Source organism: Quercus lobata, chromosome 3, assembly GCF_001633185.2.
Source record: "Quercus lobata isolate SW786 chromosome 3, ValleyOak3.0 Primary Assembly, whole genome shotgun sequence".
Taxonomy (NCBI): domain Eukaryota; kingdom Viridiplantae; phylum Streptophyta; class Magnoliopsida; order Fagales; family Fagaceae; genus Quercus; species Quercus lobata.
Genome location: NC_044906.1, coordinates 42525632 through 42597720, shown reverse-complemented (window position 1 = coordinate 42597720; position 72089 = coordinate 42525632). Strand labels below are relative to the sequence as shown.

General features: G+C 35.2%; 3 protein-coding genes, 1 long non-coding RNA gene and 2 pseudogenes across 5 annotated transcripts in view; 3 read left to right on the top strand and 3 right to left on the bottom strand.

Moving 5' to 3' along the window:
• LOC115982498 (probable beta-D-xylosidase 5) overlaps positions 1 to 1057 on the top strand; it is a 2153-nt gene extending 1096 nt beyond the window's left edge. The window contains exons 3-4 of the mRNA XM_031105109.1: positions 1 to 20; positions 93 to 1057. The exon at positions 1 to 20 is cut by the window's left edge and continues 81 nt beyond it. Coding sequence (XP_030960969.1) covers positions 1 to 20; positions 93 to 505 — 433 coding nt within the window. The 3' untranslated portion in view covers positions 506 to 1057. The remainder of the gene's footprint in view (positions 21 to 92) is intronic.
• Positions 1058 to 7882: 6825 nt separating this feature from the next.
• Positions 7883 to 11073, bottom strand: LOC115982477 (beta-xylosidase/alpha-L-arabinofuranosidase 1-like). The gene is made up of 5 exons (XM_031105086.1): positions 10594 to 11073; positions 9421 to 9726; positions 9106 to 9275; positions 8920 to 9020; positions 7883 to 8847 (listed from the first exon to the last, which is right to left on the bottom strand). The coding sequence occupies exons 1-5, from the start codon at positions 11056 to 11058 to the stop codon at positions 8435 to 8437; spliced, it is 1455 nt and encodes a 484-aa protein (XP_030960946.1). The 5' UTR covers positions 11059 to 11073; the 3' UTR covers positions 7883 to 8434.
• Positions 11074 to 31772: 20699 nt separating this feature from the next.
• LOC115979199 lies at positions 31773 to 35985 on the top strand (annotated as a pseudogene).
• Positions 35986 to 37790: 1805 nt separating this feature from the next.
• Positions 37791 to 38240, top strand: LOC115980920. The gene has a single exon (XM_031103114.1). The coding sequence runs from the start codon at positions 37791 to 37793 to the stop codon at positions 38238 to 38240; it is 450 nt and encodes a 149-aa protein (XP_030958974.1).
• Positions 38241 to 47271: 9031 nt separating this feature from the next.
• Positions 47272 to 48681, bottom strand: LOC115982541. 2 transcript variants are annotated; one of them, XR_004089648.1, is made up of 5 exons: positions 48290 to 48681; positions 47942 to 48183; positions 47732 to 47772; positions 47430 to 47501; positions 47272 to 47334 (listed from the first exon to the last, which is right to left on the bottom strand). It is a non-coding gene; the product is annotated as an uncharacterized LOC115982541 (long non-coding RNA). The 2 variants fall into 2 exon arrangements; XR_004089649.1 differs by lacking the exon at positions 47732 to 47772.
• A 5357-nt stretch (positions 48682 to 54038) lies between these two features.
• Positions 54039 to 65007, bottom strand: LOC115980919 (annotated as a pseudogene).
• Between the last annotated feature and the right edge of the window lie 7082 nt (positions 65008 to 72089).

Below are 72089 nucleotides of genomic sequence, written 5' to 3'. Positions count from 1 at the left end.
TGCACAAACACTAAAAGCAGGTTACTAGTTAGTCATATAAATTTTGATTTTGATTATGAATTATACCAACATGTAAATTATGTTCGATATAGGATTGGATTTGGACTGCGAAGCCTATTACCCCAAGTACCTCGGAAATGCAGTGAACCAAGGGAAGGTTAGAGAGTCAAATATAGACGAGGCACTACAAAACCTTTATATTGTGCTTTTGAGAGCAGGGTACTTTGATGGACTGCCTGCATACAAAGCTCTTGGTGAAAACGACATATGCACCAACAGAAGCATTGAGTTAGCCACTCAAGTAGCAAGAGAAGGAATTACTCTTCTGAAAAATGATGGACCAACTTTGCCTTTAAACACTGCCACGTTCAAAACTCTAGCAGTTGTTGGACCACATGCCAATTCTACCGTTGCGATGATTGGAAATTATGCATTTGACCCAAAAAATCCTGGTAGTCCATGCCATGATCTAAATTGCAGAGATTTACACACTGCCATGATCTAAATTATATGGCTAACAAGACCAAGCCTACTTGCCCAGCAATTTTAGTAAGCGACTTGCAATGCGGCGAGTATATTGAGTTAACTCTTGTAGTCCATAATGTGGGTGGAAAAGTTGGGAGTGAAGTTGTCTTGGTTTACTCCAAGCCCCCAGATGGTATTACCGGTACTTTTCTTAAGCAGTTGATTGGTTTTCAGAGGGTTTACATAGCGGCTGGTGCGAGCCAAGAAGTTAAGTTTGTGTTCAATGGTTGCAAGAGCTTGGGCATTGTAGACAACGCTGGTAATAATATTTTGCCTTTCGGTGGGCACACCATTATAGTTGGAGATGGTGTAGCTTCTTTTCCGGTTCAAGTCACATTTCATAATTAGGGCCAACCTATTTTGTTTTTATTTTTTTTGAGAATATTAAAGCAATCCTAAAGAGGGGAATGCTTGTCATAGAAATGCTTGATTTTTTAAGGGTATTTTTTTTTTTCTTTTAACATTTTGTAATAAAGCTCATGATTTTTTGTAAACATATATTTTAACAAAGTTTATGATTTTTTGTAAAAAATTGATTGGTATTAATGGTGCTGTCCCTTTAAATTCATTGTTCATTCCATACGGCCTATGCATTATTCAAAAGGAAAAATATGTGTTGACACTTCTTTACCTCCACTATTTTACATCGATATCAATTCTAATGTGGGAATGTCCACGTTTCAACACATGAAATTAGATGTAAAAAAACTAATGTAAAAAATATATATTATAAGAATATTAATCCTTATTCAAAATTTTCATGGGTTTTTTCATTTGTGCGCGATGCAAATAAAAAAAAAAAAAAGATGCATTAAAAGCCAATACATGCATACATGACAAAATACAATCCAGATAGCAAGAGCAGACTTCTTTTCTCTCTCCACTTAGCCTTTTGTTTATTTCTGGTTACTCATGTTGCAGTTATTACATATAAATTGTTACACACATATTTATACACCCTATTTTTGAACTGAAATTGTGATTTGAATTCATGAATTTAAACTTGGAAATCATAACTTTTAAGTCATAATTTCATTTCAAAAATAAGATATATGTAAAATTGTGTAATAGTTTATGTGCATGCACAGCTTCTGCAACTTTTCATCTTCTCCTGCACATCCTCCTCCTTTTCCATCTTCCTTCATTAATCTAGCTTATCGTTACTCTCTCTCTCTCTTAACTAGATGCCTTTTTGTATGGCATCCCTCACTGCCTCTATACTGCCTTCAATCTTCTCTACGTTAACACCACACGAATGAAATTCCACATCCAATCAAACCCAATATTCATTCCCTCATTCCCAAAGCAAAGTCCCATCATTTGAAACGTGGAGTAAACAAAATTTTGTCCCATCATTTTAGAAATGAGTTGTTTACCGCTATCAAAGCAAAGCACAGAAATGAGTTGTTTACCGCTATCAAAGCAAAGCACAACGAAACCTACCATCTGGGTAGAAAACGTAGCCTTACAAAGTCCTGGTATACCATATATCGGAACATGAAGTGGTGTTCCAACCCTTAAAAGTCAATATTAAAAAATAAAAAAATAAAGATAGCATTTTTTTACTAATTGAATTTTACCACCACAATTATCTAGAGATTATTTTGAACAGCTTCCCACACATCATAAATTCATAATAGTCAAAGACTATGGCTGAGCATGGTGGATGATCATCCACCAAACTCAGCCATAGTCTTTTTGTATTCCCTGCCACTCATTCCGTACTTGTGTCAGCTTCGTCCATCCATGCGCTTCTACTTCCCAATCCTGAGATAAGTAACAATTCTCTTATGCCCCCTGTAAAAGGTATACTTGATGGGCTTCCTATGGCATTGAAGAAGAGAAGTAACCTTCAGGTTATGTCCGTGTACGATGCCCACAATAACTGCAAAGCACGGTAAAAATCCTGAAAGTTGTCAATTGATAACAGATCAATGCTGAGAGTTTCCCTTATCCCCTCAATTTTCATCTCCTGAATATGATATTCATCTTTATCATCCCTCTGCTAATGATAATTAAGTCTAATTTATGCCCAGGACATGAATGGAGTGAAGACATTAGCTTCAAAGTCCCAATATATATAATTCAGTAGTTGAGGTGGAGAGATTTGAACCTTAGATGATATTGTTTATGCTATAATGTAGTATTTTATATGCTCTAATCACATAAAAGGTGCATCCAATGTAGGTTTTTAAAATAAATAAATAAATAAGTGATGGAATTCAGTGTGCATGCTACGTGCAATGTGACTTATTAAAAGCCAAAAAAAAAATACTTATGTGTGTCAAAAGGAACTTTGGGGTTTTTTATTTTTTATTTTTGAAATGCAAATAATGGTAAAATATGAGAGAGAGAATGATAAGGCTAGGACCCAAAAAATATACATATTTGCAAATATACAAAATAATAGTTTTAGTATTCATATTTTGGTGCTAGCCTTATCTTCTCCTCACTATATTAGAGTGTAGAAAAGGAAAATTTGTGACCCACACAAATTGCCATGTCATACCATCAAGTCCATGTAATACGCTTAAAGCGGTCAATTACATACAAGATGTTACATGCTAATTAGTGTGTCCCACTATCAATATTCATAGGTCAATGGAAATATTCCGAGTGTCATTGAATAGAAATTATTAAAAATAAAATAAAATAACAGCAAATCACATGTCAACACATGTTGATATCTTAATTTAAAGTCACATAAGTAATCTAAATTGATGTTGCCATGTGTTATTTTAAATTAAGACATTTTGGCTATTCAAATGACACCGTGTGTCCCTTGGAGAACAAGACTTAAATCCTTCCATTTAAATTATGACACATGTCACCATTGGAGTCGTTCATGTACCATTAAACATTCTCAAGACTCCTATAAATAGAAGCTCTCATGAGTCTCATAGGTCTAACTACAAGTGGGTTTACTAAAATTTGCCTTTTATATTTTATTATTTTAAGATAAAAATACTTATTGGTCCCTCTTAGTTTTGTTCCCTTACATTTTGTAAGGGCACCGCCTTGCAATTGTAGGTTGCATGGTCCGCTTTCTCTTTTCTTTAGTAGCTATCACGTAGTTTAAGTCCAAGAACCAAAATGGAGGTCTACGTATCAAAAATTAGGTCTGGAGTTAAGGAACGGGAATGAAAGATGATAGGTACCTAAACCCACCTAACCTATGGGCCGGCCTTTACTAATGTCTATGCCACATTTAAGTAAGAAAATTATCAGCTATGCCCAACGTTCTAATAATGCAATAATTACACTAAAGAAAACACACAGTGCAAATATCTCATCACATCATGACATAAAAGGAAACAAATTCAAATAAAAGCGATTAACTTAAATCAAGTCAAATCAATTCTTAACAGCCTAATTAATCAGCAATAAAATCAGACAAATCAATTCATGCTTTAAAAGCAAGACATCCTATTCTAAGCATGCCAAATATATTATGGAGAAGTCAATTAGAGCTAATCATGATTAGCAAGTAAGAAATATCTTCTAACCTATTGAAGTCAAACAAAATAACTAAACATAAAATATATCAAAGAATCAAATTAAACAATTAAAGCAACAATTAAAACACATATTCAACATTTTATGGGTCAAGATGCGTATGCATAGAAGAGGCTGCGTATGCAAGTTTGCAAGCTTGTGTACATACCTTTTTAACTATGCATGTGCATCTTGATACAAAAACACAATTACAAAATTATATTCCACATTCGAATTAGCACATATTTTAATATATAAAGTCATCCATTTATTGAGAATAAGATAAAACATGAAAATCAAAAGTAAGAAATCAAAATTTACTCCTAACCATGAGTTTATATATCTAAAATTTACTCAAGAGCCACAAAACACAAAATAAAGCATGTTAATCAATTCATATATCTAATTATGTTTAAGATTACTATTTGATTTCTCCCTTTTTTTAATTTGATGTGTTGTATTTTATTATAAGCTGAGAGTTGAATGAACATAATTAGATATATGAATTGATTAACATGCTTTATTTTGTATTTTGTGGCTCTTGAGTAAATTTTAGATATATAAACTCATGGATAGGAGTAAATTTTGATTTCTTACTTTTGATTTTCATGTTTTATCTTATTCTCAATAAATGGATGACTTTATATATTAAAATATGTGCTAATTCGAATGTGGAATATAATTTTGTAATTGTGTTTTTGTATCAAGATGCACATGCATAGTTAAAAAGGTATGTACACAAGCTTGCAAACTTGCATACGCAGCCTCTTCTATGCATACGCATCTTGACCCATAAAATGTTGAATATGTGTTTTAATTGTTGCTTTAATTGTTTAATTTGATTCTTTGATATATTTTATGTTTAGTTATTTTGTTTGACTTCAATAGGTTAGAAGATATTTCTTACTTGCTAATCATGATTAGCTCTAATTGACTTCTCCATAATATATTTGGCATGCTTAGAATAGGATGTCTTGCTTTTAAAGCATGAATTGATTTGTCTGATTTTATTGCTGATTAATTAGGCTGTTAAGAATTGATTTGACTTGATTTAAGTTAATCGCTTTTATTTGAATTTGTTTCCTTTTATGTCATGATGTGATGAGATATTTGCACTGTGTGTTTTCTTTAGTGTAATTATTGCATTATTAGAACGTTGGGCATAGCTGATAATTTTCTTACTTAAATGTGGCATAGACATTAGTAAAGGCCGGCCCATAGGTTAGGTGGGTTTAGGTACCTATCATCTTTCATTCCCGTTCCTTAACTCCAGACCTAATTTTTGATACGTAGACCTCCATTTTGGTTCTTGGACTTAAACTACGTGATAGCTACTAAAGAAAAGAGAAAGCGGACCATGCAACCTACAATTGCAAGGCGGTGCCCTTACAAAATGTAAGGGAACAAAACTAAGAGGGACCAATAAGTATTTTTATCTTAAAATAATAAAATATAAAAGGCAAATTTTAGTAAACCCACTTGTAGTTAGACCTATGAGACTCATGAGAGCTTCTATTTATAGGAGTCTTGAGAATGTTTAATGGTACATGAACGACTCCAATGGTGACATGTGTCATAATTTAAATGGAAGGATTTAAGTCTTGTTCTCCAAGGGACACACGGTGTCATTTGAATAGCCAAAATGTCTTAATTTAAAATAACACATGGCAACATCAATTTAGATTACTTATGTGACTTTAAATTAAGATATCAACATGTGTTGACATGTGATTTGCTGTTATTTTATTTTATTTTTAATAATTTCTATTCAATGACACTCGGAATATTTCCATTGACCTATGAATATTGATAGTGGGACACACTAATTAGCATGTAACATCTTGTATGTAATTGACCGCTTTAAGCGTATTACATGGACTTGATGGTATGACATGGCAATTTGTGTGGGTCACAAATTTTCCTTTTCTACACTCTAATATAGTGAGGAGAAGATAAGGCTAGCACCAAAATATGAATACTAAAACTATTATTTTGTATATTTGCAAATATGTATATTTTTTGGGTCCTAGCCTTATCATTCTCTCTCTCATATTTTACCATTATTTGCATTTCAAAAATAAAAAATAAAAAACCCCAAAGTTCCTTTTGACACACATAAGTATTTTTTTTTTGGCTTTTAATAAGTCACATTGCACGTAGCATGCACACTGAATTCCATCACTTATTTATTTATTTATTTTAAAAACCTACATTGGATGCACCTTTTATGTGATTAGAGCATATAAAATACTACATTATAGCATAAACAATATCATCTAAGGTTCAAATCTCTCCACCTCAACTACTGAATTATATATATTGGGACTTTGAAGCTAATGTCTTCACTCCATTCATGTCCTGGGCATAAATTAGACTTAATTATCATTAGCAGAGGGATGATAAAGATGAATATCATATTCAGGAGATGAAAATTGAGGGGATAAGGGAAACTCTCAGCATTGATCTGTTATCAATTGACAACTTTCAGGATTTTTACCGTGCTTTGCAGTTATTGTGGGCATCGTACACGGACATAACCTGAAGGTTACTTCTCTTCTTCAATGCCATAGGAAGCCCATCAAGTATACCTTTTACAGGGGGCATAAGAGAATTGTTACTTATCTCAGGATTGGGAAGTAGAAGCGCATGGATGGACGAAGCTGACACAAGTACGGAATGAGTGGCAGGGAATACAAAAAGACTATGGCTGAGTTTGGTGGATGATCATCCACCATGCTCAGCCATAGTCTTTGACTATTATGAATTTATGATGTGTGGGAAGCTGTTCAAAATAATCTCTAGATAATTGTGGTGGTAAAATTCAATTAGTAAAAAAATGCTATCTTTATTTTTTTATTTTTTAATATTGACTTTTAAGGGTTGGAACACCACTTCATGTTCCGATATATGGTATACCAGGACTTTGTAAGGCTACGTTTTCTACCCAGATGGTAGGTTTCGTTGTGCTTTGCTTTGATAGCGGTAAACAACTCATTTCTGTGCTTTGCTTTGATAGCGGTAAACAACTCATTTCTAAAATGATGGGACAAAATTTTGTTTACTCCACGTTTCAAATGATGGGACTTTGCTTTGGGAATGAGGGAATGAATATTGGGTTTGATTGGATGTGGAATTTCATTCGTGTGGTGTTAACGTAGAGAAGATTGAAGGCAGTATAGAGGCAGTGAGGGATGCCATACAAAAAGGCATCTAGTTAAGAGAGAGAGAGAGTAACGATAAGCTAGATTAATGAAGGAAGATGGAAAAGGAGGAGGATGTGCAGGAGAAGATGAAAAGTTGCAGAAGCTGTGCATGCACATAAACTATTACACAATTTTACATATATCTTATTTTTGAAATGAAATTATGACTTAAAAGTTATGATTTCCAAGTTTAAATTCATGAATTCAAATCACAATTTCAGTTCAAAAATAGGGTGTATAAATATGTGTGTAACAATTTATATGTAATAACTGCAACATGAGTAACCAGAAATAAACAAAAGGCTAAGTGGAGAGAGAAAAGAAGTCTGCTCTTGCTATCTGGATTGTATTTTGTCATGTATGCATGTATTGGCTTTTAATGCATCTTTTTTTTTTTTTTATTTGCATCGCGCACAAATGAAAAAACCCATGAAAATTTTGAATAAGGATTAATATTCTTATAATATATATTTTTTACATTAGTTTTTTTACATCTAATTTCATGTGTTGAAACGTGGACATTCCCACATTAGAATTGATATCGATGTAAAATAGTGGAGGTAAAGAAGTGTCAACACATATTTTTCCTTTTGAATAATGCATAGGCCGTATGGAATGAACAATGAATTTAAAGGGACAGCACCATTAATACCAATCAATTTTTTACAAAAAATCATAAACTTTGTTAAAATATATGTTTACAAAAAATCATGAGCTTTATTACAAAATGTTAAAAGAAAAAAAAAAATACCCTTAAAAAATCAAGCATTTCTATGACAAGCATTCCCCTCTTTAGGATTGCTTTAATATTCTCAAAAAAAATAAAAACAAAATAGGTTGGCCCTAATTATGAAATGTGACTTGAACCGGAAAAGAAGCTACACCATCTCCAACTATAATGGTGTGCCCACCGAAAGGCAAAATATTATTACCAGCGTTGTCTACAATGCCCAAGCTCTTGCAACCATTGAACACAAACTTAACTTCTTGGCTCGCACCAGCCGCTATGTAAACCCTCTGAAAACCAATCAACTGCTTAAGAAAAGTACCGGTAATACCATCTGGGGGCTTGGAGTAAACCAAGACAACTTCACTCCCAACTTTTCCACCCACATTATGGACTACAAGAGTTAACTCAATATACTCGCCGCATTGCAAGTCGCTTACTAAAATTGCTGGGCAAGTAGGCTTGGTCTTGTTAGCCATATAATTTAGATCATGGCAGTGTGTAAATCTCTGCAATTTAGATCATGGCATGGACTACCAGGATTTTTTGGGTCAAATGCATAATTTCCAATCATCGCAACGGTAGAATTGGCATGTGGTCCAACAACTGCTAGAGTTTTGAACGTGGCAGTGTTTAAAGGCAAAGTTGGTCCATCATTTTTCAGAAGAGTAATTCCTTCTCTTGCTACTTGAGTGGCTAACTCAATGCTTCTGTTGGTGCATATGTCGTTTTCACCAAGAGCTTTGTATGCAGGCAGTCCATCAAAGTACCCTGCTCTCAAAAGCACAATATAAAGGTTTTGTAGTGCCTCGTCTATATTTGACTCTCTAACCTTCCCTTGGTTCACTGCATTTCCGAGGTACTTGGGGTAATAGGCTTCGCAGTCCAAATCCAATCCTATATCGAACATAATTTACATGTTGGTATAATTCATAATCAAAATCAAAATTTATATGACTAACTAGTAACCTGCTTTTAGTGTTTGTGCAACAACGTCCTCATTTGAGTCGTTAAGAAATTTGTGACCCGTTACCATTACTTCAACGGAATCACAATCAGCAACTATATAGCTGGATTAAAGAACATAATATTTGCGATCAGTCTTTTACAAAAAATAATCAAGGTCTAATAACGGGGTTTTAAATATTATTGTACCCATGAAGATTCCATTCTTGTCTAAGGGTCTCTCTCAAAAGCTTTGGATCAGCACAAGATGGTATTCCATTAACACGGTTAAAAGAACACATAACACTGCTAGCATCACCATCTTTAACACACATTTCAAATGGCCGCAGGAATGACTCTTCCAAATCTTGCTCTATCACCTGCAAGGACATTAATATATTTATATGTTAAATCCCATATCATTTTTAATTTGTAGTACTTCAGAGAATGAGTAAATCTAGACACAACTTTTGTGTCACAACTTTGATGTGGCAACTTCTGAGTGATGAATTTAAGTTACCCCACCCTAGCATCAAAATGGAAGCGATGAACTCCATGCCAATTGTCAATGTCATATGCAGGAAAATGCTTGCAACATGCGGCAACTTTGAGTGGTCTAGTATTCAAATCTTTATAGTGCTCTGTCCCTGCAACATCCTGTAAACCTCTCACGTAATTAGAGGCATATGTGCCAACAACGAAAGGATCTTCACCAGGTGTCTCAGTGATTCTTCCCCATCTAGGATCTCTTGCAACGTTGATGGTTGGGCTCCAAAACGTTAATCCAGATCGCCCAAGATTGTACATTGCTCGTGCTTCTGTTGAAACAACCTACAAATTGGTGGCAAATTTGTTTCAATATGTGTTCACAATCAAACTTATGCACCAATAAAAAAAGTGTTATACCCCTCATGCTAAAATATTTTTCAAACTTATTTCACTCACGGTAACTAGTGTGATTATCCTATTTAATTGTTACCATTGCCCATGTTGGGCAAAGTGGTACCTCCGCTTGCCATGAGGGGCCTGCGCGCAGTATCCATGGGCTCATTAGTTCAAGCCTCGAGGTGGGGTTTAGGTATTAAGATTTCTAAACTAGATTATAAAAAGCAAAGAAGAAGCTAGAATTGATATTATGGATTCATTTGGGAACAATTTATTTAGCTAAAACTGAAAACTTTTTTGCTGAAAATACTGTAAATAAAACTAAAAGTTAGCTGAAATAGGACAGTGGGACTCATGAATAGTACCAAAAAGTGAAAAGGGACCTATGAATAGTAGCAAAAATAAGCTAAATAATAAAAGAAGCTACCTAATATAAGTTTATCCCAAACAAAACCTATGTATAAAAAAGTAAAAGAACTCAAGCATTAAATAGGACACAAATAATAGACATATGATCTGTATTGTGTCTTTTCTTCTCTAATAAACCAAAAATGCAAAACCGTTGGAGAAAATGATACAAATTATAGCTTAATTAATTAATTAGTAGTCTTTATGATCTTCACAAGGAGATTGTTAGCCTTGTTATCCACATTCTCTTTCCGATGGTGGTATTATGTGTAAGCATGATATATAACACACTCTTCACATAAAGTAAACATATTCATATGGAATGAGTGTTATATATCATGGTGTTTTTTTATTTTATTTTTAAATAGCATTGTGTACACTATATTTACGATAAGAGACATCCACATGACCAATTTCTCTCCAGCGTTTCTCGTTGAATGAAGCTGCTGTGAGTATGACAGTGGGAAAGCTGGTTGCATGAGGAACTAGATTATCAAAGACGGTTCCTGGACCAACATTGGACAGACCATGCAGCGCCTCAGACCACCACTCGTACTTTGGCAGCCCTAATCTAGCCACTCCATCAGCATTATTTCCTAGCTGTGCTATCTTTTCAGCTAGTGTCATTTGATCCACCAAATCTTTGGCCCTAACATTGTAGGGAAGCTTCGAGTCACAAAAGGCGAAACTTTTCATGTCCAGTTTGAGTTTGGCATATCTGGCAGGATCACATATATAAGTGAAGTCACTGCCAGTTGGGGTGGCTGCATCAGTACTAATTTTTAAGACTTTTTCTTTCTCATCTATACAAATGACAAAGGAAGTTATAGTGAAAGAGAGACAAAGAAGAAAACTAAGAATTTTAGGCATGGCTTTTTCTGAGAAAGAAATCATTTTCATTTGACATATACAAGCATATGGAAGCTTTTATAGGGATTCAGGATGTCTTACCCGTAGAAATCTCCAGAGTTCTCTTGGTGAAGCACAATGCTCGCCCATCCTCGTCCTAGGAACCCATCTTGTGGGAATGAGAGTTTTGCTGTCAAGTTTCCCTACGAGGGCTACTCACAGCCAAAAGAAATAAGAAAATGTTAAAATTACTGCTGACCAACAAAAATATTTTTCTATTTGTTTTGTTTTGTGTCTAAATAGAGAAATGCTATGTCCAAAATATTTTTATAACACTTTCACAACAAATCATAAGTGGCAGGTTGTTACGGCTTATTATTAGTGGGCAAAAAAGTAATTTCAGTATTTGATTTAAATTATAATCAATAACAACTTACTGTTTCAAAAAAAAAAATAAATAAATAAATAACAACTTACTATCTATGAATATTTGTTGTGAAAGTGTTATGAAAATGTTATGTACATGGCACTTCTCATTGAATATATGAAATTGGATATAATTATGGTAGTTTATAAATATAGATATATATTGGATTGCGTTTTTGTATGTAGCTATCTATTTTACCGTTTAAAGAAAATATAACATGTCAAAGATTCTAATAGAAAGTTTAAATATAGAAAAGAAATTTAAACTCAATTAAATAAAATGAGAAATTCTATGTTCTCAACATTTTCATAACAAATTATAAGTAGTAAGTTGTTACCAATTCTAATTTGAACCCACTACTAAAATTTGTTTTTTGTTTTTTTTTTTTTTTCTTTCGTCAATAACAACTAGTAAAATCTTGTCACTTAGGATTTGTTGTGAAAAGCGTTATAAAAATGTTGTAGACATAACATTTCTCTTAAAAAAATATACGTAAAACTTAGTTTTAAATACGTATCCTTAATTAAATTAAAAAACATAGATGCATTGAATTTAATTGTCTTTGGAAAAAATAACATTATAAAATAATATAATATGTTCGAATTTAATTAGGGAATCTAATGTATTTCTGTTAGGGTTATATTTTTATGTAATTGGCATATTTGAAGACAAAACATACTTTACTTGTATTTAGGAATAGAATAGCTCATTTAAAGGCCCATTAAGCTCCTATTTAAATAAAGTGGTGGATATGGAAAACCATAGCCTTCATGCTTCACAGGGTTTTCTTATTGAAGCCCTAGCCTCCACCTTTTGAACATGTGATTTCAAAAAATAGAAGAAAAAGATGTTGTTGCAAATCTTGTGTGCCTTTGGGTTTTGTACCAAGTAAATTCTTTGGCACCAAAAATTATTAAAAATCTTATTGGTGTTTCTGTGTGAAGTTGTTGCAAATCAACTACAACAATAAAAAAAAGTTGCTGTGGAGCTAGTCACGTAGTGGGATTTGTGCAAAAAAGTTAAACATTGATTGGAGATTTGTGTATAAGAGACGACTTCTACAAGATCAAGTCCAATTGGGGATTGGAGCAAAGGTTCTACCATAGTACCTATCTACTGTAGAACCTTTGCTCTAATCCCCAATTGGACTTGATCTTGTAGAAGCCTTCTCCTTTGCATGAATCTCCAATATGTGTCTAACTTCTTTGCACAAATCCCACTATGTAACTAACTCCACAGTAATCCTTTTGATTGTTATAGTTGATTTGCAATAGCTTCATACAAAAACACCAATATGATCTTCAATTGTTGGTGCCAAAGATTTTACTTGGTATAGAACCCAGAGGCGCACAAGGGTCGTAACAAGATCTCTTTCTTCTGTTTTTTAATCTCACAGGTTCAAAAGATGGAGGCTAGAGTTTCAATAAGAAAACCTTATGAAGTATTAGGGTTTGCGTTTTCTATCTCTATCAACTTATTTAAGTAGGACCTTAATGGGTCTTTTAAATGGGCTCTCCGATTCTTTATAGATTTACAAAAACCTACAAACCAATAGCCACTAGGATTAAAACGTTGCAGGCCTGATAGATTGAGAGGTATTGAGATAGGTAGGGCTATAATCGAGTTGAGCTTTATCGAGTGGTGCATGTCAAGCTTGGCTCGTCAGGAAAAATTAAAATTTCAAACTTGTGACAAGCCTAAAAATAATGTTTGAGTTTGAGCTCGTGCAAAAGCCAAAAAACTTGAGCTTGACTTGGCTTGACTCGTGGGAAAGCCAAGCTCAAGCTTAATATCAAGCTTAAACTTGAGCTCAGGTTAAGTTTTTGAGCTTGAAATCTAAAAAGAATTACATTATCAAATGCTTAAATCTTTAAAATGTTTTTTTTTTAAAAAATAGTATACTCATTTTATCATACGTCTAATCTTACCTATGATTAGCCATTATTCAAATTAAAAATTTATGTAATTAAATTAATTCATTCATCCTTGTCTACAGTTACAACAATTGTTCAAAATACAATTTTTACATTCATGTTAGATGGAAAAGAACTAGAAAAATACTTGTTTATAACTATAATGAATAGGAAAGTACTAACATGTTTCATAACTTTACATTATATGATTGATGGGGAAGGATCATTTGTAGTGCACTTAATTAATTTATTTTTAAATGTAACTAAATTCTAAAGTGGTTCTTGGTCATTTTAGAGGGAAGGAAAAAATTAAGGTAATGAGTAGTAGATCCCATATTGGCCATGTCATTATTAAAATATATGTAATGAGCTCACCAAATGTAAATCTCCTAATGAAAAGAGATATTGAGCTGTAAAAGCCTATCGCACATACTAGTATTTGACTAGGAAAAAGGGAAAGTGACGTAAAATGAAATGTATGATGCCCAAAAAGCCAAAGGCTAACTCATAAAATTGAAATATCAAAAATTTCAGGAATCAATCTCACAATGAGATGTAATGATTCAAAAGATCAAATGATATGATGTATATGGAGCCAAATGAAAAGCTTCAAAGTTATATTATCAAGGTTATGTGGGAGGTCATATATGCATATTTCTATAATTGAGAGGGGTCACTCTATCTAGTGCTAATTGTGTATGCGTTGGTTGAATTGATCATTGAAACTTCACATTTGACTAAGGACTATCTCATTGTAGATATCCACACACATCACTCATGTCTATGTTCAACGAATGCCATATTCATTTGTGTGATTTTACTTGATTAAATGTGTTTTCACATGCTCAATTTTCGTTGATCAAACACAAAATGATTTTTGACTATTTTAGTTTTTTTTGGAAATTATTTTTTATTTTTTCTTTTTAACAAAAGTGTCAATTTTTCAAAAACAGTGTTACCCTGTTCTGGTGACTTGGTCGCGGGTCAGTCTAGTCGCGAGCTCATACAGTAGGTTTTCGTGACTCATTAGCGAGTCATTATCTCAGTTGCAAAAAATACTTAGAAAATTTTTCAAAAAATTGGGCTTTTAGGTTTCTCGCGACTCAAACTGGTGACCTATTCGTGGGTGAAAGCTCCAATTGCGAGGGTTACACAGAAATGTTCGCGGCTCCTTTCGCGACTTCCTCGCGGGTGGAACTTTTAGTTGCGAAAAACACATAGAAAAATTTTTCAAAAATTTCATCTCAGGTGTCTCGCAGCTTGTCCTGCGACTTGCACGCGACTTAACTCAGTCGCGAATATCGCGTGTTTTGCTCAAATTGATCAGTTTTTAAAACGTTTGGGTTTTCCCTCAAACTTTTTGTGACTGTTCATTGTCTTCCTGTTTGAACCTCTCTCAAACCCACCATGACAAAAATCCCCATTGTTGCTCATCATTTCTACTTCAATCTTCAAGAAAAATGTATGGGTTTTCTTATTTTTCCTAAGTATTTCATGTTCTTTGCCTTAGACTTCTTGATTTGTGAGTTGTTATTGAGATTTGAGATTTATTGATCGTTGAATATGGGTATTTGATGGGTTGCTAAGATTGTTGTGTGGGTTGTGTTGGATATGCGCTATTTCACTTTGTCTTTGGCTGCACAATGTGTTATTTGTAGCACACACATTCTATGACATGATTGTGATCCTAATCTAATGATTTTAGGGTTTTTCCACAATAATTTTTTTTTTTTTGGGACTAACTCTGTGCTAATAGAGTTTGTTGTCTTGTGTGGTCTTTATTGCTCCCTAATGTAACATGATGCAACTTAAAAATGTCTCCATTCAAGAGTGCAACTGTGAATGGAGGTAGCAACAAGGGAAAAGAGCCGGTGATTGATGTTGATAAGCCCTCTCCTAAGCCAAAAAGGACCCGATCACCGTCAGGAGTATAAGATCCCCACAAATTCAGATCCTATACTGCATTTTAGACCCATGAAAATTATTTCAGATAAGCCACACCACTAGTGTAAATGGCTATTAACCAATCATCTCTTTGCGAAACCAACATTCCCATATGGTTTGCCACCAAGGATTGGAACTTTCTCCTCTCTGACCTTGATGTTGCGTATGTGAACATGGTGAAAGAATTTTATGCTAATGCATTGTTGAAGGAGATGAGCTCAAATGATGGGTTAGAGGAAAGAGTTTCTCCGTGTCTCTTGTTTATCTGGCAGATATCCTACACATCAACCGACCAATGCTTGCTACAACACCGATATATGATGATTTGAATCCAGACGAGGATTTACTTTGGGAAACCCTTGGAAGAAACTTGGAATTCTCCCAAACTGAGAATTCAATCAGTGTTTCTTCCCTATCTCCCGAATTGAGGGTGCTTACCATAATCATGTTCCACAATCTATATCCTCTATCCAGTACCGGATATATGAATCTAGGGAGAGCCTTATTCCTTCATGATCTGATTTTGGATGAAGAGATCGACATTTGTGCTCATATCTTTCATCTTTTGTGCAAAATGGTTCTACGAATTGATTCAAGGGCATGCATTCCTTTTTGCTGCCTCATTTCAATGATTTTGAAGCTTAAAGGCATTCATCCATCTGACAATGTGTCTCCTTACCCGAAGCCAAGTCCAATCAACATTCGTACAATTAATGCTAGCATTGGTCATAGTCGGAAGGGAATCAAGATAGAAACTTCAGCACCTCCTACTGGTTCACACTCTGCCTCATCCTCCTATGATGAGAAATTGGATAACATTATGGCATCCATCCACGACTTAAGCACCAAGATGTCCAAACTTGCTACTCTCCTGCACCATCACCACATCCGTTGTGATATGAAGTTCACTTCTCTCCAAACCCAATTGAACCAAATCCAAAGGAAGGTAGAAGAAAATGAGGACTAGCTATTCCATGACAAAAAAGGGGAGATGATAATGATAGGGGAAGAATAATTATAGGAGGAGTACTGATGTTGAGCAAGAGCTGCCTATGTTTAATGCTTTGTTTATTTGCTATCATATGACTATGCTTAATGCTTTGTTTATTTGTTATCATATGTCTTAGTTTATATTCAGTTTATATGTACTTTGGGTTTTGTACCTTTGCTTTGTAGCATAGTACTTGTTGATTAATGTTTTGCATTTTCTTTAAGTACATCACTCTCGTGCCCTTTGTTGGATTTTTATCCTTGATGCATTTACCTAGTGTTTATGTATCAGTTGAGTGTTGGATATGCAAATGATACTTTGCATTGAGCTTATTAGCTTGCATGTTCGGATGTTCATTTCATGTGTGAATGAGCATTGTGGTTACTATTTATAGTAATTGTTCGTTTTTGGTCAATTCATGGTTTATTCCTTAATTCCATTTTTGTTTGATCGCATTGTGCTTGCTCCATATGCATTACAAGTTTTATGCATACAATGATCATATTGTGTTGTTGTGTTTTCAGGAGATACTTATTCTTATGGTTCAGGAGCTTCACAGATTCTAGAGTTAGGTGTGAGTGAGTTTTGTTCAATTGTTCCCAACTCACATGTTAAGTCTAGAGTTTGTTTTAGGGTTTTGTCACGGAATAGCCAAAGGGGGAGATTGTAAGGTTGAATTTAATCAACCATTTTGTTGGCTTTATTCCGTGCCAATTTCTTGTAATTCAACACTTAGAAACCCTGCATTTAGGTGGGAATCATGTAAGAGTAGTGTGTGAAAGACTGTGAAGAAATGATCAAGAATGTGCACTGAAGCAGGGACTCGCAACTGGATCTCGTAGGTGGCTCGCGATTGGCAAGCCGCCAGATGATGCACATGAGTGAAGCATGCAAAGAAGCTGAACTGTCATGTCAGCTGAAGCACTACAGGACAAAAAGTTCAGACTGGCCATTTAGTTAGCTCGCGGCTTGGACTCACGATTCAGTCAAGTCGCGAGGCCAAGTCGCCAGTCCACTCTGTTATGGAAAAAAAACTGACTCTTCGCATTCCTTTCTCACTCTAGTATAAATTCCCCTTATACCCACGAAATGTAGAGAGTTTCCAAAGGGAATTTTGAGAGAGAAACCCTAGAGAAAAACAAGATTGACTCATCTACAATCTTTACATAGTGACTCTTCAAATTCCTCAACTCTCACCCTCTCCATTGTTACATCCTTGAGAGGTACATCAGCCAAAACCTTTTCTCACCATACCCATATTTGTGAGAAGGCTATTTGGTGCTTGGGAAGCGGTTAGGAAGGGACCAATTGATATTGGTTGATTCTATGAGTTATAGCGGAATCTGGTAAGCTAAAGAAGACAAAGGTTCAGCGTAACCTCATTGGAGCAAGAAGCTTGGAGGGTTTAGGTACACTAGGTAGATTAGGCTTGGAGGGTCTTCTGCTGTTCATGTATCCCAACTTGATTCTTTAGTGGATTATTGACTGCTTGGAGGGCGGCAGAGAGGTTTTACGCCGAGGGTTTTGGTTTCCTCTTCAATAACACATCGTTGTGTTGTCCTTGTGTTTGCATCTCTCTTCCCTTAATCTTTGCCAGTTAATTTATGTTGTGGATGTGATTTTATTTGGTTTCGATTGTTTATCAATTCAGTGTTAAGCTTATGTTCATATTCCACACATTAATTATTTGATATTAAGCTTGAATTGACATTTTGTAAATTGGGGTCTAAACGTTCAAGGGTGTTTTACACACATTTTGAACCTTCAAATAAAAATAAGAATAATGCTATATTTACAACATTTTTACAATAATTCCATAACAAATCTTATGTGATAAGTAGAGAGCGATTACTAATTCTAATTTGGGTTCAATATTGACATCACTTTTTACCCCACTAATAACAAATTGTTGCATAAGATTTGTTTTAAGAATGTTATAGATGTAGCATTACTTTAAAAATAATTCTGGCCCTTCAAAAAAAAATATTGTAGTTGTGAATTCTGTTTGGCAATGTTGATAGTTATTGTTGGCCTTGCAATGGCAATAATTTTGCTTTCCTTAGCGACTTAGCTCACAGTTATAGCAAACATCATCCGTTTTTTCTTTTTCTTCTCTATTATCATTTCAATTCTCTTACTTTATTACTTTTATCTCAAAATTCTTAATTTCTACTTTATCTCATATTAATTTTTTTTTTAGGGGTAATTACACTAAACCCACCTGTGGTTTGGCCTGAAATCACTTTGCCTACCCGTGGTTTGAAAAATGTTACTTTACCCACTTGAGGTATGTTCTGTTTGTTTTTCGTAACCCAATTCTGTTAAAATCAAGGGTAAATAGGTATTTCTGCTCAAATTTTATGTCTCTCTCCTCCCAAAACAAAAAATAGTACAAAAATGCAAGAGAAACAAGATCAAAAAGTAATATTGGTCTCTCTCTCAATTCACATAAATCTTGAACATGAATAACATATCCAAAAAATAAAAACCAGATCAACCTACACAAATAATCGAACAATACAATATTGCCCTTCAATCAACCGAACAATACACTATGACCTGTCTCAATTAAATATATTATATATATACACGATTTTCTCATCTCATTTGTCGGTTTAGTGCAGCTTACATCGCTGAAGGAGATCCTGTATCGAAAATGATGTTGATGAATTTCATAAATCAAATGGAAAGCTGTACTGAGCTTTATTGAACGAAAAAGTGCAATATGTCATAGTTTTGAATACAATGATGATGATGGAGGTGAGAAAAAGTAATCGAAAGCAACAGTGGTGATATTCTATTCACTCATCCCTTTCCCTTAGTCTCTCTCTTCCTCTTCTGACTTTCTTTGATTCGGATTAGAAGAAGATTAAAAAAAAAAAAAAAAAAAAAAAAAAAAAAAAAAAAAAAAAAAAAAAAAAAAAAAAAAAAAAAAAACAAACGATCACTGACGACTGACCATCAATAAAATCCACGAACCTAGAACCACCGTCCATAGACCATTGACCATAGACCATCAACAAAAGCCATAAACCCATCAACAAAACAACGACATCGACATCAGCATCGGCATCAGTACATAAACCCAGAACATTGTAACCATCCGCCACCAATAAACCCAAAATCAATGATTCAAACCAAAACGCCTAGTGATTCAAACCAATACCCAGAATCAATGATTCAAACCAAAACCTAAAACCAGTGATTCAAGCCAAAACCAAACCCAGAACTAGTGATTCAAAATAAAACCCACAGAACCAAAACCCATAAACCTCCAAAGCCGACCCACAACAAAACTGAAATCCTCTAACATCGATTCGAACTAAAATCCACAAACCACTGCAAACCCACCACTACAAAGGCGAAGAGAGGAGAAATCTAAAAAGTGAACCCACCAAATCAAATTCTTTTTTTTTCTTGCATTTTTGTGCTATTTTTTGTTTTGGGAGGAGAAAGATATAAAATTTGAGCAAAAATACCTATTTACCCCTGATTTTAATAGAGGTGGGTTACGGAAAACAAACAGAACATACCTCAGGTAGGTAAAGTGACACTTTTTAAACCACGGGTAGGCAAAGTGATTTCGGGCCAAACTACAAGTTGGTTTAGTGTAATTATCCTTTTTTTTTTTTAATCTCTTTGTTAGTAAAAAAAAAAATGTTAACACTTCATGTATTTTCATTTTTTTTTTGGTGACGTTGATATATTTAAATTATCTCTTTATTGAATTTTGTATAATTTAAGTTTTTTAGTGACCACAATAAAAAGGATTCCTGATGCCACAATTGCTTCTTCCATTAGTATCTAAAAATTGCTTGTAATGTCCTCAAGTTGGATTAGTTTTCCCTATAGTAACACTTTTTGGGAAAAACCAAATTTAGGGTAAAACTTTGTATACGCAACAAAAATTGAAGCCCCTTTCACTTTAGAATTTTAATCCATTATTGGTAAATGTAATATTTAGTTATAGTTCCTTAAATGTTTTATTGTAAGATACTCAATTAAATTCAATTATATGGTTACATTGATCCTCTAAAAAGAAACTATATAATTAAATTTAATTGTCAATAAAAAAATAACATTGTCTTTTGCAGCATTGGTCAATACAACAATGTGTATGAATTCGATTAGAAAACCTAATGCACACACTTGGAAGAATTATACTTAAACTTCTTCCTTATAGACAATATACAATAATTAAGGAAAAATTACTAAAACTTATTATGAGTTTATGTCACATATTATATTATTGTTCAAAGTTTCTAATTTATGAAAAACACAAGATAAGAAAAGGGCACTTAAACTAAACTTATATGTGGGATTGTTAAAAAAAAAAAAAACCTTAACTTGTATGTGAGTTTTTTATTTGGAATAATTTGATCGTTATAATAACGACGAAGACTTCTTGTTGAAAACTGTGAGATACCAATTCAATTGTAATCCTTTGTCACATACTCGCATGTCTTTGGAGGGTTTTCTAACCTAGAATTTTTATTTATTTTATATTATTAATTTTTTAAACCCTAAGTGGTTTGAAAAAGAGTCAGACTTAAAACTTTCTTATTTTAAGTAGTGGGTTTAAAATATTTGTTTGCTTGCAAAATTTAGAAAATATTTTTCGGCTAACTACAAATTTGTGTGTTAAAAGTTAAAGCTTATATGGTAAATTACACTAACCTACCCTAAGGTTTGGGATAATACCAAGCACATCAATGGTTTGAAATGCTAACCATTAATGCCGTTTGTGCACCATTTGTTAAATACTTTTATTTAGTTTTTTATGTTTACCTTTTCTTTGCTTTTCCTTTCAATCTTCACATTAGAAAATTTCTCTCTTCATGCCAGAGCCAGAAAATTTCTCTCTTCACGTGCATAAAATTTCTCTCTCTCTCTCTCTCTCTCTCTCTCTCTCTCTCTCTCTCTCTCTCTCTCTCTCAAGCCCAAGCCACAAGGGTTTCATACTCAAGTAAATGAACTATTTCAAAACCAGTTCACCCACAAAACTCACGCCATACGAGGATGGTGGATGGTGATTAGGTCGGGATCTACGAGGATGGTGGCAGCGGTTGCTGGGTTAAGACAAGTGGTGGGCAGCAATGGCAAGGTCACAATCTAGAGCTTGTCGTCATGGGTATGGGTTCTTATTTTTAAGATTCAATTTGGGTTTGAACTGTAAATCATGTGATGTTGGATGGTTGAAATTGTTTGGGTTTGAGAAGGATGGATGGGTAGTAATAGGTGGTGTCATGGTGGACAACGGTTGTGGGTCTCACGATGCTTGCCATCGTGGGTATGGGTTTTTATTTTTATTTTTATTTTTTTTTATTTGGGTCTATTTGAGGAGTGATATTGGATGGTTGATTGGTTGAATTGATCTATATTCCCTTCTGAAAAAAATAAATAAATAAATAAAGTCAGCCATTTTTTATCTCAATTCCAGCGAAATAGATACAAATGGTGCCTTTTGTTTTCAATTATTGGGTCTTTCTAGGGAAAAGAAGTTTGCTACTTATTGGGATTGAAGGATGGTTTTCATTATGAGAAGAGGGCATTGTCGGAAAAATGATAGAGAGAGAGAGTGAAAGAAATTTATTGGAACAAAACAGTAGATTTTTTGTTTTTATTTTTGAATGCTCTATAAATTTTTTCCCCAAAGGAGACTAGGTTTGGTTTTGGAAAATGAATACAGATTTAATTTCATTTTTCTGTATGTTTCTTAAATACATGGTCATGTGTTTGTGAGAATACAAACTATCTTGAAAAGAACTACTTGCAAGACAAGACTTCGCACCAAATTGATGGGCTCTGCCACTGCCTAAACTAATAGGACTTCAAAAGTACAAAATATTCAACTAAGAAAAATAAGGGAACAAGCAATGTAATCACAATATGTAGCTATCTTAATTCAGAATTCAAGTTCATACAAATAAGAAAGACTCAAATCACACAAACTCCTAAGTTAAATTACAAAAAAAAAAAGCTATACTTAGACAATTCACATGAGGCAAATGCACTTATGAACATGAAGTTATCCTTCTGTTCACCGGGTATGTGAATTTAGTTTGTCGGATTTTGTTGTCCCTTCTGATAATACCTTTAACCTTTATTTATAGTAGACAAAAATAGTTACTGTAGTCCTCCTTATATTTTGGTAACTTCTATTGCACTTTTAACTTAGTGGATAACTGACTCACATGCTCACACGTGTGAAAACTTTACAAAAACCTTTAGTTACATGACCATGATCTCCAAAGTGAGTTTACTATGATATTCTCTATTATAATAGGCCTTGCAAGTTTTGTTTATTTGGGCCATGGTTTACATTGATCAAGATCCAACCCCTTAAGTCACCATTTAGTGGAAAACTGACTCACATGCTCACACATGTGAACAATGTTTTTTTTTTCTTTTTTTAGCCTAAAACATGCCCCCTGTGCGTGATGGGCCTAAATTTAGGCCAATTGCACATAAGTTAATTACAAGAAAAACAAAAGGGTGAAAGGAAAATAAAATTGGGGCTTTAAGTCAGATCAATTTGCAAACCCCTGATCTAAAAAATACTTCAAAACTTAGATGGATGCCGACGAAGGTTGTCCATGATTTTGAAATTATTCATCTCGATCGAAGCTTGAACAGTGCCGTGACTATAATTTTGCATGATGCCGGGAGTTGGTGCGTACAAAATGAAGACATCTTCAAGTTTATCGTTGATCCTAAGAGGACTAATTAACTACAGGAGTTGAGAAGTGAAGCTAGGGAACTCCATCCTTGTTCTTGTTCAACTGGTATTAACTCTTGAAAAGCAGCAGCTAAATCTTTTAAATCATGCACACCAAGATCACTGCCATGCTCCAGAGCACTTACATTGTTTGGGAACAACTTCGAACTAGGTACACCGGTCCAAACACCAACATCACTGCTAGCATTACTCAAAACATTCAAAATCATACTGTGGTTGCTCTTTGGGTTTGCTACAACTGTTTGAGAGTCACCGCTGAAAGGTACTCTCCCAACAAATTAGTAGTATTTGGAAATTCATTCCCAATGTATTAGATCAATTTCAACTCTAAAATTATATCTGTATACTACCCTTCCTTATTTTGAATTTTCTTCTATATACATTCATTGCATTGTGATCTATTATTTTAATCACTAATGCCCATTCTAACCATTCATTTGGCCCTTGGAAACATGCATACATGCATATCTCAAAATTTTTTATGTGAGTAAGCCAATTCGTTCATACTTGGCTTATATAATTTTAGAAACTTGCCGTTAATGTATCTCGCATGCTCATTGCCACTAATATCCATTAACTTATAAGCATTTCCATCAAAGACCTCACTAACTAGGAAAGGTCCATCTCAATTAGGAGACCATTTACCCAAACATGGATCTTCAACTCCTATAGGCAAGATAAATTTCCAAACTAAATCCCCAATGGCAAATGACTTTGCCTTAATTCTCTTATTATACATTTCAGATATTTTTTGTTTTTGTACAACAATAGAATCTAAAGCTGCCATATAGGCCTCATCTATTTCATCAAGTTCTGGAAACATCGCATCTTGATAATCCAAATGAGTCAATTCATTTTGCCTTGTAATCCTCATTGATCTCACGGTAATCTCCATGTGTAAAACTGCATCATGGCCAAAAACTAAAGAATATGGAGGTAGTGTTTATGCTCATTCTTTTTGAAGTTCTATATGCCCACAATACTTCAGACAACAAATCGTCCCAACTTGTAGGATATCTAGCCACTATTTTCCTCAAATTATTCTTGATAATCTTATTAGTGGCTTCAGCATGACCATTTTCTTGTGCATAATATGGTGTGGAATTCAAAATTTAAATACCATATTCTTGTGTGAAGACTTTTACCCTAGTTCCATTAAAGATGGTTCCATTGTCCATTATTATAGATTGAGGAATTCCAAACCTATGGATTATCATTTCTTTTATAAATTGAATAACATCAAACTCACTCACTTCCTTATAAGGTTTTGCTTCAGCCCACTTTGTAAAGTAGTCTGTTGCAACGATTATGAAGCAGTTTTTCTTTCTTGAGATTGGTCTGATTTTTCCAATTAAATCCATTGCCCATCCTCTAAAGGGCCATGGTTTTATTATCGCATGAAAATCTGAAGCAGGAATCCTGGGAAGTGGACCATGTTTTTGGCATTCTACACAACCTTGTGCATATTTAATGCAATCTTTCAATACACTCGGCCAATAATAAACATATCTGTGTATCAACCATTTCATTTTTATGCCTGATTGGTGTGAACCACATATTCCTTCATGGACTTCTGCTAAGATTTGCTTTGATTCATCATCACTAATGCATTTCAATAGGATGCCATCAACTCCTCTTTTGAATAAAGTTTCATCTTGCTCTCCCATTAAAACAAATTTTCTAGCTTTAAGTTTTAAAGCATTATTTGTACAACCAATTGGGTTTTTTAAGTAATCAATGATTGGGTTTCTCCAATCATTAACTTGGGTATCAAGATGAAAAACCTGGGTCCCTAATTCCCTATCAATAACTAATGGGAGTATCCTCTTACTTAAAAATGGGGGACTTTGTGCAACTTGATTGGTCTCTTTATGTCCAGAAGCACTTTGTGCCATGCGATTGACTTCCTCATTCTTACTTCTAGGGACATGGTTTAACTTAGCATTGCTAAACTATTCTAGCAGCTGTCTTGCAGCCACAAAGTAAGGTGCAATGGACGAGCTGTAACATTTATAATCACTAGTGAGTTGCCTAATTACTAATTGCGAATCACCATAAACCTCTTCACTTTTTATTCCCATTTCCAATAATATCTCCAACCCAATGATCAGAGCCTCATACTCAATTTGATTGTTAGAATAATTTCCTTCTAACTTAAAGGCCATTTGGGTTTTAATCCCCATTGGAGATTCTAAATCACACCAACACCTGCCCCATATGTGGTACGTGAACCATCAAAATTTAATTTCCAAGGGGCTAAAGCTACAAACATGGTTTCATTTATATCTGTAACTTCATCGCATGGATGATCTGCCAAAAAATCAGCTAAGGCTTGACATTTTATTGCTTTCTGTGGTACATAAACTCAATGGAATTCCACTAAAGCTAAACTCCATTTACCCATTCTACCACGCAAAATAGGTCTAGATGGTATATATTTGTTTGTGCGATAATATAAATTACATGAGAAAGCATATAATGTCTTAGCTTAGTAGCAGTAAAATACAAAACCAAACATAGTTTTTCTATCATTGAATAATTTAATTCTGCTTTATTTAATAATCTACTTAAAAAAAAAAAAGCCTGTTCAAGGCCCTTATCATTTTCCTAAGCCAGCAAACTTCCAATAGAATCTTGGGTTGCAGATATATATAACTTTAAATGTTTCCCACTTCTTGGAGGAATCAACACTGGTGGTGTGGACAAATATCTTTTAATTTTGTCAAAGACCAACTGGTGCTCTTCATTCCAAGTAAAATCTTCATGGTCTTTCAACCTTAATAAAGGGGAAAACACTTTGGTTTTACCTGCAACATTAGAAATAAACCTTCTTAAAAATTTAACTTGGCCCAAGAACCTTTGTAATTCTTTTTTATTGGAAGGAGGTTTAGCCTGCATGATTGCCTTGGCCTTGTTTTGGTCTATCTCAATTCCTCTATTATGCACTAGAAAACCCATAAAATTTCCTACTTGCACCCCAAAGGCGCATTTAAGAGGATTCATTTTTAATTTATGTTTCCTCATCCTCAAAAAGGCTTTCTCTAAGTTTTTTAGACGGGTATTAAAGTCTTGAGATTTAACCACCACATCATCTATATAAACTTCCGTAAATTTTCCAATTATATCATGGAAAATTAAATTCATGGCTTGCTGATAAGTCGCACCAGCATTTTTTAAGCCAAATGGCATTACTACCCATTCAAATGTTCCAATAGAACTTGGACATCTGAAGGCAGTTTTGTGGAAATCCTCTTCTGCAATGAAGATTTGGTTATAACCTGAATGCCCATCCATAAAAGACAATAGTTTGTGTTCTGCCACTCCATCTACCAATACATCTACAATTGGCATAGGATATTCATCTTTGGGTGTTGTTGTATTTAAGTTCCTAAAATCTATACATACACGTAATTTGCCATTTTTCTTAAGAACTGGAACTACATTAGAAAGCCATTCTACATACCTGGTTGGCCTTATGAATCCTGCTTGCAATAGTCTTTCGATTTCTTCTTTCACTTTCAAAATAACCTCATTTGCCATCCTGCGAGGAGGTTGCTGGTGTGGAATGTGCTCTTTCTTGATTGGAAGTCTATGCTTTACTAGTGTTTTGTCCAAACCTGGCAATTCAGTGTAATCCCATGCAAAGCAATCCTTAAACCTCTTCACCACAACTAGCACTTCATTGAATTGTTCTTGTGTAAGGTGACTACTAATATATGTTACTTTCTTTTCTTCTTCAGTTCCAAGATTCACTTCTATCAAAGGGTCTTGAACTTCTGCTTTCAAGTCATCCATTTGGATAGGAGCTTTACTTAGAAAATTTAAACCAATTTTAACTTGGTTTCCAACATCTCTTTCTTCTTCCAATACATGTTCTACCAAGAACATACTTTGTGGTTTGTTCTATTTTATTCTCAATAGTGTAACTTATTATTTTGTCTTCAGCCAGTTTAATGGCCCTTAATTTCCTTGGAGTAAGTGAACTACTCATCACTAACAGGTTCCTCAACTATATTTGGCATTTATGGCTCTACGATGTTGTTGTCAAACCATTCCTTGCCAATTTCTTGGTCAGTAATATCTTCTCGAGTAGAACATGGTTGTTCTCTAGCCATTTCCACTCTTGTTGGCTTGCCATTGTAATCAAATCTTGTCAGTTTCAAAATTCCAACATTTTTGTTATATAATTGAGCATCAATTGTATTATTACATGCTTCAAATGGCCTATTATCAGCCTTCACTATCTCAACAAAATTATCATCATTTCAAAACATTAGAGATTGTTGTAGGAAGGAAGGTATCACCCAATTTGAATGTATCCTTTCCCTTCCTAGCAAAGCATTATAAGCTGCCTTAGTATGAACAACAAAGAAGGAAACATTTGTAATTTTATTCCCTACCTTTAATTCTATAAGTATAATACCTCTAGTCTTAGTAGATTCGCTAGCAAAACCATTGACTAAAACATCTGACTGAATTAAATCTACCTCTATTTTATTGATTTTTTTTCAACATTCCCCAAGGAAAAATATTAACTATAGCACCATTATCTACTAAAACTCTATTAATAGGTATTCCATCCATGTGAACTTCAATGAATAAAGGCTTTAAATGCTGTGACATTCTTTTAGATGGTTTCTCAAAGATAATTTTACCTGGTGGGAATTCCAGCTCTGCCTCTGCTTTAGGTTCTAAATTCTCCATCTCTCCATCTGTTAATAGGATATGACATGCCCCCTAAGCATTTGAGCTTTTAGAACTATGCTCTCCATCTTTGGTAATGTTCTGTTTTGCCATAAACTCTATTGACAATGTGATCACATTACATTCCATATTACTGGAATTTTCTTTTTCTTTTTTGTTCCAATTCGAGTTCCTCTCCAAACTCATTGAATGCTTCCAAATCATCCTAGCCTTCAATATCTTTGAGCCCTTCCATCATATCTGCATCTCCAAGTTCCTCCAAAAACTCTTTTCCTTTAATCTCCTAAAATGGAATGATTGAATTGATTATACCTTCGCTTTTTTCTTCAGTTTCTGATTCAGCCAATCTCTCCTCTTGCATCTATTTTTCTTTCGATATTTCATTTCCTTTTATTTCGTTTTGTGGCCTTCTTACAATGTATACAGTGACTGTGTTATCATCCATTCGATTAGACCGCAAATCACTTGTACATCTCTTTAATTTCTTGTGATCTTGTCGCACTAGTTCTTGGTTCTCTTTTTTAGGTAAATCCTGAACCATTTCACTCTGTGCGAGTTACTTTGATTCAAACATTCTTTGCTACATATTATTGTCACTTTTGGTTCTTTGCATATTCGTTTCATTTCCTATCAACCGAATAGCACTTGGTGACGTCTTCACATATTAAGGAGTTAATATGCCTCCTTTTTGCTATATTTCAACTTTAATTGCCTTCGCCTTGTTAAGTGGTGCATCATTAGAAATTTCAGGAGTTTGTCTTGGCTCTTGAGACTTATACATTTGCTATCTAAGCCAGTGTCTCCTTTGTGTTCTTGTCATTTGTGGGAAATATGGGTTATATCCATATTTAAAATGACGCTTTTGTGGTGGTTTAACACTAACAGATTCCATGGAGTACCGTTTATTTGGCTCCCCTATTGGAGGTTTGAAGGTGTGAAGTTGTTTTGGCTTTTCTCATCTTGAAAACACTGATTCAACTTTTTTAGGTTCAACAATTGGCCCAAAATCAGTATCACTCAGAGGAGATTTTATCCCCACAGCCACTTTTCCAAAAACTCATGCCATTATGCGACTACACCGCTCACACAAGCAATCACCTTCATTAGAATCAAAAACTTGATCATTTGAAAAAGAATTTTGCTCTTGTAATGCTTCTTTATAACTTGTAGGCCTTGGTTGTTCTACCATTTTAGCCTTTCCCTTATTTGTTTGGACATTCTTGCCCTGAAAGAAGTTATCTTTACCATGCGAGCCATATTTATTTACTCTCATGGAAGATCCTTCATTGATTTTCAGTCTCTTCATCCCTTGAGTGAGGTGCAATGATTGTTTACCTTGCACATTAACACATTGATCTACAATACATTTTGAGTTCTCATCATTTTTGAAACTACTAATCAAAGATTCAAAATCAGCTGAAATCATATTTAAATCATGCAAAGGCGGAAAGGGATCAATATCTGCTTTCATTTGCTCTTTAGGCTTTTCAGGGAATTTCAAGATTCCTCTTTCAATTTTATCTTGAATAACATTCCTAAAGGTTACACAATCTTTTGTTTGATGTGTAAATGCATTATGCCATTTACAGTAATCCTTACCACATGTTTCTGCCTTGGCTGATATTTTGTGTCTACATACCAACTTTATCAACTTGGCTTCTGACAACCAATCAAAGATTTCAATAGACTTCTCTATGTCAAATGAGTAATCTCTTATAGGTGCTAAAGTTTATACGCTAACTTAGCCTTAATGTTTTTCTTATCTAGTACATCACATACTTGGGAATTATGACCTAAAAATTCTGCAATGTCTACTTCATAGTTAGGGTCATGAAAATAAGTCCCATATGTAGAATTATTCCTGTTTCTTTCTTCTTTAATGAGACTTTCATACCTAGAAGCCCCATCAGACAATTCATATAGATCAAAGAATGTCACCCCTTCGAATTTTTTTCTAAATTCGAAATCTAAACCATCTACAGCGAACTTGACATATTCTCTCTCTGGGAGAACAATTTGACAACGCATGCGGGCTCTTTTAAACCGCATAATGAATTGCTCTACAGTTTCATTTGGCCTTTGTCTTAATCTTGCCAAATCAGCAATTGACACTCTCAAATCTGTGCGAGAGAAATGTATTTGGAATTTGTCCTCTAATTCAGCCCATGGATTTAGAGAATTAGGAGGTAAAGATGAATACCAAGCAAATGCTTGTCTAGTCAAAGAGCTTGGGAATAACTTCATTTTACAATTTTCATTGTTTGAGACCTCTCCGCACTGTATTGTGAATCTGGACATATGTTCCAGTATAGTCTTGTCATCTTCTCCAGAAAATGCAAAAAATTCTGGGATTCTAAACCCTTTTGGATATGGTTCTCTTTCAGTCCACTCTGGATATGGCTTCCTATAAATTGGCCTATGTCTTCGAAATACTGGACCATGTGTGTGTTCCAAGATTTCTAAGATTTGGTCCATTCTATTGTGGACTTCATCATTATGACCATTATAATTATGCGCCTCTACTTGATTTCGTTCTAAATTATTTTGTTTGATTTCAAATCGATCATTATGATGATTATTTCTTTCCAAGGCCATTCTATTGCTTTTAGCCCTCTGCCTTCGCTGTGCCAATCTAGGATTTGCTCTGTTTCTATTAGCATTATCCCTTCTTGGATATTGCTGAAATTGAGCCATTTCATGCCCAAGTTCATTCTCTTGACCATTGTCAAACTCATTATCTATAAATAATTATGGGTTTCCTTCATTCCTAGGGAAATCAATGTCACCTAAAGGGATTTCTACTCCTTGGTTATTAGTATTCCTTTGAGGAACTCCATTGCGATCATTGTTTCTCATGCGATGGTTATTTCCACGAAGAGCATTTTCTGTTCTTATTGGAACATTCATAGTCACATGATCATTATTCTCATTTCTATGAGAATTTTCAATAAGAAGAACATTTTCTGTTCTTGGTGGGTTAATCAAATGAAGGATACTCTCCATTCTTGGGGAATTCTCAGTAAAAGGGGTGTTTCCTAATCCTAAAGGAATTTCCATATCTTGGAAATTCTCAAATAAAGGATTATTATTCATTCCTAAACCCAGTCCACCAACAAAGTCATTATTTGCTCCTACGTTTGGCTCATTTAAGGGTTTATCTTTGCCAATTGCAACAATGATTCGATGAACCAGATGTTGGTTTTCTTTAAATAGTTTCATCTCATCACTCATGCAGTCAAAACGTGCAACTACATCATCTTTCATTTGATTAAATTGTCTTAGGATTACCTGTAAAAAATTTGGATTTAAATCTAAATGTAATACATTATGTCCAGATTCACCATGCTCTGTAATAGGTCGTGAAACTAGACTTGGTTCTACAGAATTAGAAGAACCAGAACTATTCTCATTGTTATTATTCCTCATTTTTCTTATAAGGACTGGCATGTACTCCCACTGTGGTCACCAATTTGTTTGTGAGAATACAAACTATCTTGAAAAGAACTACTTGTAAGACAAGACTTCGCACCAAATTGATGGGCTTTGCCACTGCCTAAACTAATAGGAATTCAAAAGGACAAAATATTCAACAAAGAAAAATAAGGGAACAAGCAATGTAATCACAATATGTAGTTATCTTAATTCAGAATTCAAGTTCATACAAATAAGAAAGATTCAAATCACACAAACTCCTAGGTCTTATATGAACATATTACTAATATAACTTTTTTACTTTTTAAACTTCTTATTAATTCTTATTTGGGCTCACTAATAATATCACTTTTTTATTTACCAATAATCACTCATTACATTTATAAGTAAAAAAAATCACTTACTACGTCAACAAATTATAAAATTTTTTATAAAAAAGTTTATATATGCAATATATATATTTTTAAATTATAAAAAATTACAATATTTTTTCAAATTTTTTTTTTGTTTTTTTTTTGTTTGACCATTAAAAGTTAAAACACCAGTAAAACATTTTCCATGTCTCTCTTACAGTCTAAACCCTCCTTCTTGGTCCTTTTCCTCACACAAAGCCCCTCATCTCTCTGTCTCTCTGTCTCTTCCTTCAACAAGGAAGCCACGGGCAACAGCTCTGAAGTGACTCACCCACACTACAGCACTGGTGTTGGCCGCCACGTTCTTGTCGCTGATCTGCCGTGTGGTTACATACAAGTCCGTACAAGTAAAATTCTATCTCTCTCTGTTTATTTTTAATTTGGTCTCTTTTCGACATATCTGATGTTGTTTGCCGATTGCTTGATTATGAGAAACTTATTTCTCTCTTCCGCTGTATGGCGGTGATACTTTATAAAGAAGAAGCACACTTTGCTTTCTAAAAGGAACAACTCTCTTTGCATAATTGATGTCTAAATGTTGTCCTTGTTAAGTCTACAGATAATGAGAGAAGAAGATTTTGGGTTGGATGAGATGAGGCGTATTATCAGCGTCCTTGTTCTAGCTTCATGTGATGTCGCTAAACTTTGATAGCTATCTTTGTGATTTTTGTGGATTAATATAGTTTTTAAGAATTTTTCTTAAATTTTATCATTTGTAAAAGTAAGTGGTCACTCCAAGATAAGTCCCTTAGTGAAGAGAATGTATCCATAGTTAAATATTCACCATGAGATTCACTGTTGAGGATCCAAATAATCTTGGGTCCTCTTGGGTCACAGTTTTCACACCAGTCTATCTTCCAGTCACTGATTATGCATCGTAGAGTGTTGTGACTTGTGACAAAGTTCATCGGTTGTAATGGAGGATGAATGGAAAATATATATATCACTAACTTCTAATTTAATATACCTATCCATATCAACCAATCTTCTTCTTGAGACCGGAGTAATGGTGGATGATAAGGCTGATTCTTTTCATAAAGCCAGCATCTTAATGTGCGAACCCAACATTGGATTTTGTTTGCTGTGGGGGCACCTGGCTAGTGCTTGGTCCATAGGAATTTAAGGAAGAAAAAGACATTGAGCTTGAGGGAAACATATGGGCAGAACCTGAACATTATTTTAATGATTTAGGGTCTTGATCAATGGTGGTTTCAACATAAATTTTATCGAGAACAATGGCTGACAGCCTATCCAAACTTTGTTTCATAGTGGATAATTCTTTTGAGTATTTTATTGAATTCACCTTCTTGTTCGACTTATTCAAAGACTTCTTTGTAGCTTAATAGTCTTAGCAAAAGGCTTAATTCTGGAATCCAATTCTTTGAGTTACTATTATCTTGGATGAGAAATTTGTTGAGTAGTTGGTGGGAAAAAAATTTCAGCAGAGAACTTGTAGTATGATTTTGGATCTAGTATCAAATTGATGTAGAACAAATTGGGGAGTTGTCTGTATGTGCTTGTGGTGGGTTAAGGTTTTTGGGGGGGGGGTGGTTGTGTGTCCAGGTTTTACATTAGAGAGAGAGAGGTTACATGCGTCAATACTAAAAAACACTCAAATTTTATTGATTCACTCCTTGCTTGACTGTAATAACACACTTATGTAGATGGTAACTCTTAACTTCTAATAAAATTAGGACTACTACCTTAATTGAATCATGCCAAAGGCCACACATAAAGTCTCATAAACTAAATAAGACTTTTGAATACAATAAAATCCAAGGCCCACAACTATGGCCCATACCCAACACATTTACAGAATTACAAAAATACTTGTCTCTAGAATAACCAAATAAAACATAAGATGAAATAGAAAAGCCTAATTTACTACTACAGATACCTGTTCTTGGGCTTTGCCTTAACCTTAGGCTTCCAAAGAAGATATTCTTTTGTTTTAAAAAATAAGCTGTGTAAAAGTACTAGGGCACCTATAAACCACCCCCCCACCCCCCCCTTCCCAAAAAAATAAATAAATAAATAAATAAACTAACACAAACAGACCTTTTTTTTTAATGAAATTATAGTATTTCAAAATTAGTATGTTGTAAAAACCTATATTGATTTCAGTATCAGAAGGTATATTTATAAAGTTAGCATTGATGTTGAAATGTAATTAATTGATTTGAATTTTGTTGATTTCCTATTTATTTCAAGCAGGTGAATTGAAGTTGCAAATCTTTTAATTGGAATTCTATCTATGTGAATTCATTTTAATTCTATCATTATATGGCTGTAAGCAGGGTCCAAGAGAAAGTGCATCATCACAGTTGTGTTCCACATTAATCTTTCTGCACCACCAAAACAATGAGAAATGGTCAAACATCCTGTTACTCCCTTTCTCAACCAGTTTTTGAATTTCTCAACCATCAGTCAATGGAACTCCAGCATCAGAGAAGCTGTGAACCATGGTTATGCTCACAAAGCCCTCACTCTCTTCCGTCAAATGAAGCAAAATGGCATGGAACCAAACAATTGGACATTCCCCTTTCTAGCAAAAGCGTGTACCAAGGTCTCCAATTTCAAATGTTCCCAAATCATTCACAGCCATGTCATGAAATCTCCATTTTGGTCCGATGTCTTTGTGCAGACAGCAATGGTTGACATGTATGTCAAATGCAATCAGTTAGATGATGCGTACAATTTGTTTGTGAGGATGTCCATGAGGGATGTGGCTTCTTGGAATGCAATACTTCATGGGTTTGCTCAATCGGGTTTTCTTGATAGAGTGTCACATCTTTTGCATGATATGAGGTTTTCAGGGATTCAGCCTGACTCGGTTACAGTCATGGGGTTAACTCGGGCAGTTTTGCATACAAAGAGTTTGAAATTGGTGAAATCACTTCATTCGTTTGCAATTCAAATTGGCATAGATGTTGATGTTCTGCTTGCTAACACTTGGATTGCTGCGTATGCCAAATGCGGTGACTTGGGGTTGGCAGAGGTGGTATTTAATGAAATTGACATATTTACAAGGACTGTTGTCTCCTGGAACTCCATGATTGCAGGGTGTGCAAATTTTGCGAATTTCTTTGGCGCTGTTAATTATTACAAATGCATGCTGCATGAAGGATTTAGACCTGATTTAAGCACACCATTGTTAGTCTACTTTCATCATGTGTGCAACCGGAGGCACTATTTCAAGGTATGCTGATTCATTCTCATGGAATCAAATTGGGTTGTGATCTCTATATATGTGTGGTCAATACTCTTGTCTCTATGTACTCCAAGTGTGGAGATGTGGATTCTGCGAGATTTTTGTTTGACAGCATGTCTGATAGAACTTGTGTTTCATGGACTGTTATGATTAGTGGTTATGCTGAAAAAGGGGATATGAATGAGGCATTGACCTTGTTTACTGCCATGGAAGCCGCTGGTGATATACCAGATTTAGTTACCATGCTTTCTTTGATCTCAGGTTGTGGACAAATAGGGGCACTTGAGCTTGGAAAATGGATTGATAACTATTCTATTTCAAATGGATTAAAAGATAATCTAATCATTTGCAATGCATTCATTGACATGTATGCAAAGTGTGGTTGTATAAATGATGCTCGAGATCTCTTCTATGCCATTCCTGTGAGAAGTCTTGTCTCTTGGACAACTATGATTGCAGGTTGTGCTTTAAATGGAGAATTTACAGAAGCTTTGAACCTTTTCTCTCAAATTGTGGAGTTGGGATTGAAACCAAATCACATTACATTTCTTGCTGCTCTTCAAGCTTGTAGTCATGGAGGTTTGCTTGAGAAAGGGTGGGAGTACTTTGGTATGATGACTAGAAAATATAATATAAGTCCTGTATGGTAGATCTTCTTGGACGAAGAGGAAAACTAAAGGAAGCACTGGAGTTCATTCACCTCATGCCTATCAATCCTGATGCGGGCATATGGGGTGCATTGCTTGGTGCTTGCAAGGTTCACTGTAATGTAGAGATTGGTGAATATGTGTCGCATCGTCTCTTTGAATTGGAGCCCCAGGTGGCAGTTCCATATGCGGAGATGGCTAACATATATGCATCAAAAGGAAGGTGGGATGGGGTTGCGGCAATGAGAACAATGATGAAATCTAACAAAGTGAGAAAATCTCCTGGACAAAGCCTCGTTCAAGTAAAAGGGAAGACTCATATATTTACAGTTGAACATAGAGATCATCCCGAAGGCAGGCTTATATATATGATGTTGGATTCTTTAAATTTGCATTTGAAGAAAGCAAGATTGCAACTTTCATCTGAAGCTGATATGAATTGCAGTGAAGCCACATTGTTTTCAAGTTGACTAGAAGAATAATATAGCCTTCTCTCTCCTGAAAATTTTCTTCCCAATAATATTTATACACAATTTTATTGAAGCTTTTCTGGCAACTAAAGAAAATATTTCAATATATAATCAAAATTGAATAAGAAAATTGATGGTAAATGTAAATGAATAAAAAAAAAATTTTAAGGTACATGTCGGAATTTACATCGTGTAAGACCAACTTTTTTATATTAAAAAGTAAAGATTATAATAGATCATAAAATAGTTTAAAACAAATGATGAAACTTGCCTTCTATTGTATTTATCAAAACTTTTGATGTGGTGCACATTACTTTAATGTCACATTACGGTGTTTGGTTCATTTAATTTTTTTAATATTACCGTAATTTAAAATTACAAAATATATTATGTCACTTTCATTACGTCACTGTGGGGGTCAGTTAATCAGGAAGTTCTGTTCAGGCAGTACTAACTGGGCCTATGGCCCAATTTGAGGACGTTAGACCATCCGAGGAGGCCCAGATAAGATTATAAGGAGACCGGAGTGAAGAGTGGAGTAGAGATAATATGAGATAAGTCCAACAAGCGTCTGAGAATAAAAGCCTTTTCGGCAACATGTGTCTGAGGTCAATTCGAGTGCCATATTATCATGGACTTACTTTAGAGTTATATCATCACTAAGAGTTAGATGTCGGACAATGGATAAGAAAGGAGAAGGGCAACAAATATCTTCAAAAAGCCGCTACCTCCGCATTAAATGACTTTCAACCAACTCTCTGACCGCATTAATGTGGAAGTGACGCCTGAACAGTGATCAAGTAGCCTTACAGTTACTAGTTGATGGTTCTGGGAAGTGCTAGATAGGACAGGAAGGAGTTCCCCGAATCTAACCTACACATGTGTGGTAGGGGCGAAACCAAGACTGGAATATATAACATGGAAAGATGTACTAAAGAGGGAGAGGATGAGAAAAAGTAAAAGGATGATCTAAGAATAGGACTGTGACTCTTGTATAACTTTATTATTCAACAAGACAATATAATACAAACTCTTTGAGCTATTCTGAGGATAGATTTTCTAATCTTACTTGTGTCTAATAGTCTTAAATTACCAAATTTAATCGTTTTTCTTCTAGAATAGATCTAGTTCTTCCATCCACGCTCTACAAATTTATTGTTTAGGCCGCTTGGGTTTGAGCCCAATCCTATTTTGGGACCAATCCAATTTCGTTACTTACAATTGGCGCCGTCTGTGGGAAGAGCTTGATCTAGTCTAAAGGAGATTCAGTTACAACGTTCACAATAGAGGAGGCGGATCCACACCAAGCAGCAGTAGAACCACATCAGATAGATGTTGATCTACATTAAGCAGAATCAAGGGGTTCCCAGCATGGCAATCCACGCAGGAGCCACGAACAGAGAGGGGGCCGTGAGGGAAGTGTGCACACAACTTATACCAGTAAAAGTCAATCTCAAGGGAAGAGTCATGTTTCACATGCAAAGAATGACAGGGACATGCAACGTGAAATCGACGAGTTGAAGAGAGAGTTACGTCATGCTCGGTGAAGACGTTCACCGTCCAGTTCCGAACCGTCCTCTGAAGAGACAGATATTGCTAGTTACCGACGGAGATCCAGAATTCTGCCTAGCAAGACCTTTACCTATGAAGAAGAGCACTATCGTAGACGAAGGTACAAAAGCCCGCCTTGCAAAGGCTTGGGGAATGATGCCATGAACAAGGCGCTTAGTCAAGTTTCTAAATCACCCTTCACACGGAACATAGAGTACGCGATCCTTCTTTGGCGATTTCACCAACCCACATTCACCATTTATAATGGTCGGACAGACCCAGTAAAACACGTCAGCCATTTCAGTCAAAGGATGGCTATTTACTCCAAAGATGAGGCCTTGATGTGTAAGGTCTTCCCATCTAACTTGGGCCCCGTGGCGATGAGGTGGTTCAACGGTTTGAGGGCGAACTTTATCGACTCCTTCAAGAAACTCACCCGGGCTTTTGGTGCTCGTTTTATTACTTGCAATAGGGTTCCTCGGCCTCTGAGATCTTTATTATCTATGTCCATACGGGAGGGTGAGACTCTGAAGGCATATTCGAATAGATACTGGGAGATGTTTAATGAAATAGAAGGAGAGTACAATGATGTGGCCATTAGCACTTTCAAGGCTGGTCTTCCAGCAGAGCATGATTTGAGGAAATCTCTGACTGGTAAACCTGTTACTAGTGTACATCAATTGATGGATTGGATTGACAAGTACAGAAGAGTAGAAGAAAACCAACTGCAGAGGATGAGAAAAAGTAAAAGGATTATTTAAGAACAGGACTGTGACTCTTGTATAACTTTATTGTTCAACAAGACAATATAATACAAACTCCTTGAGCTATTCCGAGGACAGATTTTCTAATCTTACTTGTGTCTAATAGTCTTAAACTATTAAATTTAATCGTTTTTCTTCTGGAATAGATCTAATTCTTCCATCCATGCTCTATAAATTTATTGTTTGGGCCGCTTGGGTTTGAGCCCAATCCTGTCTTGGGACCAATCCAATTTCAGTCCTTACAATCACTTTTATAAATGGAGGTGATCTTACGTTACTTATGGCAAACACTTTAACGTGAGTACGTGACATTAAGGTAATGTGCATCATATTAATGGCATATTATAAGCACATCACGGTGAACCAAATGATCTCCAAAGTATAATGCTTATGATCCAATATCTAATATGAAGGCAAAAATAAATATTAGTTCTGTTTAGATTTTTACTTAAAGTCTAGAGATTCAAAAAATTTGACACTTATTGTTGTGGCAGATTGTTTGTGGTAGTAAAAAGTGATGGTGGACTTAGGTGAGAATCAGTAAAAACTTGCCAACTCATCTGGTGTAAAAATGATTGTCAAATTGTTTATATCCGTAGAATTACTCTTGTTTTTATTTGTCAATTTGGTCTGTATATTTTAGGTGGGTGGACAGTAAGTGTAGATGAAAGTTGTGAGTAAGATGCCAAACAGTCTAAATAAGGCAAGGCTTGACAGTATTATGTTTTCAATGTGACCTTAATGTGATGCACATTATCGTAATGTAATAGTACGATGTTTGGTTTATGAAGCACGCGCATACATACACGCCAAAAAACACAGTTTCAAAACAACAACAAAACAACAATTTAACCAACCCTAGCGTACTTCTAATACAAAACTAAACAACCTAAGTTAACAACAAAGATATCAAAGATAAACAAAATAAAATCTATTACTAAACATTCATTGGATCTAACAAAAAACAAGAGCAACACTTAACACATCAAAACATGCTTATCAATATATCCAATCATTCAACTCTCCAATCAAAATATGGTAAAACACAACAAATCAAAACCAAACAAATCAAATCATATTTCTAAACATGTATAACATATAAATCAATTAAGAAAAACAAGAATACAAGTTATAAAAATCTAAATTAAGGAAGAGCCATGAAGAGAGACTCGCCTTGCTTATGGAACACAACTTGGTTGATATTTAATTGGCCCCTTAGTGCCTACACAACAAGATTCAATGATAATCAAGGGAATCAAAGGAGTCAATAGTTTATAGGTAATCACAACTCAAAATAAAGCTTTAGAAAGAATGTTTAAAAAACGTGTCTTAGAATAAGATCAATAGTTTCTGCCCTAATGAGTAATAAAGAGAGGTTTTGAAGAACCAAAAATGTGCTTGGTGTCTGTGAGTGCAGAAGATTCAAAGATGAGTGTGTTCTTGGATGATTTTTAGTGAAAAAGAGTCTCTCTCTAGCTAGCGTTTGAGTTTGGATGCATAAAGTTGTATTTATATATTAAAACTAGAGTTTTTAAACTCATTTAGAGGGTTTTAGACGTTCCCAAGGGTCTAGGGGCCGGGCCAATCAAAGAGAGAGGCTTTGGGCCCTAAAAATTGATGTTATGAGGTTTTGGAAATAAGTTTGCGTACACATGCTCTTTAAAAACCCTAATTTTGTTTACTTAGTTGGCCCAAATTCAAATAGTCATAACTTACTCAATATAAATCCAAATTAGGTAAAATTTATGTTCAAATTGAATTCCATGGTGTCTACTTTCCAATGAAACAAATATCACTAAAAATTTCATTGTGGATCAAAAGTTATGGTCAAAATAGTGAGTAAAGGTCATTTTTTAGCATTGTTTTCAAAGTAATTTGAGCACTTTTATTTTGTGATTACTTCTAAACTATCAAAATAACTTCAATTACCTTTTGTAGACATGTAAAGCTCATCATTTGGACTGATGACTAAACTTTATTAAATGGGTACAAAAAGATGTGTCTATAGGTGGTTTAATTGAACAGTGAAGGGAGGAATAAAGTTTTGGCATTACTTGATTTGGGGGAGGCAGTAAAATTTGAGTGTCTATTCACTATTGTTGTTGTTGTTGTTGTTGTTGTTTTTTTTTTTTTTTTTTTTTTTTTTTTTTTTTTTTTTTAAACGGGTTAAGAATATAACAAAAATATATGAAGGAGATGAATGGGTGAATGTAAATTGAAAGTTTTAAATTGTGTAGACACCTCATTTTATACTGTTAATTACCTTTAGTCCCTAGCCCCAATTATGAGCTTAACATATGTCAACCAAGGGTAATTGAAGTTATTTTGATAATTTGGAAGTAATCACAACTCAAAACCACTTAAAATCGCCTTTGAAAATGATGTTGAAAAATGACATTTGCTCACTATTTTGACCATAAATTTTGAACTATAAAATAAAATTTTAATTTGTGACATTGCATTGAAAATTAGACATCTTGGGATTCAATTTGAACACAAATTTTGCATAATTTGGATTTAAAATAAGTGAGTTATGACCGTTTGAATTTGGGGCATCAGTGCTATCGAGAAAGTAAGGTTCTAAGTGAACTTGCATACACAAGCTTCAACCTGCGTACTTAGCTTGATTTCCAGGTCACAAAATTCCAGATTTAGCTATCCAATCACTCCAATCTTTGGAGGACGCCTCTAGAACCCTTGAAAAGACTCTGAAAACCCTAGTTTCAACCTATAAATACACCTTTATGCTTCCAATCCAAGTGATGCTAGAGAGAGAGAGAGTATTTTTTACCACCACTCTTCTAAAAACCTTCTTCTCTTCACTATGCATGTTTTTTAGTTCTTTAAAACCTCTCTCTAGTGGTCTTAGTGCAGAAACTAGTTTTCATTCCTTAAACTAATTAATTTTTCAAAACCTTTATGAAATACTATTAGAGAGAGATTATTTTCTTATGTTCTCCATCATAATCTTGTATTCTTAAGAAAAATCTTCACATCCAAATTTTCAATCTGTAAAACCTACCTCAAAGATTTATTTTCATAAAAAAATTATTTTTCAAAAGAGCTTTTCAAGAACATCTTTTATTTTGAGTTGTGAATATCCAAGTGCTATTGAATCCTTTAATCCCTTTGAATCTCTTTCGATTTTTTTTTTTTTTTTTTTGTAGGCAGTGAGGGGCTGGTTATATGCTTCGAACTTGTGATCTGCTTTGTTTATGTTTTATTTTTCTTATGTAACCTTGGATTCTATTCATGTTTAAGATTACTATTTGATTTCTCCCTTTTTTTAATTTGATGTGTTGTATTTTATTATAAGCTGAGAGGTGAATGAACATAATTAGATATATGAATTGATTAACATGCTTTATTTTGTGTTTTGTGGCTCTTGAGTAAATTTTAGATATATATAACTCATGGTTAGGAGTAAATTTTGATTTCTTACTTTTGATTTTCATGTTTTATCTTATTCTCAATAAGTGGATGACTTTATATATTAAATATGTGCTAATTCGAATGTGGAATATAATTTTGTAATTGTGTTTTTGTACCAAGATGCACATGCATAGTTAAAAAGGTATGTACACAAGCTTGCAAACCTGCATACGTAGCCTCTTCCATGCGTACGCATCTTGACCCATAAAATGTTGAATATGTGTTTTAATTGTTGCTTTAATTGTTTAATTTGATTCTTTGATATATTTTATGTTTAGTTATTTTGTTTGACTTCAATAGGTTAGAAGATATTTCTTAATTGCTAATCATGATTTGCTCTAATTGACTTCTCCATAATATATTTGGCATGTTTGGAATAGGATGTCTTGCTTTTAAAGCATGAATTGATTTGTCTGATTTTATTGCTAATTAATTAGGCTGTTAAGAATTGATTTGACTTGATTTAAGTTAATCACTTTTATTTGAATTTGTTTCCTTTTATGTCATGATGTGATGAGATATTTGCACTGTGTGTTTTCTTTAGTGTAATTATTGCATTATTAGAATGTTGGGCATAGTTGATAATTTTCTTACTTAAATGTGGCATAGACATTAGTAAAGGCCGGCCCATAGGTCAGGTGGGTTTAGGTACCTTAACTCCAGACCTAATTTTTGATACATAGACCTCCATTTTGGTTCTTGGACCTAAACTACGTGATAGCTCCTAAAGAAAAGAGAAAGCGGACCATGCAACCTACAATTGCAAGGCGGTGCGCTTATAAAATGTAAGGGAACAAAACTAAGAGGGACCAATAAGTATTTTTATCTTAAAATAATATAATATAAAAGGCAAATTTTAGTAAACCCACTTGTGGTTAGACCCGTGAGTTCACATTTGTTAGTCTTCTGTAACCCACCTCCCACTTTCATCGTTAAAAACATAGAAAACATAACAAAAACATAAAAATTAAAATCTAAAAGTGGTATTTGTTAAATTTTTGGAAGTTCCTTGTATTGGTTCAAGAAAACTAGAACAATTAGTGCTAAGAGGGTTTTTTTTTTTTTTTATGTCAAAATTTTCCATTTATCCCAATTTGAAGTTACACGTTTGTTTAATGATGTTATATATTTGTGAACTTTATGTAAATACAAAATTTTAAGTTTGGAAATCAAACAATTAAAAATAGTTTCACAAATGTATTTTTGTATTGCTGAATGAGTGGTTACAATTCTCTGTAACTAGATTATATTGCAACATAATAATCATTTGATTTGATCTTCATGAAAAAGTATATGTTTCAAGTATTGTGCCAGTGCAATCTTGATTCGAACACAAAATATTCTACTTTGGTTGAAAAGTTGATTGAATGAACTTTAGAATGAGATTGCAATGAATCTCTAGATGTGCAATTACTAATTAGAGAATTTCCGTTCTTCATAGTCTTTGTGTGTTCTTAGAATGCTCATAGTCTTTGAAGATTTGGAATGAAAGTTCTTTGAGGCTTGAATTCGTAGAGTTTCACTAATTTGGAGTCTTTTGTAGTTTTTTGAGGGCTTGGAGCTTGATTCAATTAGAACTCTAAGACTTTAAAGGATGACTTCAAAAAAATTTCTTCAAATGTTCTTTGTATTTGAAGATCTAGATGTAGAAGTTCTTTAGGGTTTTGGAGCTTAATTTGATAGTGTTTCAAAAGTTGAAATTCTTAGAGGCTCAGACCTTTGGAGCTTGTTTCCAAAAGAACTTCAAGGCTTTGAGGGATGAATGTTCTTCGAATATTCTACAAAGTTTCAAGACTTTCGAATGTGCTCCTATGAGACTCATGAGAGCTTCTATTTATAGGAGTCTTGAGAATGTTTAATGGTACATGAACGACTCCAATGGTGACATGTGTCATAATTTAAATGGAGGGATTTAAGTCTTGATCTCCAAGGGACACACAGTGTCATTTGAATAGCCAAAATGTCTTAATTTAAAATAACACATGGCAACATTAATTTAGATTACTTATGTGACTTTAAATTAAAATATCAACATGTGTTGACATGTGATTTGCTGTTATTTTATTTTATTTTTAATAGTTTCTATTCAATGACACTCCGAATATTTCCATTGACCTATGAATATTGATAGTGGGACACACTAATTAGCATGTAACATCTTGTATGTAATTGACCGCTTTAAGCGTATTACATGGACTTGATGGTATGACATGGCAATTTGTGTGGGTCATAAATTTTCCTTTTCTACACTCTAATATAGTGAGGAGAAGATGAGGCTAGCACAAAAATATGAATACTAAAACTATTATTTTGTATATTTGCAAATATGTATATTTTTTGGGTCCTAGCCTTATCACTCTCTCTCTCTCTCTCTCCCTCATATTTTACCATTATTTGCATTTCAAAAATAAAAAATAAAAAACCCCAAAGTTCCTTTTGACACACATAAGTATTTTTTTTTTTTGGCTTTTAATAAGTCACATTGCACTTAGCATGCACACTGAATTCCATCACTTATTTATTTATTTATTTTAAAAACCTACGTTGGATGCACCTTTTATGTGATCAAAGCATATAAAATACTACATTATAGCATAAACAATATCATCTAGGGTTCAAATCTCTCCACCTCAACTACTGAATTATATATATTGGGACTTTGAAGCTAATCTCTTCATTCCATTCATGTCTTGGGCATAAATTAGACTAAATTATCATTAGCAGAGGGATGATAAAGATGAATATCATATTCAGGAGATGAAAATTGAGGGGATAAGGGAAACTCTCAGCATTGATCTGTTATCAATTGACAACTTTCAAGATTTTTACCGTGCTTTGTAGTTATTGTGGGCATCATACACAGGGACATAACCCAAAGGTTACTTCTCTTCTTCAATGCCATATGAAGCCCATCAAGTATACCTTTTACAAGGGGCATACGAGAATTGTTACTTATCTCGGGATTGGGAAGTAGAAGTGCATGGATGGACGAAGCTGACACTAGTACCGAATGAATGGCAGGGAATACAAAAAGACTATGGCTGAGCATGGTGGATGATCATGCACCATGCTCAGCCGTAGTCTTTGAAGACTCCAATCAATGGGATGTTGACTATTATGAATTTATGATGTGTGGGAAGCTGTTCAAAATAATCTCTATGGCCGCATTTTTAAAACACGGCTATATGTCAAAAAAAACGTGGCTATAGCCTATAGCTGCGTTTTTTTAGGCCGCGCTTTCTAATGTGGCCTAAAACCTATGACTATAGGACTAACGGTCCTATGGCCGCACTTTTTAACCGCGGCCCAAGACTAGGTCCTATAGCCCTGTTTAAAACGCGGCCTAAGGGTCTGGTCTTAGGCCGCGTTTAAGACCAGACCCTTAGGCCACGTTTAAAAAGTACGGCCATAGCTCCTTTGGTGACGGCCTCTGAGACATCTTTTAGCCGTGTTTTAAACATGGCTTAAGGTTAAATCTGTAGCAGCGTTTAAAACGCGGCCCAAGATCACAACCTTAGGCCGCGTTTTAAGTGCGGCCTAAGACCCCTGAATTCCTGTTAGGAATTTGTCTATAGCCGCATTTAGCTATAGGGTTTTTTTTTTTTTTTTTTTCCTTTTTATTTCCTTTTTCTGGGCAGATGAGTTTTACAAACTTGCTTATGTTTTACAAACCTGTCACACATACCAAAAATTCCAGCTTGTTGCATGCAACAAAAATAACAAGCCAGAATTTCAACTAAATATCAAGCAAGAATTTTCTCAAACCTATCACAAATCAATATCTCTAACGAATACGGGAAAATTATCAATCTTTAAGGAATATGTAGTTCAATATAGCAACAAAATGGAGGGAAAAAGTTTAAAGTCCATTTGACACAAAAAAGATGCAGCGAGCATCAGACGTCTAAGTACATACATAGTAATATCTCTTGCAATTAACTCATAGTGCACTTTAGATAAAATTTGTGGTGAGGACCATAAAATTTGACATGCCAAGTTTCTTGATTAGTATCTAATCCATCCTACATGGCAGATGTTAGGCATATATATATATATATATATATAGTTTTTTTTCCTGATATGCCATTTATTTAGATACAATGGAAAAGATATTAAAGGAAAATGGACCCCAATGTAATAAAATGGTTATTTGGACAATTCTCTCTACCTACTAATAGAAAAAGAGGGATCTAATGAGCTTCTTGGACCTAATCTCTGATGATTTCATGTCTTTAAAATGCCATGAGAGCATGGAGAAACATATTACCAAGACCCACTGGCAAACGGACCCCAATTTGTAAATCATGTTTGTAATTATTTTTCCATTCAAATTTTATGATTAAACAAGTAGCATTTACGAGAGCATTGTAAAGAAGACGATCATGCTAGATTTGTAGACACTTTAAACTAAAAGTAGTCCACTAGATATGTGTCCCTAGCCATAGATGTTGAAAAATTATTTCATAACATTTCAAGCATGTAATAAACGGTATTCATATCCAATATTTTTCACTCTTTTATGGTGCAAACATCATATCTACTCAAATCCATGACAATTTAAGATTTACGAAATGGATAGTTTAAAAGAGGACTACTAAGTTAAATAATATTAACACTTGAGGGTTACTACTAATTTAAAGGCAAATAATCCATTTTTTATGAATGGTAGGCTTATCTGGGCGCTACAAATTAAAATATAAATTCATTCCCCTAGGGTTTACACTTTTACATAAGAAGGACATGAGGGCCTAAGGCAATGGCATTGTAAAACTAATGGTTATTGGATGGTCCATGATGAATATTTAATTAATTAACTAGAAGATAAGCTAGATTGAATGAAGTATAAAAATATTTCTATTTCCCTAAATATTCCCAAGTCACCACATCAAAATTAATGTATATATTCCAATGTCACTACCCAATTTTTTTTTCCTAGAGTCTTAAAAAACATTTTACATGTGGAGGACCAGTAGTTGGATTTTTGTAAATAAAAAATAAATCCAATGAAAAAGAAAGAAAGGTAAAATATTAAGTTGGATTTTTTGTAAATTTAACTTTTTTTCCTAGGGACAAAAAATGAGTTTAGTAAAACACAGGAAATAGGTTTCTTCCATTTTTGTATATATCATTGAGACTAACTCGTAGATCAAAATTGTTGAAATAAATTTATTAACAATATGGATGAACAATCATTTGAATTTGTTTGAATTAATAAGCCCAGTGATTAGTTTTATTCATTAAAAGTTGGGTAATAGTCCATCTTCAATGAGCTATGGAGGTGGTCAAACCCAAGTTTGGCCCCATTTGAGATATAGGCCTAAAGTTATCAGACCAGGAACAGCCCAATGTGCATAAAATGCTATTAAGTTCCTGGGCCTTAGGAGAGATTTGATGGGAACTGGGCCTAAAGTAAATGACACCAAATAAGCTAGTTTCCATTGACCATTAGGCTCTGTGATTATATTACGTGGTCCTTTTGGAAACTAGCTAGTAATACTAATGCAATTTCAAAATGTTAAAATAGTTGACCAGTTCAAGATCATGTATATCCTGACCTCCTTCTCAAAAAAAAAAAAAAAAAAAAAAAAAAAATTGTATATCCTGACCTCTAAAGAATAGAATGTACATTCAAATGATCATGCGTGTGCCAAGTGCCAACCTGTAGATGCATTCAATGCATTAACCAAACACTAAGACACAGAGATAGAGAATTAGAGAGAGAAACAAAGAACTACTAATTACTAATTACTTTACCTGGCCATTTCCTCCAATGGTGCAGGTCCAAGATAGTACTTGTCTGATTCTTTGTCTGGAGTGGATGTGAAACTGCAAAAATAAAAGAAAGGTTCCGTTAGGAATATTCCACTAAATATACCATATCTAAATGCACCATATGATGCCATTATAGGAGTATCATTTATAGGTAGAGAGAGAAACCATATTTTTTTTTTGGATTGATAAAGAAAACCATTGCAGATTCCATCCATTAATATTTTTTTCCCACAAAAGAAAGATATGACAATTAGAGATTTAGAGCACATAACAAGACAACTTACACTATAACTCCTGTTAAAGCAGCCTACAAGGAATCTACTTCCTGTAGTGTAGAAACCACACATATAGGAAATAAGAAATAAATAAAAAACAAGAATGAACAAAACATACAGGCATGGAAAACAATAAAATGCGAGCTTATGCAGAAAGGTAAATAAAAATTTTGCCCTAACACAAAAGACATGAGCATTTAATTAAAGAATACCACCAACCTATTTGATGCAGAGTCAGCATCCACTGGATTGCTTTCTTATCCTTCACTGTTTCCAAACCATTGCCTCTAACATTTACCCCACCATTGTCATCAGGAGGTAAAGCCTGTCCCTTGTCTGGGTTTATTTATAAAAGCACTAATGGATCTTGAATGGGTTGACCATCTTCAGTGATTACTGGCGCTGTGATAAATCTACCACTCCCAACTACAGGAAACATTTGGCCGCACTCTTCCTTCCACCTAGCATAAATACAAAAACAAAGAATGTAATAAACATTACTATTATTTTTTCAATTAAATAAAATAGTAGTGTCCAAAAGTTCCAACTTCTCATACTTTCTAATACCTTTCTATCTCAATCTTTCTAACTTTAAGTCCCGGTGTACTGACACTACAATCATGAACCCTAGAACATGGCGCCCACCATCATGAACTGCCTGAGAAACAAGACCCATCAATCCCACGCTCCCACCTCCATAGACCAAATCAATCCTTCTCTCCACCTGCAAAACACATCGAAAACTAGACCCATTAACACGTCACAAAACCCATTATTAAAACAAACATTAATTTAGTACTAAGTGAGATAGGAGTAGCAAAATTAAAATATAAATAAGATAATAATAATAGCAGTGATAATAAGCCTCGGTTGAAATGTAAACCGCCTAAACAGCCTAGTGTAAGTGAAATAAAATAATAAATACTATAATTGAAGGTTTTTGGTCATTGAAGCTTGTGGAGGTACCCAAGGTTTGTGAAACATTAGAGCAACAGCATCAAAGAATGCTATGCTATACTATTATACCATCTCAAAAAATCACTTTATTACTTATACCATCCCATTTTACAATACCTCCTACATCCTAAAACTCTATTTTTATTAAAATATTATTTTTAATCTTTCTTTACTATTTTTTTCTAACTGTAACTTCTGTTTTCCTACGCTTTTCCAAATCCATCACCACACACACACACACACACAAACACAACCATCAAACCTTAAACAGAGCAACAAGCACACATAATCCAAATATCCGCCGGCGATTCGATTAACTGATTCTGGCGACATGTACAAAGGAGTTTCTCTAAAATCCCACCGGAACAAAAATCCCAATTAAAAAAAAAAAAAAAAAACCAGCGTCATAACAGAACCTGATCTCCAATCTCCGATCTTCGTGACCCATGCCGTGACCACTTTAGCCATACCCACAACCCACTTCAGCCTACTTCGATCTCTGACTCCGCGACCCATGCCATGACCCGCGCCGTGACCCACTTTAGCCCACTCCGATCTCCGATCTCCGTGACCCACAACTCACCTCAGCCATACCCACCACTTCCTTTAAGCATCAGTCACAGCCAAAAAAAAAAAAAAAAAAAAAAAAAAAGCAGATGAGAAAGAGATGGATGATGTTTGGGTTTGAAACCCACCACTTCCTTTAAGCACCGGTCATAGCCAAAAAAAAAAAAAAAAAGTAGATGAGAAAGAGATGGATGATGTTTGGGTTTGAAAGAGGAAAGAGCAGAGAGAATGAAGAGAGCAGAGAGAGCAGATGATGTTTGGGTTTGGAAGAAGAAAGAGCAGAGAGAATGAAGAGAGCGAAGAAAGCAGATGAGAAAGAGAGAGTGAAGAGAGAGAAATGCCGGTTGATTAAAATATATATATATATATATATATTTTTTTTTTTTTACAATTGTGCTATAGTACAATTCTAAAGATAGAATTGTACTGTAGCACTATTGTAAAATTTTTTACAATAGTTGTGTTTAGCATCCTTTGATGCAGTACATTTTGAGCCATAAAATGCTAAAAAGGGCTTAGATATAGCATTTGCATTTTTCAATGCTAATGCTAAAAGAGTCATGATACCAAGGGAGCACGTTTGGTACCAAGAGTCATGATAACAAAAAACAAGCAAAAAAATAAGATAAGCTAAAATATTTACACTAGAGCACTAGAGATCAAATGGGGTTAAAAAAAAAAGCAATAATAAGAGACAATTGAGCAGAAGTAGCAAAATTAACATGCAAAGGAGACTTTTATTTAAGCGTGTTCATCCCAAAAATAAAATTTGTATGCAAAGTTATTTCCTTTTAAGCTTATTCATCCTAGAAATTAAAAAAAAAAATAGAAAAGAAAAAACAAAATTAATATGCAACTGTGATTTTTCTTTAAATTAAGGTCAACAGTAATATACTAAAATCACAAACCAGAAAAACAAGAAGGGAAAAAAATAGAACATAAATTTTGAAAAATTGGCATAAAAAAAAAAAACCCTCTACAGACTGAATGGAACCAAGGAGAATTTGATTTAAAATTAAAAAAAAAAAAAATACTTAAACGATGAAAGATTCAAATTTTGAACTGCAAAATGGATTGGCATCATGATTTTTATATAATTTTTTTTATAATCCATCAAATTCTAAATTTCCAAATTACACTAACAGCAAAAACAATAAATGAATAACTTCTATATCTTTGGTCAAGTTTTGCTCCCAAAACAAGGTACTGACAAAGCACTAATGCAATAAATTGGAGCAAGTTTCCATATTCCAAAATCCTATCCACCTCAAAAGAAAACACTAATCAACGCGCAACAGAACAACCCTACAGGCCTCTTTGATAGCACAAAAAGTGCTGGAAGTGTAAGAACTAAGAAGGGAATGAATACTTTGAAATCTTGCAATACTATAAAAAATCTAGTCCTAATTCAAACCATCTTTACCTACATAAGAAGAGTTAGTTAACCTTATTTGACACCAGCAGAATCTCCATTTTCTTACATTTTCTCAACTACCAAACAATATATTCATCACAAACAATAAACCAAAAGAACTCCCAATTCATCTCTCTCTCTCTGATGGAAACCATTCTATTCCAAAACACAAACATACAATATGGCAAAATACACTATATAGCAAACAGGGTTTCCTTGAATCCAAAACCTCCCTTTGATTTCATTGCTTTTCCCTTTTTTAAGGAGAAAATTATTTAGATTAAAAGAGAAAAAAAAAAAAAATTACTCATTTTCGATTCTTTTGCTCAATTTTCCCAACTGCCAAAGAGTGCCTCACATGAAAACCCTAAAATTGCAAGAAAATTTCGTATAGAGAAATGAAAATACAAACCCTAAGATTCAAGAACCAGTCAAAAACACAGAAAATATCAACTTACTCAGTCCACAAAAGAGAGAGAGAGAGAGAGAGAGAGAGAGAGAGAGAGAGAGAGAGAGAGACCTGGCCCTAGCTCCATTGAAAGAGTGAGAGTGAGACTTGTCGTTGATGATGTCGTCGTCTTCTTTGAGGTCAGAAGACTTAACATCATGCGTGATCTGAAAAACTGGGTTTAAGATGGAGGGTGAGGGCTTGAGAGTGACAGATGGATGGTGAGGGCTTGAGATCGGAGAGATGGAGGGTGAGGGTTGAGATCGGATGGAGGGTGAGGGCTAGCTTGAGAGATGGAGGCTGATGATGTATGAAGGGAGAGGGTTGGGGTCTTTTTATTATACTATTTATATAAAGCCTAAAGCTGCATTTTTAACCAGCGGTTATAGGCAAAATCTGAAGCCACGTTTAAGAAACGCGGCCCCATCCCAAATTAAAGCCGCGTTTTAAACACGCGGCTTCAGACTTTGTTTAAAGCCGCATTTTAAAAACGCGGCTTTAGGCAGGCTAGAGCCGCGTTTTTTAAACGTGGCCATAGTTAAGATTAAAAAAAAAAAAAAAACGAAATACACAGGTCCTATAGCCGCTAGTTTTAAACGCAGCCATAGCTCCAACACCAAAAATGTGGCTATAGCTCAAAAAAACGCGTCTTTAGACGCATTCTATGGCCGCATGTTTAAAACGCGACCTTAGGTGCTCTCTTTAAGCCGTGTTTCTTAAAAACGCGGCTTTAGCTTGTCTGTAGCCGCATTTTTATAAATGCAGCCTAAAAAAACGCAGCCTAAGACCCATGTGTTTTGTATACCATATATCGATATATGGTATACCAGGACTTTGTAAGGCTAGGTTTTCTACCCAGATGGTAGGTTTCGTTGTGCTTTGCTTTGATAGTGGTAAACAACTCATTTCTAAAATGATGGGACAGAATTTTGTTTACTCCACTCTCCACGTTTCAAATGATGGGACTTTGCTTTTGGAATGAGGGAATGAATATTGGGTTTGATTGGATGTGGAATTTCATTTGTGTGGTGTTAACACAGAGAAGATTGAAGGCAGTATAGAGGCAGTGAGGTATGCCATACAAAAAGGCATCTAGTTAAGAGAGAGAGAGAGAGAGTAACGATAAGCTAGATTAATGAAGGAAGATGGAAAAGGAGGAGGATGTGTAGGAGAAGATGAAAAGTTGCAGAAGCTGTGCATCAAATGATGTTGTTTGGAACATAGAAAGGAGACCAGTGCAACAAAAGGTGTTAGAACAAAATTAATAGTGCACAATTAAGAGCATTTTTTTTTCATTTATTATTAACACGTTGGATAGATTAACAGTAAAAATAATTGTTAGCCATGCATATTGCATAATTTGTCCATGTTATATCAAATAGATCAAGAAAATTGCCATGAGTCGAGTTGTGAATTCTTCAAAATTAACAAATGATAGAGCCTTGGTTGGAGGTATATTATACATTAGATGCATGGTATATTTTTCCCTTGGTAGAGGCTTTTGTAATTATATATTACTAGCCTTTAACCCGTGCAATGCGCAGGATATTCCTAACAAAGCAACTTCTATTATAGAGGTCTTTTTTTTTTTTTTTTTTGGTTACTTTTCTTTTTTCTTTCTTTTTTTATTATAAAAAAAGTCAATACTTTCTATTCAACCCAATTCAAGTCTGATGTGTTTTCTAGTTACAATACATTTTATTAAAATATCAAATTTTCTTAATTTTTTTAATTATTTATCTTTCTTCATACACAACAATCATCATCTACTTTCTTCCTTCATCCTCAGGATATGTAAAATAAATAAATAAATAAATAAATAAATGTAAAATAAATAGTATTGGTGTGAATTTAAAGGTTTGTTATAAATTTACATGGTTCTATATAGATTAATGTGGGTCATTTTTGTGTAAAATTGTGTAAATTTTACACATTTTTCTATTATACAGTCATTGATGTGAGAACTCTAACAATGGGAAAAAAAAAAAAAAAAAACCCTTTCTTTATCTCATATATAGGCTTCTTATAACCTTCCTTTTCCTCTATCTACAACATCAACAGGACCACCTTTGCAAATAGTTGGATGTTCTTGTTATTGGCTTCTTAGCTTTAGGAGCATCATAATTATAGAATGATTTCTATCCCAACATAGCTAGCTCCTAGTATTCCATCCAAACCTTTCATATCAACCTGGAATGAAGGGCTTCTGTTATTAGTTTTTGCATAAGAAGATGAACAAAACTTTAAATTGAATGAAATTATAGAGAGATATTTCAGAGAGAGAGACGTGGGGGTTAAGTATAGTACCATGTAACAGTATCTTTTTGGTTCTTTGATTTGGCAAGACCAAACTCCCAGCTCTTTAAAATCACCATTTCTCATCAACAATAATTTTCTCAAAGAAAAAATGCAGTCATATTTGCAATTGACATATACATTCAGATTTACATAAATAAACCCACACTCATACCCAAATTAATAACCAACTCCCTGTTCGCCTCCAAACAAATCACACAAATAGTGCTTCAAAGGAAATTAATGACCAAAGCCTTAATTATATTTTGCATCCAATTCAAAACCAAAGCCTTAATCATATGTTAGCAGCAAATTTGGAAATAAAATTTAAAACTTTAACAATAGTATTTTGAAAGTTAAGATGGTAGCTATAAGTTGTAAAACAGGGTGACACTGGTTTGACAGTGGTAAATTTCCTTAGATTTCTCTCTCTCTCTCAAGGAATTTTAATGATCTTGATTAAACCCTATAATCAACACAATAAGAAATAGAGAAAGCAGAAAGGTAAAGGAAATATTAACGAAAGACATTTCAGTTAAACATTAAAAAAAATCACAAAATAAATTAGAAAACAAATAGAAAGCCAAAGGTTATATATGCCAAAGGAAAGCATCCAAAGGAGGAGCATAACCCCATCAATTAACTATGCAATCAACACCTCCTGCAGTCATGAGTACAAGAATAACCGGGCCCTTTGCAGCAGCGGCAACTTGGTTGATAAGGTCAGTTTGTTTTCCTGGAAGGAGGAGATCCAACCTGTCTAAGCCCTCTGCCTCAATTGATAAATCTAACCCTGTCACAATAATAGTGGCATCAGCTGTCTTTGCAGCTTCCACAGCTGGGGGTATTAAGCTAGCATCCTTGCATTTAACGTCGCCACATCCCGCTGCGTAGTTCACTTTTCCATATGTTGAAAAGCCATCAATAGGAGAGGTGTATCGGCATGGACTACCAGGATTTCTTGGGTCAAATGCATAATTTCCAATCATAGCAACGGTAGAATTGGCATGTGGTCCAACAACTGCTAGAGTTTTGAACGTGGCAGTGTTTAAAGGCAAAGTTGGTCCATCATTTTTCAGAAGAGTAATTCCTTCTCTTGCTACTTGAGTGGCTAACTCAATGCTTCTGTTGGTGCATATGTCGTTTTTACCAAGAGCTTTGTATGCAGGCAGTCCATCAAAGTACCCTGCTCTCAAAAGCACAATATAAAGGTTTTGTAGTGCCTCGTCTATATTTGACTCTCTAACCTTCCCTTGGTTCACTGCATTCCCGAGGTACTTGGGGTAATAGGCTCCGCAGTCCAAATCCAATCCTATATCGAACATAATTTACATGTTGGTATAATTCATAATCAAAATCAAAATTTATATGACTAACTAGTAACCTGCTTTTAGTGTTTATGCAACAGCGTCCTCATTTGAGTCGTTAAGAAATTTGTGACCCGTTACCATTACTTCAACGGAATCACAATCAGCAACTATATAGCTGGATTAAAGAACAGAATATTTGCGATCAGTCTTTTACAAAAAATAATCAAGGTCTAATAATGGGGTTTTAAATATTATTGTACCCATGAAGATTCCATTCTTGTCTAAGGGTCTCTCTCAAAAGCTTTGGATCAGCACAAGATGGTATTCCATTAACACGGTTATAAGAACACATAACACTGCTAGCATCACCATCTTTAACACACATTTCAAATGGCCGCAAGAATGACTCTTCCAAATCTTGCTCTGTCACCTGCAAGGACATTAATATATTTATATGTTAAATCCCATATCATTTTTAATTTGTAGTACTTTAGAGAATGAGTAAATCTAGACACAACTTTTGTGTCACAACTTTGATGTGGTAACTGTAAGGTTGAATTTATTCAACCATCTTATTGGCTTTATTCCGTGCCAAATTTGCTTGTAATTCAGCATTTAGTAACCCTGTATTTAGGTGGGTTTGATGTAAGGGTAGTGAGTGAGATAGAGTGAAGTTTGCTCAAGAGTGTGCAAGAAAACAGAGTGTCGCGGCTGGGTCTCGCGGGTGACTCGCGGCTTCAAGCCGTCAGAAGCAACCTCACGTGCCAAGCATGCTGGAAGGTGAATAGTCTGCTAGCTGGAGCACTACAGGACAAAACAGGACAACTGGCCATACGGTTATCTCGCGACTGGATCTCGCGACTTAGTCAAGCCGCGAGGTCAAGCCGCGAGCCACCCCTGTTTTGTAGAATTCTGACGTTTCACATTCCTCTCCACTCCAAGTATAAATACCCCTATTACCCACGATTGAAAGAGAGCTTCCAGAGAGAATTTTGAGAGAGAAACCCTAAAGAAAAACCAGATTGTTTCACCCACAATCTCTACCTTAGAATCTCTTCAAATTCCTCAACTCTCTTCCTCTCCATTGTCAAATCCTTGAGAGGCTTTATACCAAACCAGGTTCTCACCATCATCATCATTGTGAGACTGCTGTTTGGATTTCTGGGAAGCAGTTAGGAAGGAACCAATCTTCATTGGTTGATGCTACGGTCTAGTAGCGGAATCCGGGAAGCTAGAAAAGAAAAAGGTTCGGCGTAACCTCGTTGGAGCAAGAAGCTTGGAGGGCTTAGGTGCACTGGGTAGATTAGGCTTGGAGGGTCTATTGCTGTCCTTGTATCCCAACTATATTTTCTAGTGGATTGATTACCGCTTGGAGGGCGGCGGAGAGGTTTTTTGCCGAGGGCTTCGGTTTCCTCTTCGATAACACATCGCGTGTTGTCTTTGTGTTTGCATCTTCCTTCCTTTCTATCTTTGCCTTTATATTTATCTGCTGTGGATTTTATTTTGTTATAGCTTAGATAGTATTTAATCAATTTCGTATGATAGCATATGTTAAGTTTCCGCACACTAGTTGTTTGACATATTGCTTGAATTGATTAAGTTGTTATTTGGGGGTCTAAACGTTCAAATGTGTTTTTACACGTTATTGAACTTTCAATTGGTATCAGAGCGGGTACACTGATATTGGTTTCATTACCATTGTGTGATCCTTGACTCCCTTTTGAGATGGATAGGTCTCAATCCCTAAATGCACCTCCATATTTTGATGGTAGTAATTATGATTTTTGGAAGGTTCGAATGAGAGCTTTTCTGTGTTCTATTGATGAATCCGTTTGGGATGCTGTTGAGATTGGTTGGACCAAACCAGAGGCAGCAAAATCCACATGGGATAAGGCAGCACTTGCTGCATCTAATGCTAACAGTAAAGCACTCAATGCTATTTTCTGTGGTGTGTCTCCAGATGAATTTCACAGGATCTCTCATATTACCGTGGCCAAAGAAGCATGGGAGATTTTGGAAACTACCTATGAAGGCACGAAGAAAGTAAAAGACACCAAGTTACAAATGCTGACCACTCGGTTTGAGGAGCTCAAAATGAGTGAGGATGAGTCTTTTGACTCTTTCTATGGGAAGTTAAATGAAGTGGTTGTCAGCAAGTTCAACTTGGGGGAGAAAACGGAGGACTCGAAGATTGTAAGAAAGATCCTTCGATCATTGCCGGAAAGTTTTCGAGCTAAAGTGACAGCAATAGAAGAGAGCAAGAACCTCGATGACATCAAAGTGCAAGAGCTGGTGGGTTCTCTGCAGACTTATGAGATGTCGCTGCCCAATCAACGGAAGAGTAAATCTCTTGCTCTAAAGACCATTAATGAGAAGGTGGAAGATCAAGACTCATCGGGAGAAGATGTGGTTGACAAAGATGTTGCATACCTTGTCAAAAATTTCAAAAAGTTTTTGAAATTAAAAAATAATGGCAAATTTGATGATAAAAGAAAATTCCAAAGTTCTGGAAGGGAGAAAAGGGAATTCAAAAGGAAAGATGGAAAAGAATCCCAACCTACACAAGGTGTCACTTGTTTCGAATGTAACGGGCATGGACACTTCAAAAAGGAATGTCCGAATTATTTGAAATCGAAAGGTAAAGTGTATGCCACGACCTTGAGTGACTCGGATTCGTCTGACTCAGAGTCTGAAGAGAGCTGTGATGGAGAGGGGAACTATTCAGCTTTTATGACGATTGCTCATGTTGAGTCGTCAGATGAACTGAATCTGCTTGTGCAAGACCTTGGAGAACATAGTGATGATGAATCACTAGGAATTGTTGAAGAATCGGATGCTGAAGTAGATGGAAGCAACGCGAATCTTCAGGAGAATTATAACTTACTTTTGGAGAAGTCCGGGGAATACACAAGGGTGGCCAAGGCTGCTGTGAGAAAAATGAAGAAGGCTGAGGAGGACTACAAAAGTCTCCTAATCCGATATAGGGAGGCCAAGTGTGAGATAGAAACTCTGAATGGAGAGTTGTCCGAAGCTTACACAAAAGTAAGGTTTCTTGAGAGTGAGGTTGTGCAAGCTAATGCTAAAGTAGAGAGGGTTACCACCAAGAAGCTAGATGATGTTATATCATCTCAAAAGAGCTTCTCAAACAAATCCGGATTGGGATATACCAGAGGAGGTAGTTCGTCTGGAAATGTTAGTAAAGGAGTGAAGTTTGTAAAGGCTGAAGTTCCAGTTGTAGCTAACCTTACTGGTGAGAAGCTCGAGGTGGAGGAGAAGAAGAATTTGGTGAACCAACGGATGTTAAATCCTCGCAATCAGTTTGCAGACAGATCTGAATCTCGTGCCAAGTCACGTCCTCGACCACAAAGAGGTCCTAGAGGAACCTATGTGTGCCACTATTGCGGACTTCAAGGGCATACTCGACCGAATTGCCAAAAGTTGAGAGCAAAGAATAGTGCAACTCCTCAAAGGTCAGGAGGACCTAGAAATGATAGGAGAATTTGGGCTGGAGATCAATCTAGAGATCAGAATGGTGATCCCGGAATGATGAACGTGATGAAGATGATTGGTGCATTTACCAACTGCTTGGAGAGCTTCTCACGAAGGTTTGAAAGCCCTAACTCCCGTACCCAATCCTATAAGGAAATCACCCCAAACGCAAGTGACGTGAGGGTGAATAAGGGTACTCATGCATAAGCATTACAACATGTCCATGCATTAATACTTCCTATGCTTTGTGACTATGTTTGTTTGTTTTGCTTGCTATTTTTGCTGTTTTGATTGTTTGCTTGTCTACATGTGAATTTGTTTAATTTTGTCGTATCAATCTTTTTGTTTATTGTGTCAAAAATCCAAAAACCACATAAAAATTAGAAAATCAAAGAGCTTGATTGACTTTGTTGAGCTTTTGTCTCAAAACTTGTTTTGCCTTGTACCTTTGTGCTAATGGCTTTGTGCATTTTCGAACATTACTTGTTTTCATGCACATATATCTCTGTGGGAAAAAATCTTGAAATCTTTGTGATTGTTGTAAATAGATCTTCAAACTTGTCATGAATGATTAGTGAATGGTTTTGTTGATCTTGAGACTTGCATAGACTTGTGTCTATATATCTTCCCACTCTTTATTTTTGTTTTGTTAAAAAGAGCTCACCAAATGTAAATCTCCAAATGAAAAGAGATATTGAGCTGCAAAAGCCTGTCGCACATTCTAGTATTTGACTAGGAAAAAGGGTAAGCGACCTTATATTGAAATGAATGTTTATTCAAAAAGCCAAAGGCTTATTCCTTAAAGTGAAATATCATATATCACTCTCACAATGAGCGGTGATTGTCTCAAAAAGATCAAAAAGATCAATTGTTATGATTGAAAGTGGAGTCAAATGTAAAGCTCCAAATCATGTTATCAAGTTTATGTGGGAGGTCATATATACATATTTCTATAATTGAGATGGGTCACATGATTTAGTGCTAATTGTGTATGCCTTGGTTGAATTGATCATTGAAGCTTCACATTAGACGAAGGACTATCTCATTGTTGATTTCCACACACAACACACAAGTTTATGTTCAATAAATGCCATATTCATTTGTGTGATTGTACTTGATGAAATGTGTTTTCACATGCTCAATCTTTGTTAATTCAAGCACAAAAAGATTTTTGAGTGTTTTAGGTGTTTTTGGAAAGTATTTTGCTTGAAAAATCTGAAAATTTCAAAAATCCAGTTTTGCCCTGTTTTGGCGGCTCTGTCGCGGGTATGACAAGTCGCGAGCCTCAGTCGCACCTTCGCTGGTTATTTTTGGCGACTTGTTCGCGAGTGGAAGGTCCAGTCGCGAGGTTCACTCAGAGATTTTCGCGGCTCAGCTCGCGACTTACTCGCGGGTAGACCTTCCAGTCGCGAAAAACACTTAAGAAAATTTTTCAAATTTTTGGTCTTGTGTGTTTTGGTGGCTTGAGCTGGCGACTGTGTGGCGACTTATTCCAGTCGCGAAAAACGCGTGTTTTGCAGAAACAGGAGCAGTTTTTAAACCTTTTTCAGTTTTCCCTCGAACTTTTATGACTGTTCATCTTCTCTCTAAACTTTCTCCTTTCCAAATACTCTGTGAATCCATTTTCAAACCTCATTGGTGCTTCATTTCTTATCCAAATCATCAAGAAAAGGTATGGGTTTTTGCTTTCTCTATCTCATTTTCCTTTTTCCTGAATATTTTTGCTACTGTTTGGTTTGATTTTGTGTTCGAAATACTTCTATCTTGTGTAATGGGTATGGCGTGTGTTGTTCGATATTATTCTCATCTGTTTTCATGTTGAGCGGTCACCATGTGAGTTTCATTGTTCTGATATTTGCCTATTATTGTGTCTGACAATCTTTTCTTAAATGGGTTTGGTGTCCTTTTGACTTACTCATTTCATTTGCTTGAGTATTGATGTTGGTGTTCGGTATTGGTTACTGAGTTGTTATGATAACATATTGTATGTCTCTCATCCATGTGCTCTAGTATGAATGATTAGATTCTTCATGTTGAAATAGTTTTCCTTGCTCATATCTATGGTAGAGTGTTTTATGTTATCTGCTCTAAATGTTCGATTGCTGTATCTGTTTGCATATCATGGTCTTGATAAACCTGTCTCATTGACAGTTGTTAGTCGTTTTGTCCATCTCTGTCTTTGTGCTCTATCACCATATTGCTGCACCTATCATTTCGTGCTCCTGTGTATTGTTGGTAGTTTGGTTGGGACTACAGTGTCTTCAATTTGTGTTTAAATATTGAAATTTTGTTTACACTGAATCTTGTTGACATTTCTCTTGTGTGGTATTATTGTTTGGTTCTTTGTTGTGGGCCTGTTCTCTTGCAGATGTCTCGTCGATCTTCCAGGGGTAAAGACATTATTGCTGACGAACCAGCAACACCAGTTGCCAAAAGGACTCGATTATCATCTCAGGCCTCTCAAGATCCCAATGAGGATAGATTCAGACTTCCTCTTAACTCACACGTCTACTCAAACGTGTTTGACAAGTCGAACACTATAGTGGAACGAGTGGTAGAGTTTAATACCTTAGGGACCACTTTCGTCCCTCGAATCTTTGAGAACTGAGATTGGGCAAACTTGTTCGGGAACTTTGATGACCCAATGGATGAGCTGGTCAAAGAATGCTTCTCCAATGCAACTGATCTTGGACCTGAACTCGTTTTCTGGGTCAGAGGAACAGAGTTCAGTGTTACCCCAAACTCCATCGCAGACCTTCTCAGCATCACCAGACCTCGGAATGTTAATATTACTCCTTACGATGAACGAAATCCGGAAGTTGGAGAAATTTTGCAAATCCTAGGATACGATCATGAAGTATCCAGTGTAGGAACCTCCATCAGCACCGCAAAGTTTGCACCCGAGCTGACCACACTGAAGTTGATCATGTTCACCAATCTCTACCCATTGTCCAACACTACATTCATCAATCTTGGGAGAGCTCTATTTCTTTGTGACCTTATTACAGGAGCTCCCATTGACATATGTGCTCACATCTACTACATCTTGAGGAAGACCGCATGTCGATCTGCAGCACGAGGAGTTATTCCATTTTGCAGTCTCATCATGAAGCTCATTCTTCGTGAAGGCATTACTCCTCCTGCAGATGGAAAAATGTTGACTCGTCAACGTCCCATTTCCTTGCTCACTCTTCAAGCTAGCAGAAGTCACTCCTCTAAATCACCAAGGAGTGCTCACATCTCTCCGGTCACTCCGTCTGCCCCTGACTCAGAGACACCAGCACATACCACATCTACATCACGTGCTGTTCCTGAAGCTTCACCAGCTCCTATTCCGCAAGCACCGACTGCTCCTCATACTGATAGAGCTGGCAGTGTACTTGAGCATATTCAGAGACGCGTTGATGAGCTTGTGGCACTTCTCTACTCCACAAACAACCATGTTCAAATGCGTCTCGAGACTATGGAGAATCAGCTAGATGATATTCAACGAAAGTTGGACGAGAGCCTTTAGCTATTCGTGACAAAAAGGGGGAGAGCTTTCAGTAAGGGGGAGAAAAGTCCAAAGGGAAGTGTGCATAGTGATAGGGGGAGTACACACATACACACATACTTTTGTCATACTTTTGTTTTTAGTCTTATCCTCTAAACTTGTGTTTTTTTTAGGTTTATGCTTGTTGGGTACTATTTAATGTTTTTATGGGTCTGTTACACTATGCTTTTGGTGTATTGTTTCTAACTCTTAACTTATACTCTTGGTTTAAAGTTTAATATATTTTGATGATGTTATTCAGGATGTTTTGTGTTTTTGTACCCTTGTGCTTATGTAAGCTTTTAGGGTTTTTGTCTTTTGCATAGTTTGTAGGCTTTATGGTTTGTACCTTGCCTAGTGCAGCCTTTATACTATGTTGAAATCAGTACTTTAATATAAATGTTATGCATTTTGGTTTATGTACTATCACTCTTGTGCCCTTGTAGGATTGTTCCTAGATGCATATGCCCTGTGTGATATGCATTGGTTGAGTGTTGTGCATACAAGTGTCTTGCCTTGTGCTTGTTAACTTGTATGTTCTTGTGTTCATTCCAAGTGTGAATGAGCACTGTGATCACTACCTTGTGGTGTTCACTTGGTTGATCAAGCCATGGTTTGTTTCATAACTCCATCTTTGCTTGATCACTTATTGCCTGTTTCATATGCATTTTATAATTTTCTGCTTACAATGATCATGGTGTATTGTTGTGTTTCAGGAGTATTATGTTCATATGATTCAAGTGCGTCACAGCTTCTAGAGTTAGGTGTGAGTGAGTTTTGTTCAACTGTTCCCAACTCACATGTTAAGTCTAGAGTCTGTTTTAGGGTTTTGTCACGGAATAGCCAAAGGGGGAGATTGTAAGGTTGAATTTATTCAACCATCTTATTGGCTTTATTCCGTGCCAAATTTGCTTGTAATTCAGCATTTAGTAACCCTGTATTTAGGTAGGTTTGATGTAAGGGTAGTGAGTGAGATAGAGTGAAGTTTGCTCAAGAGTGTGCAAGAAAACAGAGTGTCGCGGCTGGGTCTCGCGGGTGACTCGCGGCTTCAAGCCGCCAGAAGCAACCTCACGTGCCAAGAATCCTGGAAGGTGAACAGTCTGCTAACTGGAGCACTACAGGATAAAACAGGACAACTGGCCATACGGTTATCTCGCGACTGGATCTCGCGACTTAGTCAAGCCGCGAGGTCAAGCCGCGAGCCACCCCTGTTTTGTAGAATTCTGACGTTTCACATTCCTCTCCACTCCAAGTATAAATACCCCTATTACCCACAATTGAAAGAGAGCTTCCAGAGAGAATTTTGAGAGAGAAACCCTAAAGAAAAACCAGATTGTTTCACCCACAATCTCTACCTTAGAATCTCTTCAAATTCCTCAACTCTCTTCCTCTCCATTGTCAAATCCTTGAGAGGCTTTATACCAAACCAGGTTCTCACCATCATCATCATTGTGAGACTGCTGTTTGGATTTCTGAGAAGCAGTTAGGAAGGAACCAATCTTCATTGGTTGATGCTACGGTCTAGTAGCGGAATCCGGGAAGCTAGAAAAGAAAAAGGTTCGGCGTAACCTCGTTGGAGCAAGAAGCTTGGAGGGCTTAGGTGCACTGGGTAGATTAGGCTTGGAGGGTCTATTGCTGTCCTTGTATCCCAACTATATTTTCTAGTGGATTGATTACCGTTTGGAGGGCGGCGGATAGGTTTTTCGCCGAGGGCTTCGGTTTCCTCTTCGATAACACATCGCGTGTTGTCTTTGTGTTTGCATCTTCCTTCCTCTCTATCTTTGCCTTTATATTTATCTGCTGTGGATTTTATTTTGTTATGGCTTAGATAGTATTTAATCAATTTCGTATGATAGCATATGTTAAGTTTCCGCACACTAGTTGTTTGACATATTGCTTGAATTGATTAAGTTGTTATTTGGGGGTCTAAACGTTCAAAGGTGTTTTTACACGTTATTGAACTTTCAGTAACTTCTGTGTGATGAATTTAAGTTACCCCACCCTAGCATCAAAATGGTAGCGATCAACTCCATGCCAATTGTCAACATCATATGCAGCAAAGTGCTTGCAACATGCGGCAACTTTGAGTGGTCTAGTATTCAAATCTTTATAGTGCTCTGTCCCTGCAACATCCTGTAAACCTCTCACGTAATTAGAGGCATATGTGCCAACAACGAAAGGATCTTCACCAAGTGTCTCAGTGATTCTTCCCCATCTAGGATCTCTTGCAACGTTGATGGTTGGGCTCCAAAATGTTAATCCAGATCGCCCAAGATTGTACATTGCTCGTGCTTCTGTTGAAACAACCTACAAATTGGTGGCAAATTTGTTTCAATATGTGTACACAATCAAACTTATGCACCAATAAAAAAGTGTTATACCCCTCATGCTAAAATATTTTTCAAACTTATTTCACTCACGGTAACTAGTGTCATTATCCTATTTAATTGTTACCATTGCCCATGTTGGGCAAAGTGGTACCTCCTCTTGCCATGAGGGGCTTGTGTGCGGTATTCATATGCTCATTAGTTCAAGCCTCGAGGTGGGGTTTAGGTATTAAGATTTCTAAACTAGATTATAAAAAACAAAGAAGAAGCTAGAATTGATCTTCACAAGGAGATTGTTAGCCTTGTTATCCACATTCTCTTTCCGATGGTGGTATTATGTGTAAGCATGATATATAACACACTCTTCACATAAAGTAAACATATTCATATGGAATGAGTGTTATATATCATGGTGTTTTCGTTTTATTTTATTTTTAAATAGCATTATGTACACTATATTTAAGATAAGAGACATTCATCTGACCAATTTCTCTCCAGAGTTTCTCGTTGAATGAAGCTGCTGTGAGTATGGCAGTGGGAAAGCTGGTTGCATGAGGAACTAGATTATCAAAGACGGTTCCTGGACCAACATTGGACAGACCATGCAGCGCCTCAGACCACCACTCGTTCTTTGGCAGCCCTAATCTAGCCACTCCATCAGCATTATTTCCTAGCTGTGCTATCTTTTCAGCTAGTGTCATTTGATCCACCAAATCTTTGGCCCTAACATTGTAGGGAAGCTTCGAGTCACAAAAGGCGAAACTTTTCATGTCCAGTTTGAGTTTGGCATATCTGACAGGATCACATATATAAGTGAAGTCACTGCCAGTTGGGGTGGCTGCATCAGTACTAATTTTTAAGACTTTTTCTTTCTCATCTATACAAATGACAAAGGAAGTTATATTGAAAGAGAGACAAAGAAGAAAACTAAGAATTTTAGGCATGGCTTTTTCTGAGAAAGAAATCATTTTCATTTGAAATATACAAGCACATGGAAGCTTTTATAGGGATTCAAGATATCAATGCTCGCCCATCCTCGTCCTAGGAACCCTTCTTGTGGGAATGAGAGTTTTACTATCAAGTTTCCCTACGAGGGCTACTCACAGCCAAAAGAAATAAGAAAATGTTAAAATTACTGCTGACCAACAAAAATATTTTTCTATTTGTTTTGTTTTGTGTCTAAATAGAAAAATGTTATATCCAAAATATTTTTATAACACTTTCACAACAAATCATAAGTAGCAGGTTGTTACGGCTTATTGTTAGTGAGCAAAAAAGTAATTTCAGTGTTTGATTTAAATTATAATCAATAACAATTTACTGTTTCAAAAAAAAAATAAAAAAAATAAATAACAACTTACTACCTATGAATATTTGTTATGAAAGTGTTATGAAAATGTTATGTACATGGCACTTCTCGCGGAATATATGAAATTGGATATAATTATGGTAGTTTATAAATATAGATATATATTGGATTTCGTTTTTGTAAGTTGCTATCTATTTTACCGTTTAAAGAAAATATAACATGTCAAAGATTCTAATAGAAAGTTTAAATATAGAAAAGAAATTTAAACTCAATTAAATAAAATGAGAAATTTTATGTTCTCAACATTTTCATAACAAATTATAGATGATAAATTGTTACCAATTCTAATTTGAACCCACTACTAAAATTTGTTTTTTTTGTTTTTTTGTTTTTTTTTTTTAATTTGTTCATCAACAACAACTAGTAAAATCCTGTCACTTAGGATTTGTTGTGAAAAATGTTATAAAAATGTTGTAGACATAGCATTTCTTTTAAAAAAAAATACATAAAACTTCCTTAGTTTTAAATATTTTAAGTTCCTTAATTAAATTAAAAAACATAGATGCATTGAATTTAATTGTCTTTGGAAAAAATAACATTATAAAATAATATAATATGTTTGAATTTAATTCGGGAATCTAATGTATTTCTATTAGGGTTATATTTTTATGTAATTGTCATATCTTAAGACAAAACATACTTTACTTGTATTTAGGAATAAAATAGCTCATTTAAAGGCCCATTAAGCTCCTATTTAAATATAGTGGTGGATATGGAAACCCTAGCCTCCATCTTTTGAACTTGTGATTTCAAAAAATAGAAGAAAAAGATCTTGTTACGACTCTTGTGTGCCTTTGGGTTTTGTACCAAGTAAATTCTTTGGCACCAAAAATTATTAAAAATATTATTGGAGTTTCTGTGTGAAGTTGTTGCAAATCAACTACAACAATCAAAAAAGTTGCTGTGGAGCTAGTCACGTAGTGGGATTTGTGCTAAAAAGTTAAACATTGATTGGAGATTTGTGTACAAGAGACGACTTCTATAAGATCAAGTCCAATTGGGGATTGGAGCAAAGGTTCGACCATAGTACCTACCTACTGTAGAACCTTTGCTCCAATCCCCAATTGGACTTGATCTTGTAGAAGCCTTCTCCTTTGCACAAATCTCCAATCTATGTCCAACTTCTTTGCACAAATCCCACTATGTAACTAACTCAACAGTAGTCCTTTTGATTGTTATAGTTGATTTGCAACAGCTTCATACAAAAACACCAATAAGATCTTCAATTGTTGGTGCCAAAGATTTTACTTGGTATAGAACCCAAAGGCATACAAGAGTCGTAACAAGATCTCTTTCTTCTATTTTTTAATCTCACAGGTTCAAAAGATGGAGGCTAGAGTTTCAATAAGAAACCTTATGAAGTATTAGGGTTAGCGTTTTCTATCTCTACCAACTTATTTAAGTAGGACCTTAATGGGTCTTTTAAATGGGCTCTCCTATTCTTTTTAGATTTACAAAAACCTACAAACCAATAGCCACTAGGATTAAAACGTTGCAGGCTCGATAGATTGAGAGGTATTGAGATAGGTAGGGCTATAATCGAGCCGAGCTTTATCGAGTGGTGCATGTTCAAGCTTGGTTCGTTAGGAAAAATCAAAATTTCAAACTAGTGACAAGCCTAAAAATAATGTTTGAGTTTGAGCTCGTGCAAAAGCCAAAAAACTTGAGCTTGACTTGGCTTGACTCGTGGGAAAGCCAAGCTCAAGCTTAATATCAAGCTTAAACTTGAGCTTAGGTTAAGTTTTTGAGCTTGAGATCTAAAAAGAATTACATTATCAAATGCTTAAATCTTTAAAATGGTTTTTTTTTTTTTTAAATAATATACTCATTTTATCATACGTCTAATCTTACCTATGATTAGCCATTATTCAAATTAAAAATTCACGTAATTAAATTAATTCATTCATCCTTGTCTACAGTTACAACAATTGTTCAAAATACAATTTTTACATTCATGTTAGATGGAAAAGAACTAGAAAAATACTTGTTTATAACTATAATGAATGGGAAAGCAGTAACATGTTTCATAACTTTACATTATATGATTGATGGGGAAGGATCATTTGTAGTGCACTTAATTAATTAATTTATTTTTAAATGTAACTAAATTCTAAAGTGGTTCTTGGTCATTTTAGAGGGAAGGAAAAAATTAAGGTAATGAGTAGTAGATCCCATATTGGCCATGTCATTATTAAGATATGTGTAATGAGTATATTTAGTTACACACATATAAACTTGTAAATGAGTCTATACATGAATTATTTTGTATCAAGCCTTATAGCTCACAAGTTTGTTCATGAATAAATTTTTTTGCTTAGGCTCGACTTGTTTATTAAATGAGCCGGATCAAGCTTGGATTATTTATAAAAATAAATAAATATAAACAAGATTTTTATCGAGATGAGCCCGAGTTATTCATGATCGGTTTGATTCATTTATAGCCTAGAAACAAGTATTGAGCTTCATTAAGTCTTGGTAATAGGAACACACATTTTTCCTTCACTAAAAAGGAAGAAAAAGTTATGAATTAATAACATCCAATCCAATTTGCCATTAAGTGAATTAAATATTTAAAAAAAATAATTTCAAAAGTGTAATAATAAATTTTAAATAAAAATAATTTACTTGATAAAACGTTAACTAAATATCATTATTAAAGTAATATTTAAATATAAAAATGTCATTTTAAAGTTTTCACCTTAGGCTCAAACTTATTGAGTCAATCATGTAGTAAGAACTTTCAAATTGACTAAAATACCCTTGAATCCATTAAAATAAGTAAATACTTGAACCTTCCAAAAATTTACCAAAATAATCTAAGAACTACTAAAATGACCAAAATATTTCTAAACCTTCAAAATGACCAAAATATCCAAGAACCACCAAAATTATAAAAATAACCCTAGACCTTTCAAATTGGCTAAAATGCCCATGATATCTCTAAATTGCAAAAATGCCCCCAAAGCATCCAAAATAACTAAAATACACTTGAAAACTTCAAAATGACTAAAATACACTAGAAATGTTAAATATGACCAAAATCCCAATCTGATCTCCAAAATCACGAGAATATTTGCATATCTTTAAAATGACTATAATACTTCTGAAACCTCCACAATGCACAAAAGGCTCCCAAAACATCCAAAATGAATAAAATGCCTAAATTGTTACATTTTGTAATGAATGTTTTAATTTCTTTACAAATGACTTCAACAACTTAATAAATGATGTTTGAATTACATTTTTGTGATTGATGACACATCATATGGTAAAAACTTTATGATGAAATTGAAAACTTTGCATGGAACACAAAACCCAAATAGTTACATGTTCCCATCAATTAGTTGATAAAATCCATTTTTACAATAAGTTTAATACATGGACAAGGAATGTCGACTATCAATTTATCACATAATAGAGTTTTATTTTGGCGAAAACACTATTTTGATCCCAATATTTTGGGGTCACAATTAATTTGGTCCCTAAAATTTTGCAATAGTCAATTTAGTTCCTATTATTTTCAACTTGCAGTCAATTTGGTCTCTACCATTAACTCACTAACAGAAAATGCTTATGTGGTAGACGGCAAGTATAATTGACACACTTGAAGCTGGCATGGTGAGTAAATTAATATTATAAAATTTTAATAGATATTTAAAATGTCATATCAGCATTTATTATTATTTTTGAAGTTACCACATTAGTAGTTTAATTGAAAATAAATAAATCAGAAAAATATAACAAAATAACACAAAAATTCAATATATCAAAATATCAAAATTTTCTTTTTCTTTTCTTGCATTTTCTTACTAACCAAACATACACAAACACTTACAAAATCCCAAATCAAACCTAGACTTAAATCTCCTTTATGATTACAAACACAGTTCAAACACTCCCACGTCCAATCTTAGCTCGCGATACAATTCCTAAAACCCCAATTCCTCCCAAAGCAAAAATTTGCAATTCTACACCTCCTCATCTTCCTCTCTCTCTTCTTACTCTTTCCCACTCACAATAATACCCTCTCCCTATTAGTACTATGATGACCCTCACATTATGGGTCGACCACTTTAACTCATTTGAATCTTAAAGAAAGAAGTTTCTTGGAAATTTTCTACATCACCGATTAAACATCACGCCATGTCAAATTTCTCATAAAGAAGGTTTTTGATCCTCAAAATCTGTCTCTCATTCTATCATTTCTAAATTTTAGATTTGATTTCATCTCTCTCTGAATCTATGAAGAGATCGATGTTACGCAAAGGAAATTCATCCTTTGGACATGCCTTATTTACATTGCGATAGTCTACATAACATCTAATCTACCCATTCTTATTTTTCATAGAAACTATATTAGAAAGCCATTGGGTATGCTAAATAGATCTGATGAACCTTGCTGCTAATAGCTTCTTAACTTCCTAGGTAATTTGAGCCTTCACTTTAGTATGAAAGACTCTGGTTGGTTGAATCACGGCTTGGTTCTTGGATCGACATTAAAAGAGTGAACCACTAGTCTAGGATAAAGCCTAGGCATTTCGTCATAGGTCCATGCAAATACATCTTCATACTTCTTCAATAGTTCCAGTAGTTGTTCTTTTTTTTTTTTTTTTTTTTTTTTTTTTTTTTTTTGGTACTAGTAATTGATTATTGATGAGGACAAGTTTTTCCCTAGGTCAAACCTCCAGGTTTACCTCTTCTAGTTCTTCCTTTGGCATGATTTGTGTCTCCTTTTCCATATCCTCGTGTTCCTCAAAGATCTCTTCTTGGGCTATCATGTAAAATGGTGGTCCAAGACCCTCTTGTAGGCTACATTCAAGTCCCACGTTCCTTCATAAGTGATATATTGCCATTCCTCCAGGTTTTTGAACAATCACACATTGTCAAGAGTTGGATGAAATTGTTTCCTCTTTCTTTTGCCTTTTCCTATCAAGGAGGTTTCTCAAGTCATGATTGTTACTTTCCTCATCTTTCTCCTCTAGGATGGGAGCACCTAGGGCCCTAGAGATGGGACATTCTTTAGTTGGAGCCAACTCATCATAGAACATGGTTTCCACAAAGTTCACTTCGTTTTGGTTGAAGGGACTAGGATTGGCAGCAATTCTTATGGGCTTTTTGTTCAATCTCCCTTTTATGCACTAATGGTACGTTGAGGGGATTAAATGGTGCTTGTGGAGCCATAGTCGCCCTAATAGGACATGGTAAGAAACCTCAAAATTAATTACATGAAATCGAGTTAAAGCTACTATGGGACCTACCTTTAGGGCTAGTTGTATAAGTCCCTTGGTGGATTGTGCAGCTTCTTCAAACCCCGTAATTTCCATGGGCGTCCCCAAAATCGTCTTGTCAGCCATTCCCACAATGTTAAGAGTACTCAAGGCAATGAGATTGAGTGAAGCTCCTATGTCTACCAATGCCTTTTTTATTTGGACACCATTTATGGTGGCTATTAGATCGAGTGGCCTTCAATGATCTAGGTACTCAACTTCCATATCTTCATCTGTGAATGTTATTGTGTTGGTGGTTTCTAGGAAGGCTCTGCCTGCATGAGTTTTTGCTATGAAGCACTCCACTCCTACATCTGCTACTATGTTTATGAGGGATTCTATGGTGAGCCTCCTTGCTTCTGGCCCAAATCCCAGCTAATTGAATAAAAGACCTGAACTTTGGGTTCCTCTGTAAAGTTCTCACAATATTTGGGTGGAAGGATTCTCCTGCATCTTCTCCTTCTATGTCTATTGGATTTCCATGAATTACAAAAGCCACCACCCCTTTTTCCTTTGTGGTTGGGTAGAGGATTCCCCTGCACTTGAAGCTCTCGTTGAGTAAGCTCTAAGGTCCCTTTTCGTAGCTACTTGTGAAAGAGTTTTTGAAGGGTCCAGCAATTTTTGGTAGCATGTTGAACATATATTTATGGAGCATGAGGAACAATGGGTTTTTTTCTTTCTTGTTCTGTTGGTGGTTTGGCTACTTTATTTGTCTTGAAGATCCCACCCTCTATCCACTTATTCAGAACATGATTTAGCTCCTCTGCCATTGATGGTATCACTAGAGGTTCCTCAAATGTTTTTCCCTCAAGCCTTTTCCTTTTCTGTCCCATTGAAGCTGCCATGGCCTAAGGACCTAGTACCCTTCTTGTCTTTATGGTTAAGGCTGTTCTCTTGGCCCATTACAGTAGGTCAGTAAACTAAGCTGTGCATAGGTTTTCCAAATTGAGTCTGTAGTCATACAACATGTTGGATATACAAGTCTATACCAATTCTTTTTCTTCATGGTCACTATAACAATCCAAGGACACGTCCTCGAATCTTTTGATAAATTGCACGAGGTCCTTCCTGGCCCTTGGCTTTATTGCTTGAAGTTTGGCAAATGTTACTTTGTCTTATCCTGAGTAATACTTGGCACAAAATTTTTCTATCATATCATCCCAATTTCTGATGGATCTCAAAGTGGTGTACCAGGTATATGCCTGATCTATCAAGGACTTGGCGAACTCCCTCAAGCACAATTCCTTGTCCTCTGCATGGAGACCCATGGTGGTAATGAACCTGCTTATATGTTCCATAACACTTCTCTTTTTTCCATCATATGGGCTAAACTTCGGGGATTCATAATCCTTAAGGTAAGGCTTGTTGAGGAGCTTTGCTGGAAAAGGAGGG

Coding starts and splice junctions, on each gene's coding strand:
- LOC115980920 (XM_031103114.1), top strand. CDS start 37,791: ATGGCTATTTACTCCAAAGATGAGGCCTTGATGTGTAAGGTCTTCCCA.
- LOC115982477 (XM_031105086.1), bottom strand. CDS start 11,058: ATGCCTAAAATTCTTAGTTTTCTTCTTTGTCTCTCTTTCACTATAACT. Junction 9,276..9,420: donor GCTTCCATTTTGATGCTAGG/GTGGGGTAACTT, acceptor ATGTCCTTGCAG/GTGATAGAGCAAGATTTGGA. Junction 9,021..9,105: donor CAAGAATGGAATCTTCATGG/GTACAATAATAT, acceptor TCTTTAATCCAG/CTATATAGTTGCTGATTGTG.